Source organism: Erpetoichthys calabaricus, chromosome 7, assembly GCF_900747795.2.
Source record: "Erpetoichthys calabaricus chromosome 7, fErpCal1.3, whole genome shotgun sequence".
NCBI lineage: Eukaryota > Metazoa > Chordata > Cladistia > Polypteriformes > Polypteridae > Erpetoichthys > Erpetoichthys calabaricus.
The window spans coordinates 177,518,355-177,590,443 of NC_041400.2; the positions used below are offsets into that span (position 1 = coordinate 177,518,355).

A 72,089-nucleotide genomic window follows, 5' to 3' on the forward strand; every position below is an offset into this window, starting at 1 on the left:
GTAAATTAGGTAGAAATGGGAATATGCCAGGTTTTATTAAATCAGATTTGTTTTTTTTTTTTTAATGCATGCATTTTTTTTTTGGAGTATGCATAATTTCACGGTCAAATCCAAATGAATGTTTATAAATGAGACCCTTGGTAAACTAGCTCTAACACTCCTTGTAGGACACATCTCCTGCTCAATTTTGTATGTGCCACTGCACATTTCAAAACGTTTCTTTCGTTTACCAGCCTACACAGTAATGAACAGAATTATACAGAAAAAAGGGGGATTCCCAATAGCAGGAAACTAACCCCCAATTTTTTATTTATATTTATATACACAAAAATACACACATACAGAATATATACAGATATATTTACATTTAACAGAATATACATTTCAAAATGTACCCAACTACAGACTGAATTAAATTTTGAAGTGTGTATGCTGAAGTTAATTATACTTTATATACTCTCAAAACACCAATTCGCTTTGACCAGTAATGGGAAATTTGCATTTACAATATAAAAAAAGTTAACCAAATATTAATATACATTTAAAAAATGTGTATTATACATAACAAAAATACTGTAAAAAATAGTTCAACAGATATACTGTACTTGCAGTTGAATGAACAGTTACAAAAATATATAGTGCACATTGTTTCTAACAGAAGATAACTTTGATTGTAATTTAATGGCTTTTGCAAGATGTAAAAATCAAATGGAACACTGAACCATTATTACTATTTTTACAGTTTAGAATTGAAAGAATTAACTGTTTGGCTTGATTTAATAATGCGGAAACAAAAACATCTTAAAAAAATTACAGTGCTATGCAAATTACTGGCTCTGCTGTTGTCGCTCAATGAGCACTTCATAACGAACATCAGCAGTAGTCAAAGGCAAATACAAATAGTTTAAACCGAAAAATCACAAACTTAAATAATTTTTGAAATATTTAAAAACAAAAATATTAAATCTGATACAAGATATGTCAGATACATATAAAGACATTATTATTGTCTGAATTATTTAGATATTAATTAATGTTATGACTTAATGAGTTAAAACTGTGCAAGTCAACGAATGCTTCCCAGTATTTTTATCTTACCTAGAAAGTACATTTCAGCGCATTATATCGGCTTCTAACCCTCTACATAATGGCCTGTTCCATATTACATCGTCAATAAAAACTGGGAGTAGTCCTTTAAGTTGTCAATGTACATTTTTTCAAAAAGTGGTCTTTGTGCTGTTAGTGGGAACAGAAAAGATAAACTCGTTATAAACAAGGAGAAGCAAGGACTATAAAAATGTTGAAAGGACACCGACTGTCTGAATACAAATGCATTACCTGACCAGCAAACATCACAACACAAATCTGAAACAAAGTCAATGATCGTCAAAGGTTAATAAATGTCCTCAGTTGCCGACGGCAGGCCAGCAAACATGATCCTTCGTTTTTAAATGATTTTACAAACTTACCAGAAAGAAAGTCTGGCAGTTCAGCATCAGCTCTAAAATGAAGTTCAAACTGTATCACTGAACAATAACTGCAGTATTTTTATTATTTTCACATTCTCTTCAACACAGATTATCTGTTGCAATAAGCAACTGTCCTTCAGATTGTGTAGAGCATATTTTTCTGCAGATGACCGTGTTGTGCTGATAGGACAATCTTGAAATATTACATGATGCTTGATTATCTTCGAGAATCTAATATTTGTCAGAAAAAAACGTCTTCTTTAATCTCCAAAATTTAAACAGGATTCCTTTTCATTTCAACAGATACGAGATCCTTATAACAAACTGTAGCAATTACATAAAAGGTTCTCTTACTGCTTTTGACAGTACACTGAATTTGAGTACTGAAAAGGAGCACCATAATACATTTCCAAAGAAGTTATTCAGATTTGTCAATTGCACAAAAAAAAAACCCCAAATTTTAGTTCTTGAGAATGGAAAATTAAATAATTCCCCATTTGCTTCAACAGCACACCATTCTGTGGTGCTGTGTTTTGTTATTGTTCTTCTGTTTCCAAAGTTTCTCATAGCATCGATGCTGAAATGAACTGTAAAAAATATGAAACTGAGCAGCTGCATCTTAAGATTGAGGGGCAGATTTTCACTACCAGACGGGTCAAAACTATCCAGATGTTTGGGAAATGGTCTCTAATCCAAAGAAATAATGTCTGTAATACTTGTTCCCATACCACCAGTTATAACTCCAGCTTCACTCCTGTTTGCATTGTTGCCAAGATTGCTGCTTTCATATGGAGTTGATATTATGCCAGCACTCGTAGCAGCTGTCTGTAATACACTAGGGAGGGTATCCAGGAACAGTGGGGAGCAATAAGGCTACAAGAAAATAGACATCCTTATTAATTAAAAATAGCAACAAATGGTTAAGCATATATACTATATTGCCAAGCAATAGTCTATTGTGGAGATGAAATTTGGAATCACTGAAGAGTAAAGGTTCATGGCTGGCAAATGTGAGGCTTGATGGTTTTCAAAATAAGTAAAAATTTAACTTATAATACGTCTATCACAGACAAAAGTTGATGAAAATAAAGTGATGAAAATAAAACAAATACAATAATAATGTAAAAGTCACTCACAGATGGCAAAACTACCGAAATGCCTGTTTGAACAGATGTGTCTTAAGGTGACACTTAAACAGTACAGTAGACTATACTGGTCTCAACGTCACTGTAAGACTATTCTAAAACCTTGGAGCAATGGACTGGAATGTGCAATCCCTACATGTCTTAGGTCTGGCGTACAAGGAACAGAAAGAAGGTCTAACTGAGCAGTTCTCATGGCATGGCCTAAGGTGCAGTGCTGCAGGAGGTTTACGATACCCAGTTAGTTCCATTGGGATCCAATGTAGAGAAAATAAAAGAGATTATGACAATGAAAATAGAAAACTGACATTTTTTTCTTCTATAGTTATATAAAAACCAGTACTGTCTGGCACGAATATCCTTATTATTATTCTGAGCAGGGTCGTTGGGAAGCTAGAGCCTATTTCAGCAAGCATTGGGTTCACGGGAAGAACAACCACTAAACAGGGCATCAGTGCATTGCATGGTGAAAACGCACTTGGGTCATGTAATAAAAAAGGTTTTCTCTGTAACAGGAGAAGGGATGAAATAAAGGAGAAGGAGGAGGGGGGGGTTGGTTGGTCGCTTCAGTGCAAAACCAGCTACAAAGATTGGAATGTTTGGGATGATAGCGAAAGAATGTGCAAAAACTTGCTTCTCATAAAGAGTTTCAGAATGTTATGGGAATACAGTCAAGGCCATGTACTTGTTTTTCACTTCAAGGGGCTTCATTGCAAGCAACGCTTGTTATTGTGTGTCTTCTGATACTAGGCACCATCTCAGTGAGGGCCAAGTAGAAGAAAAACAATACTGCGTCCCGTGGAAGGGTGTGTGCTGAAACTGATCACTTCTGTATACACTGCTTACACGTAAGCCATTTTGGGTAAGGACACTCAATTAGTATATAAGGGAAGGTTCCGCCCTCAGTTTCTTCGGAAGCTCAACCGTGGGGAATGTGCACACCGCCCGGTATTGGACCAGGCTCACGAGTTGATCCTCTGACGAGACTGACACGCGGGCTCCCTCAGTCTACTGGTCTAGGATGATGGCTCTGGGTCTTTTGATATTACTGTAAGTATAGTATAATTCATATATCTGTATTACTGTAAGTCAATAGTATAATTTATATATATATATATTACTGTAAGTCAATAGTACAATTCCTATATCTGCATGTATATTGCTATTATATTGTATGTAACTGATATTATATTTGAACAAGTAAACACAATTGAAGTATTGGACCTTTCCTCTCTGATTCCTGCCTGCTTATTTTCTCTTAAAACCTTGGAACCATTTTCCCAAACTAAAACAGGTCACTTGAACAATGCCAATTCACCTAACCTGCACAGTCTCTGGACTGTTGGAGGAAACCAGACCAGCCAGAGAAAATCCATCCAGAGAACATGCAATCTCCATACAAGAAGCACCCAGGATGTGAAACTCAGTCTTCTTGGTGCAAGGCAGCAGTGCTACCAGTGTACCACAGTTCTGCCCGCAATCCCAATATCCAAAAGAATCTGAGGCTGTTTCTGACCAAATAGGCTAAGGCACCATTTGTTCTGTGGTCAAATTTACTGTTAATACACATGTTATGAACAAAAGAGAGCAATATTAGTTGTACAAGTCTTCCTTTTACAATCTAAATAAAAGTGAAAAGATTTTTAAAGGGTAAATTAGAAACTTAACTCTTGAATAACAGCATTATGTGAATGGCATCCTCAGTTTGTATCTAGAACTCATTTCACTAACATTTTAAACATCTTGGTAGCAAAAATAAACTGCCTAGAAAAGATTATGTTTTTCCTCCAATCTTGTGCTCATGAAGTTCTGGGTTGGAATAGTCATTAATACGGCAATAGTATGTGAAATTTTGTATTGGCATATGTATTGGCCATTACCATCTGAGGCACTGCTTCATTTTGAATAGAAAGTTCTGAAAGCGTAACTGAGAGCTGCCAGCAGATATTTTACAGAATGATTAGTATATTAGGCAGAAGAAAAATGAGATAGGTGAAAGACTTAGTTCATGAATTAATTTTTCCTCTTCACTTTTTACTTGCTCAAATAAATTAATACATACAGACAGACAAAATGCAGTAAACCCCAACTAGAAACTACTCTAATGGGAATTGGTTCAAAAGCCTGATTTTGTTTGAGTGAATACTTTAATGTCATACATGAGATGACTTTCTGGAAATGCATTTTTGGTAAAATACTGTTATAAAACCATGGGTTTGGGACATTGCAAACTACTAACAGAACACCTGACATTTGTATTACAACTCTCAACCAGTCATGTGCTTAATTTACAGCTGACCGAGTTGAGGCCTTTAATACTTATGGCCAATGTTCCCTCTTTTTATTTTTAACCTGACAAATAAGTGTTAATAATAGATGAGATGGTACTTTCCTTCTGTGACAGGTTTCATTAGTCCCACTGCACTACATGAGCTTTATCCCATGAAGTATCAATCAATCATCTGGAAGCATCAAAAAATGAACAATGAACTTTGCATGTGATATTACGAAAACCGCAATGCCTCAACACGTGAACAATGAGCGTCGACCCCCATGGAGTTTCAGGAGGACAGCTGTGTGGCATTTCAAATCTGCTGCGAGTGGGAGAGTAAGCAGCATGACAGGAGCTAAGCGGCATTTCAAAAGTGCTACACAGCACCCTGAAAACAAGGCCGCTGAGAATCAAGTATTTGCTTGTGCTACTCCATAACAGCAATTAAAGTATGCATACTGCCAAATGGAGTAATAAATCGGTGCCTACTGTAGTTGCTTATGTAATTTAGTTATCTAGTTACATATTTAAGAGGCTGCTTACCTGAGACTCTCCTTGAATTAGTGAAAGGAAATCCAGACCTATAAGAGAGGGTTTTTAGAATTTATTTTTAGTGCTGAAGCAGTAAAAAACACCAACATATGAACAACTAAGAAGACAAATCTCTTAGCATTTGAATAGATATTTGCACACAGCACCAATTCTTAACACAACAGCCTAGGATCCCACAGCAAACCTATGCTGGAAAAGGAATGTCAAACTGTGCTTGTACAACTCTTTAGTTCCCTGTGTAAACTGCTAAGCAAGACAAGCAGACAAAATTTTCTTTAAATTATGGATCTGAACAACCTTGGCGAGGATGTGAGAAAATCTGTATATTTGACATGGATGAAAAATGAATAACGCACTTCCTTTCATGAAGTAAACTTGCTTGCAGAAGGATTTTTTGCATCTCCATCCACCAATGTGGTCTGAGCAGTAAACAAGTGTGTAGTTCGAGTTGGACATTAACAAGCATTCAACAGAAAATTGAACTAAAATTAACACCAGGATAGTTATTATTTACAGAGCATCCGGAAAGTATTCACAGCACATCACTTTTTCCACATTTTGTTATGTTACAGCCTTATTCCAAAATGGATTAAATTCATTTTTTTCCTCAGAATTCTACACACAACACCCCATAATGACAACATGAAAAAAGTTTACTTGAGGTTTTTGCAAATTTATTAAAAATAAAAAAAAAATTGAGAAAGCACATGTACATAAGTATTCAAGTGCTAAATTTGTATTACAGCCTGGGAAAGGAAGACTGGGATATGCCTCAGGCTATTGATTACTTTATGGATGGACATCTGGGACAACAATTTGATTTACAGCCTGGGAAAGGAGGACATGAGGCAATATCAAAAAACTTTATTATCTGGGAAAAGATAGATTAAAGAATTTGAGCAAAATTCATCCATCATATTGATAGCTAGCCAATCAGGTACATGGAACATTCATATTTTGTGAAATCACAGCATGAAACTTTATAATAAACTAGCCAACCCGCGGCGTAGCATACGCTGCATAATTATTTATTGATGGGTGAACACTTCCTGAAAGACACCGTTGTCCAAATGGGGTAGGTTTGAGGATACGACTGAGTGAATGAAAAGATGGAACTCTGGAGAGAGCAACATACAATGGTCCGTGACTGAAAACTGGTTTTGGCAGATACAGGCATATCTTTTTGAAAGTTTGTCCCTGCGCCTTATTAATTGTCATTGCAAAGGCCAATCTAACAGGAAATTGTCTACGTGTAAAAGGCAAATTTGAATCTGATGGGGTCAGGGAAATCCGGGGAATACGGACAGTTTGTGAGGTAGCAGCTGCGATTGTTTTACACTCTAGTACATTGCGGTGAATGCTGGTAACATTCAGTCTAGTGCCTTTACAGAGACTTCTTGCTGGCATGAGGTTTCTGAGAAGCATGACGACTAAACCAATTTTAAATTTCTGCTAAGAAATTCTTCAGGGAATGAAAGTTGATGTGCGGGATCGTCTGTGACGATGGAATCAACGCTGGTGAAAGTTACTTCTTTGGTAGGGATAAGTTTCAGTACCTGTTCATTAAGGTGTAGCGAGTCTTCGTTGGTGACGCTTAATATAGCTCGCGTACCAAGTTGTTCCGGAGTCACAGTTGAGAAGTCGATGTCGCCACATAGTTGTTGAACGGGATTAGAAATAAAACCGAAAAGAACAATGAAAAGTCAACGTGGCTCAGAGGTGCATGTGGACTGTAGCAGAGATGAAAGCGACTGAGGCAGTGTTTGGTGAGGTGTTGCGTGCCTCGAGAGCAAGGGTGGACTCGGGAGGAGGGTTAGAGTTGGCGGGCGGGGCTCTGTCGTGCGTACCCAATGGTCTTAGAGTTGGCGGGCGTGGCTCTGTCATGTGTATCCCATGGTCTCTGTCTTGCATGCCATGGTCAGTTGCTTAGTGAATTGTTGGCGGGCGTGGCTCTGACTTGCATGCGTCTTGCTTGCCATGGACTTAGTGAATTTTATATATATATATATATATATATATATATATATATATATATATATATATATAGATAGATAGATAGATAGATAGATAGATAGATAGATAGATAGATATACCTCATTTGAAAGCAAAGAAGAAGAAGAGGAAAAAGCGACGATGGCAGAGTGACGTCAGAGAAGACAACAAAGACACGTATGACCAGTTTTCATCCGATTGTCAGTTAACAGGATTTTCATGAATGTTGATTGCTAAATCAAACGCCGCCCTGGGACATTCATCCTTGTCATCTTTATTTTTTTTCGAAAGCTTTTTCTAAAGACTATATATATTAAGACTTTCCTATCAGTACCTATTTTCTAGTATTCTTTGTTCCAGTGGTATTATTATTATTCTTGTAATAAATACCATGCAGCTTTTAACTTTCTATGCTTTGTCTTAATGTCTATGGAGTGACTGAAATAAGTTAGATTTCTTTGAAAACCTAGTGCTGCCAGAGATTTGCCATTACCTCTGTGCTGCAAGGTTTATTAGGGCTGAGAGTGAGAGCTCCACTCAATAGTAGGGAACAGTACATAAAGAAGGTATTCTTGGCTGATAAATGGCCTATAGTCAAGAGTGCTGAGCCTTTGTATGTTTAAATGTATTCTTGTAGTCCAAAAGTAATATTTAGGTCTGAGATATCATTAAAACATCATATGTTGTTTGTGCCGATAATAAGTAAATCTGTTGAAGTGCTGAGTGACAGGCTGTGCTTTACCTAAAGCACTTGTGTGGTTTATCATGACTTACAAACCAGAGCACACATTAAGATCTCAAGATGCTGGTCTGCTTATGGTTCCAAGGATTAATAAAGTAACAATGGGAGGTCAAGCTTTTAGTTACAGGTCCCCTAAACTGTGGAATGGTCTTCCTTACTTCTATAAGAGATGCCCTTTCGGTCTCAGCTTTTAAATCCTGGCTGAAGACTCACTACTTCAGTTTAGCATATCCTGACTAGAGCTGCTGATTAACTGTACAGACTGTATCTCTGTTGTTAGTCATTAGCACTAAAACATAAGTAACATGATAGTTAGAATTGGATACTAACCCTCACCTATTCTGTTTTTCTTCTCGGTACTCAAATGTGGCACTTGGTGCCACGGCCCACCTGCCAAGTTGTTTTGCCTGCCTAAGTTAAAGTCATCCCTGATGGAGGATCGCAGGAATCGTGAGAAAGAGGGGTCCTTTCATCGGATTGGCTGGCCCAGCACTGTTTCAGCCATGGAATGGCCAAATGGGGGAGGCAGCTTGATGGATGAGGTCTCCAGGAGTCTAAAATTATCCAAATCTTATTATGTGATATCATCTACTGTTAAGTTCTGCTCCGTACGTCTAAAAAAATTTTTATTTTTTAATTGAGGATTTGTTCTGTTCTGTGTATTGTACTGTATTGACCCCCTTCTTTTGACACCCACTGCACGCCCAACCTACCTGGAAGGGGGTCTCTCTTTGAACTGCCTTTCCCAAGGTTTCTTCCATTTTTCCCTACTAGGTTTTTTTGGGAGTTTTTCCTTGTCTTCTTAGAGAGTCAAGGCTGGGGGACTGTCAAGAGGCAGGGCTTGTTAAAGCCCATTGCGGCACTTCCTGTGTGATTTTGGGCTATACAAAAATAAACTGTATTGTATTGTATTGTAAAGTGCTAAAGGTTAATCAGCGTGGTTAGGGCAAGAGTAGACCAATCCGATAACGAACTTGACGAGTACACTTACCCTTGAGGAAAACAGGTAAAAGGTAAGTAGAGGCAAATACCACGATAAAACAGATGGTTTATGAACTGATAATTTCAAGGTTAAACAAACATACATGCCACACCCTCATCTTTTAGTTTAACCATCCTTTGCTCAGTTTGATTCCTTCTAAACCTGCTGTTGTTTTAGTTCATCGGTTTGATTCAATCAGCTCATTATGTCACTGGTCATGCTACCTTTGTTTAAATATGCACTGGGCCGTATAGCTACAAAGTAGTGCAGTTTGATTTGAATGGTGGTCTATTACTTGCTGTTATTTTCTTTAATGAAATAAAAAAAAAATCTAATAAATATTTGGGAAAAATATTTAAAATTCTGCCCTTTTCTATGGACTCACTAACACAGAACACAAAAAACAAGCATGTCAGAAAAATTATACATTAAAAAAAATCCAAAATTAAAAATATATTTAAAACCAAGATTTCCTACCCTGTATATCCGAATGCATTAATGGTAATGTACGATGGAAAGGAACTGCATAGTCGGGAAGTGAAGATGCCAAAAAGGAGGTATCAACTGTTTGCATGTTTGGCAACCGCATAATTGGAGGTTGGTAATTCAAAATCCTGGTGGGGCAGGGAGAAAAATGAGTCAGAGCAAAATCGCAAGTTTCTTTTTAAACAGTTACATTTCAAAGGTTACAGACATATACTACTCCCATTTAAAACTTTAAAGGCAGCTGTACTACTCTATTTCATTGGTACTAACCCCTTGTTATGGCAGTCCTCTGGTCTGGTCATGTAAAAACATTGCTTCTTAAGAGGAGGCTGTTCTACATGATCTGCTTCATCCTCTTCCTCTGAACTCTCAACTGTCAGGTCAATCACATCTGCTTTTTTCACATTACTTGTTTCACTTGGAGACGTTAATGGAGATAATCTGCTGACAACACAAGAACCTGAAAGTTTCGTAGAATAATTAATATAGAACAAGAATGGGCTGATTTGCAACCTGATGCTTGCTTCTCAAAAAGGAAAAAAAAAGTGTACAATATTCAAGTATCCGGTATACATTGAAAATAAACACTATTATTTATGGCAATTAAATATTTACTGAGTTTTGTGCCCTCAAATAAAATGTGTGAACTAGTGGATTAATGATTTTACAGTTAATCTAAAAATACAACTCTTATTTAAAAAAAATAATAATAATAAAACAAAAGACTTGCCTTCAACTTTCATACTGTCTGGGCTTGAAATCTTGAGTGGTTCTTTTTTAGGTTTCATAGGACACCAGGTCCCATCTTCCTGGAATTTAATTTCATCAGCGTCTGAACAGGCATTAAGAATCTCCATAAAAAGTCTAATGTTTTGGAGTACAAAAAAGGATGTGTATTTTAGGAAGTATTTTCAATCATGAACTGTAAAAAGGAACATCAACTAAATTGTACAGATATCTGGGATTAACAAAGTAACTATCACTAAACATCTTTATAACTTCTCAAATTGACTTTATTTGAATATGTATTATTTTATACACTACAGCAAGTAACAGAAACATTAATAAGGAAGAGGGAGTTATTGAATGATGTTTGCTTCAACTGGTTCCATTTAATATTAAATATGCTTCTGAAATATTTAGTTTTGTAATATGCACATACTTAACTATGCAAACCTAAAGCAATTTGTGAACTAGTGTATCAAGCCATAACTACTGAATAAACACCTTTAAGTAAGTTATGCCCTTTACATTAGTCACTGCACATCCAAGGCAGGAAACATGCAGTACAGCACATGGATTAGTCAGGCAATAAAGACATGTAAGTATGAATAGTCCATGTTGTAATGTCTGAAGAGACTTTATATTTCACATCATACGTAACCATGATGATGCCACTGCCTAGTACTGCACCAACACTTTATAGAAAGGATGGAGTTACCTGGCTGATAAGCAGTGTTATATTTATACCACACATAAGACTTAGTGTTCACACCACAAAATTTGCCTTTAGTCTCATCAGACCACAAGGCTTCCTGACACATCTCTGCAGTATTTTCTAAGTGACGTTTTGAATGTAAAGATATGTTTATTTTCAGCCAGAGCTTCCTGCTTGACACTCTTATATAAAGACCCATTTTGTATTGCTGATTTGTGAACATCCTCTATATTCACAGTCAATGACTTTTGCAACTCAGTAAATAATGGCAAAATTAAAAAAAGATTGTTCAAATTAGCACTTCCTGCTTCAAAGGATTTTTTTTTAATTTAACAAAATTATAAAATATTTCTTGCTGCCTTAGCTTTTACTGTATATGAACTTGGCCAATATTAACAGGTCTGCAGAGAAAGAGCTTTGTGATTTTAGCATTTCCAGTTCTTTTTGCAAATGATCAATAAATGTTAAAAAACCAGGGTGTTAAGATAGCCACTGTGGTATCATTTTGACAACGTAAAGTTAAAACCCAACCACTCTATGCATTTTAAATGTACAAGCAACACGCATTTTTCTCAATTTCCAAGGTTTTCCACAGGTGGAGAATAATTCTGATAATTTCAAGGATGCATGAGACTCTGTATTGCATGAAAAACTCAAATATTTGAGTATATTCAAAATACTAAACTTACCCATCAATAATTAGACTTTCATAAGCAGCCTTTTTATCACAAACTGGACAAATCCATGTGGGCTTTTTCTCATTCATTTGAAGGTAAAGTGCTGCATCAAAGCACTGAAGATGAGAGCAAGTAACTGCACGGCAAGGTACTGTCAACCGCATTTTCCCAAGCTGATAAAACACAAATGTGGATTGGCTTGTTACATGTACATTAAATATAATCTAAAACAAAATTTAAAAGAGAAACCTTTCTTACTTACTGGGCACATTAGTGAAACTCTAAGGCTAGTAGTTGCAATCTCACTGTCAGGGTCAGCGGTTAACTTCTCTTTTACTAAAAATAAAACAATTACAGATTACATTGTGGGAGGATTTTATTTAAAGAAGCATGATGATACCTAGGAATTTCACTAAAAACACAATTTTGAATGTATTTTAAATTTTATTTGAATTTATGCTTTTAAAAAATGTTTCCTTATCTACGTATATTGCCAACCAAAACACCAGGAAAATTAGTGTGAATATTACACGAACAAAAATTCTTTACCACTGTCTTAGTATTAAAAGGGTTAAAAGGGGGATACACAAGTAAAGAAGGATTTGTTCTCAAAGTAAAATTAAATTAGCAAATTAAATGAGCAAAAAGGTGCAAAGATGCAACAAATGTGTTCTCGCGTATTGAGGAGATAAATAAACTAAAAACCCAAAATGAAGCAGACAGCCAGAAAGGAAACAGAGCAATAATGAACATGAAACCTCAAGCATATTGCCTGAATAAATGTTCAAGTGTTTCAGAGCAACAGACTAAATCATCCTCTCAAACTTTCATTTTAAAAATAAAAGAACCACAAATTAAATTATCACAAAAGAAAAAAAATGTTCTGGGACCTTAAGCACAGATGCCTAACAGAACAGTGACTTGTTAATGTTAGGGCATTTAAGTGTTTCTGCAAAATAAAAATGGGATAAAACAACGACTGCCAGGCATGGACACAATAACCAAAATATTTTGACCTTTGTTTTTATTTTTCATTGTGAGATTAGTTTTTAAATATTTCATCCTCAATTATATGAAAAAATTTTTTCGAAGAGGTTGTCTAAATAAAAGGTTCTTAGCTGATCAATCCCTGAATTTTTGATTCAGTTTCATTTTGCAGTACGTTTTAAAAATTGTAGAACTGCTTCTATTTGATGTTCTTTAATGCTAATAAGATCTGGGTGAGGTGTAATTGACCCTTTACATTATATCCATTGCACAGGTGTATGTGTTTGGTTCAAGGTGGCAATTCTGACATTCAAAACAATTTTCTCTGTATAACACTTTCTGAATGCGTTAGATTACCCACTGGAATACCTTGTTCTGTAGAGCTCTGAAAGCTTAAATTTTAAATTTGCAAAAAAGAATAGCAGCTTGCAATAATTCTTCTATGTACCAGAGATCCGAACAAAAACCTTGTAATTCTTTCTGCCTTTCTTAGAAAAGCATAATCATTGATTAAACCCAAAAGACACTCCACATCTTCTGTCTAGCAAAAAAGGCAAATCATGCAAGTAAGGGCCAAGTCAAAGTCCTGACCTTAACTCAATAGAAATGCTGTAGAAGGAATTGAACCATACAGTTCATTTGAGGAAAAAACAGCAACATAATGAGCTGAGGCAATTCTGTATGAAGGAATGGGCCAAAAATTCCTCCAAGCCGATGTGTAGGACTGATCAACACTTACTGTAAATGTTAAGTTGCACTTAAACCTGCAAAAGGGGTTCACATCAAATACTAAAAGCAAAGGTTCACATACTTTTGCCTCTCAGAGATATGTAATACTGGGCGATTTTCCTCAATTAATAAATGACAAAGTGTGATATTTCTGTCTCATTTGTTTAGCTGGGTTCTCCATATCTACTTTTAGGCTTCCTGTGAAAATTTGATGATGTTTTAAGCCATATTTATGTCTTTAAAGCAACACTGTACTTTATGCAAAGCAAAAGTATTTTTTTCCCCAACAATGTTCACAGACAGAGTATTTCACTTTTTATTGACTATATCATAATTCCACTGAGTCACAAGTTTCCATACACTTTGTTTACTGCGCCTTTAAACAGCTTGGAAAATTCAAGAAAAAATGTGAAGCCTTTAGGCAATTACACAATTAGCTTCTGATAGCAAATTTGCCTAATTGGAGTTAACATATGGATGGATGTTATGGCCCACCATCAAACTCACTGCCTCGTTGTTTGGCATAATAAGAAAATTAAAAGAAATCAACCAAGACCTCTGAAAAAAAAAATGTGGACCTCAACAAATACGGTACATGCTTGGGAACAAATTCCAAACTCCAAAAAGTTCCACATTCATCTGTGAAAACAATAATACCTAAGTATAAACGCCATAGGACCACACAACCATCATACCACACAGGAAGGCAACTCATTCTGTCTCCTAGGGAAGAATGCACTTTGGCATGAAAGGTGCAAATCAATTCCAGGACAGCAGCAAAGGGCCTTGTGAAGATGCTGGTTGAAACAGGTAGACAAGTATCTATATCCACAGTAAAGTCCTGGATCGAGATAACCTGAAAGACTGTTCAGCAAGGAAAAAGCCACTGCTCCAAAGCCGTCATAAAAAAGACAGGCTACAGTTTGCAGTGGCACAAGAGGACAAACATCTTGCCTTCTGGGGAAATTACCTCTGGTCTGATTAATCCAAGATTAAACTGTTGGGAAATCATTATATTTGGAGGACAAAGGTTGAGGCAAGCCAAAGAACACCATCCCAACTGTCAAGCATGGAGGTGGGAGTACCATGTTGTGAGGGTTCTGTTATGTAAACTTGTGACCCACTGGAATTGTGATATAGTCAATACAAAGTTAAATCTGTCTGTGAACACTTATGTAAAAAATTACTTTTGCTATTCACCAAGTAGATGTCTTAAACGGTAAGCCAAATTTAAAATTTGTTAGTATAAAATCTGTGGAGGGGTTATAAACAGTTCACCCTAAGTGTATGTAAACATCGGACTTCAACTGTAGGCCTTTAGGCCACTGAGTGCATATGCAATTTATTACAAGCAATGCAACTGTGCTCAGATTTAACTAGTAACATTTCAATCAAGTATAAAAGTTATTTGCCTTCACTTGAAATATTCTGATTAGCTGTTAACGAAGCTGTTCCTGTAAGATTTTCCTCATTGTACGGTGCTACGCTAACCATAATCGCAAAAGGGCTAAGAAAATATCTAAAAATCTGGAAGTGTTCAATATTTGTACATTTGCCATATTTAACAGTTACATATTCCAGGCCAAAAATAAGACAGTGATCCTCAGATGCAAACTGAAAAGTCACATATAATGAGCTGTGTTTAACTGATAACTGGAAAACCAATGAGGAAATTAATAAATGTTACTAGAAAAATATATTTTAACATGTAAAAGGGAACTGACACCAATACAGAATACAGATAACAGAATAATACTTACTCAGAGCTCTAGAATGGTCCGGGTTTCTAATGCCTTTCATTTTTAGTCTCTGCAACAGTAGTGATGATGTCAGTTGTCTTACAAGGTAAACAGACATGGAATATGTCTGCCAAAAACACAAAAAGACAGAAGAGAGATCAGCTTTAAATTTAAAACATGTAGGTGAAAAACAGATGAACTGCATAAATAAATCCCTACAATTAAAAGAAATTATGATTAGGACAAGTAAATATTTACATGTTACCTGTTAAGGATCTATATATGGCCAAGTAATACCTCAGAAAATTAGCAGATATTTAAATACGTTATGCAAAACAATAACCCAAAAAAAAAACAAAAAAACAAAAAAAAAAACCTTAACCATAAGATAAACAAGCCAAAACAAACAAGAAGCACAGGTTGACTGATACGACATCTTATCAGTTTATATATAAACCAGGCTTTAGATGGGGGCTACAGAAGTCTGAAACGCTATAAGCAACTGTCTTAAAAGTGATAAAGCTGAGATTGTACATGATGAATTAGGTCTTTGGTTTTAATCAAATTGTTTCTGGTTAGAAAAATATTGCATGAACCAAAGATTCAAAACATCTAGTAGTCCACCAGGCTTTGTGAGCCTGCAGTTTGGTTGAACTAAAAACCCGTAGTTCTGGGCATCTGGACTACTGATTTATTCACCCCTGTAAAATGTTAAGAGAAACTGGACAGTGGTACAAGTGTAAAACATCCTACATGTTGGAATGACTACCACCTATGGCCTAAAGGGATAAACTGTTGAAGTGTCATGCTGAAAGTGATGAACAGAAGCTAATGAAAAATAGAGAAACACTATAAAAACCTAAAAATGAAGATCTCTGTCATGTATTGAAAGAGTGGATTTGACAATGTTGCAGTGAAAACATGCCATTTAATGGCATGCTGGTCATGAAACAAAGATCTATAATAATAAACTCAAAACTGAAGGAAACTGAATATTCAACAAAAAAAAAAACAAAAAACACCACATTCAGTTTGCCAAGGTAATTGCTGATGAAATCCTAACGCAAGAACATCAATGTTATGGTGTTATTGCCCTAGAAAGAGACAGAACCATACTGGAATTAAGGTTGCCAAGGACAAAATAACTCTGCTGGGATATGCTAATACAGCGGGCATGCATAAGTGAAAATATGCTGTGACAGGAAAAAGCTTGTGCCTATGTGCTTTCATTTTCATTCACAAAGTTATTAGCCAATGAAAATTATATTGTATAAAATTACCTTCAGGCTATGTGTTTAAGGTGTATATAAAACATAAATAAAATTCTGTATTTAGACTCGGATCCCTTTCACAAGATATCTCATCAGATATATATGCAAACAGATCTTCAACAAATCTGCTATGGAATATAAAACAAACTTATTTACCTTTCCAATTTCTGGAGCCCATGTAACAGAAATATTATTGGGTACTGCAGATGACAACCTAACTAGTGAAGTAATGTTTAATGGGCGCCCAGGTCTCTTCTGTTCCACTCCATTTTTAGGTGGTGGTGCATAACCCTAAGAAATAAAAACTATTAGTAAATACAAGTACCAGGTAATATAATCATAAAATATATCACAACCACAGTAACTTAACAAAATTTGGGAAAATCAGGTATATTTCTTTGATTTTGTTGAAAAAACCAAGCAAACACTTAATTCAAAGGTTTACACTTGAAAAGATTTAATTATAAATTACCAGTAGGATTTTTTTTTTTTTTTTTTTTTTTTTTTAAAGATGCCAAATTAGAAATCCTGTACTCAAATGTTAACTCTGAAAATGTTGGCACAAGGTTTCACAGCATGTTTTTGTCAGGGAGCACAAGTGCACCTCAATTTAATTTCGCAAACACTTTTTTATATCCTCCCAAGCCAGGTATGCATTCAGTGAGCATGACCAAATCGAGCATAACTTTGCTTTAACTGGAAATTTTGAATAAGGACCAACTGTCCTCAAATACATTAATTAAACATTTTGACTTTTTTTTCCCTCTCTTTCCTTTCATCAACATGTACTGCTTATATGAACGAATCTCTGCTGTCAGGAAGGAAAATGTATCATGCTGCTCACAATTTAACTGAAGGGTCACTTTTAGTTATGCCTGCCATCTACCTTATGATCTTAACATAGGTTGATCTTTTCTTCTTTGTCAAGCAAATGAAAATGGGAGCTCTTTAGTGAAAGTGAAATATACAACACTGAACATTATTTTCCCTACACTGTATTTATGCAGTTGCTATAATGTGTCTATTCACAAATACACCGCAGCAAACTGGAATGCTGATAAGCAGAGCCTTACTTTGCTATGCTATCTCATTTACGTAGTTACAAACATTGAATTCCAGGAATGTGTGCACTAAGGTGCACAACACCATTTGTAAAACATGAGCTTATCATCAAGGTTACAGAGTAAGAAAAAAACTGATCACACACTGAACTTTGGAAGAGATATATTTCCTTACTTAAGGACATTTTAGCCTCTTCCTGTGTCAGTCCTGTATATTCAAGAATCTATCCGTCTTCTTCACCTTACTTTCATTACTCTTCACATCAGCATTACTTTCAAGGATGCTGATGCTCCTTATCCAATTCCACCAAAACAGTATCTTTCAATACTTGCTATCATGGAACTTGCTACCTGATTTGTTGGTTACATAATGATACATTTTACAGGGCTTTTTCAGAAAAACCGAACATTTTCATGTGTTGCCATTTGGCTTCTCCTAAAATAACTCATTGTTTGCTCTGAATCTCTGTAAAGCAAGTTCTGTTAGTGAAGATATCGATGACCTCTGATTTTATTTAACTTGGACATCTCACGTTGATAAACTAAACAAGTAACATGCATTAATATGAAATCTACTACATAACATGTCATCTGAGCATGGAAAACTAAACAAAGATAAATTAAAAACAATCTCTTACCGGTAATGGAAAAAGTTTGCCATTCACTTTAATGCATAAACTACTTGGGAAATTGTCTTCTTGGGGACAGCTGGTCTCCGCAAGGCAAAACCTACACAAGAAAGCAACAGTGCATACAAGTTGAGTAAGTCAGCACTGCTCAATTAACATGGTGACAATTCGAAATTGCTACTGCTCACCAAAACTACACAGCAACAGCTGGTAAAGCATGCCTTCAGGAGTATACAGATTTTTGCTAATCATAAAGACTGTAAAGATATACTTCAGCAAGGCTTAGGCATATCTTACTGAGCATTAAGAAATATAAGTCAAGTGCACAAAGTGTCAGTGCCTGAATAATTAGTAAAGGAAAATAAAAACAAAATGGTTTAACCATGCTATGAAAGTTTGTTAAAGAACTCCTAAATATAATGAAAAAATAAAAAAATGCACATCACATTCTCTTTGCTATACATATGGTCATTTTCCCCGAGATGTGCATCAAAATAACTCATGATTAACCAGACTTTACCCTTCAGGATAGACAAGGGGGCTCCGCCCCCTGCTCGCTTCGCTCGCCTACCCCCGGCGTTTTGAACCCGTGCCCGCTGGGCAGCCACGTGTGAGAACGACGCATGTTTAATACGGAGCGTTTGCCCGTGTCACTCTGGGGCCTCCCACTGTTAATACGGAGCTCTGTCCGTACTACTATGCGGTGCATTGTGGACTACTGCGGACCCCATAGTGTTTCCCGTTTCAGTTTGTATCTCGGTCAGTCGAGCTTTGGTTTTTGAAGCTTTTGAATTCCAGTCTTCATTATCAGTAACTTGCTGTCCATGTGTTTGGCCCCCTCGTTTAACCTGTTTATGACATCTTACTTTGCTTTCTACTCTGTCTTTCATTTCTGATCTCGCTGTATTCTGCTTTTGTTTCAATGACACCTGCTCCGTGGTGAATATAATTTCCCTTTTTCGAGTAATAATTTTCATTTGTTTGCGATACTGTGATGTTTATCGTACTGTTAATAATACACCACTGTAATGTGATTCACCTATGCTGTATAGGTTAGATGTGTGAGGATGACGTATGTTTAATATGGAGCGTTCGCCCGTATCACTCTGGGTCTCCCCACTATTACTACGAAGCTCTTTCCGAACTATTATGAGGTGCATTGTGGAGCATTGCGGACTCTGTAGTGTTTCCCGTTTCACTTCGTATCTCGTTTAGTCGAGCTCTTTCTTTTTGGAGCAGTGCCTGCCTGGTTTGCGGCATTTCAGACGCACGTTGTAGGCGCCCGCGTTTATTAATTATATCCAGGCAGGCACGTGTTTGTATCTCGGTCACTGGAGCTGTGTCGTGTTGAATCCGTGCCTGCTTTGCCTACGCAGTTTGAGACGCGCGTTGTAGGCGTCCACGTTCATTAGATCTGTCCACGCGGGCTCGGTGTCGAAGCTGTGTTACTTGTTGAGCTGTTTGGTTTTGGAGCCGAGACAGTTTTGCTTCCGCGGTTTCAGACGCGAGTCCGTACCATCTCGGGTTTGATGTATGAACCTTTGTGGACTCCGTAGGGGGCGTTGACTCCTCTTGTTTTACTATGTCTCCTCCTGTGCTTTCACCACGCATTAGTGCCACTCACAATATGGCGGCGACGCCTGCGCTTTCCGTATTATGTCGGTTTTTACCATGCTGTGTACCTCCGCTGTGTGGTGTGGACGTTTAACTGTTGTTGTTTCTGCCTTTATATTCTGTATCTCGGTGTGCATGTGTTTCGTGCCTAGGTTTTTTTGAAGCTGTTGCATTCCAGTTTTCATCATCTGTAACCCGCTCTCAATGTGTTCGTCCCCGTTCTTTAATCCCTTTATATAGTTTTACTTTGTTTCCTACTCTGTGTTTTATTTCTGACCTCGCTTTATCCTGCTTGTGGCATGTCAGACGGTTCGTAGTCTTTCTCGTTTTACTCTGGGCAGGGGGGCTTTGTTCTGTAACCTGCTCTCCATGTGTTTGTCCCTGTTCTTTAACCTGTTTATGACGTTTTATTTTTTTTCCTACTCTGACGGTTCTTAGTCTTTCCCGTTTTGCTCTGGGGGGGGGGGCTTTGTGTGGCGCCTGCGCACGTGTGTAGTCTCTCCCGTTTCACTCGGGGGGGGGGGGGGGGGCTTGTGTGGCACTTGCGTACGTGCGTAGTCTCTCCCGTTTCACTCTGGGGGGGGGACCTTGTGTGGCACTTGCGCACTATGTCTTTTGCGTCCACGGGCAGGTCCCTGCGTCCATATCCGGTTTACCATTCTCGTTTAGTAATATGGATATGCCTCGAAAGCATATAAACGGTTTTCAATAAAGTTCTATAAAAACCTCTGCTACAAATAATAAGGATCTGTGGATTTTGTTGTGTCAGGGTTGGAGGCACTTCTAAAGCCTTCTTAAGCTGATTCATAGCATCCATGACCATGGCACATCTTTCCTCTTCAGATGGTGAAGCTGGGTGGCAATGTCTGCAAAACTAGGGATTATCTTGTGGTAGCCTACCAACCTCAGAAGCTGCTGAAGTAACTTTAGGTCAGAGGAGGGTGGAAAGCTGGATCGGCGTCTACCACTTTACCAGACACCACATGTTTATAGAAAGGTGATTTGGGTTTGGAGGAGACTGCATATTTTCATGCTCAGAGTCAGTCTAGTCATATGGAGTTTGAGGAAGACAGCATCCAAGTGTTGCTCAACACACAGGGAAAAAATATTATGTCATCTATATAAACAAAACACAGAAACTCTTTTGAATTCTGATGCATGATGTGCTGAAATGTGGCCCCTGCATTTTTTTTAAATCAAAAGGTGTTACTTTGAACTGGCAACCCCTCAGGTGTAATTACTGTGGGCTTCCTCTTGCTGTTCTATTCCATTAACATTTGCCAGGATCCACACTGAAGGTGACGCAAACTAAACATTTGAGCTCCTTGCAAAGACCAGGAGCACAAGGTAAGTATTCAATCTGGTCTTGGCATTTACTTCTTATAGTCCACACTGACCCGTACTTTCCATATGATTTATGACCCAAAAACACATGCGAGGCCCAAGTAAAACTTAAGGGCCTGATAATCCCATTCTCCACCATCTTCTCAACGTGCTCCTTGTTAATAGCCTTTTTGTGATGCCCTGGGACTTCACTTACCCAAAAGTGATGATGAACAAAATTCATTTAACCCAATCTATTAGTTCATACATGAGGCCATTGTTGAAGGAGTGGCTGACTTTCTTCTAGCTGAGTGGTTGCAAGGTCTTTTACAGGTACACTGTGTGGTTGACTCTCTGCCAGACAGAAATTCACTATTTGACACTTTCACCCCATAAACAGGTGTCTCTGCTATGTTGAAGGAATTGAAACACCCCAACCCTGCCACAGTATAGGTTCCACAACATGGCTGAAGCCTCATCTGTGACACGTTGATCGAGTCCAGTCTAAGCAGCAACAGTATGGCCAAGTGTGAGTCTTCCAAAAAGTACAGTGGGGGAAATTACTATTGAATGCGTCAACTTTCTTTAGTAAATATATTTCCAATGAGGTTATTCACATAAAATTCTCACCAGACATTGGTATTAACTTACGAAACACACAAATATAAAGAATTCACAACATTAAAGGCAATAAATAAAGGTAAATGTAATAAAGTGGAATGACACAGGGAAAAAGGATCTCTTTACTGATACAAGTGTTGTAGCAATAACATGCTCTCCAAGTACACTGTATTATTAATTAGTTATAAACTAGTTAGGAAGAAAATCTAGAAAATTGTAATATAAGCAAGAGTAAAAAAAATAAAAATAAAATAGAAAAAAATTTAAATGTGGGTGATGAAGATGCAGTAAAATTACCCACATGCATAATTCTAATACATGCAGTTTTCTCAGCCAACAACTGATACAAACCATACCTGAGCTGAATCTGGACCATATAATCTCTTCTTCCTCCAGGTAGAAAATCCCTTTAAAAAAAATACACGAATAATATCATAATCTAGACAAGAATTCTCTTTCATATCTCTATCTTAAACTAGAAGGAATTCTTGATGTAATATTTTGTAAATATGTTTGTTTCTGAATTTTGGGTGTGCTCCTAAACTAAAGAAAGATGGTTGGAATGCATATTATTTAACTCTTTTAGGGCGGATGTCAACTTTTGTCGACAGGAGGGGTTGAGGGCAAATGTCGACAAAAGTCGACATCCAGGGATAGAGGGTGACAATCAGCTGTTAATGGCGACAAAACTCACTGTCACGTCACAGGCATTCCCTCTGTGCTTGGAGGAATGCTAGACTCATTGACTCGGCAACTAATGCTTGCATGTGTGTGAGATGTGAAATGTAAACAATGGCAAGATGGCATCGACATGTCACAAGGGAGCGAAGCGAGTGCAGAAAAGAAAACACTCAGCAGACAATGTTTTGCGCATTACCGCAAAGTCGGGCTCTGATTTTTCAGAATTGGATTTTATTGACAGTGATCAGGAGATCGAGCAAAAGAGTGAGAAGCCGGCATCAGCTGATCGGACACCAGCCGATGCCGCGCCAGCTGATTCGCTGCCCTGCTGGTGCATTTGCGCAGCCGATGCATCTATGGCAAGGTTCGCGTGGGAGGAATACACAGACATTGATCCGTGGGAGCCGAACTGGCTACCGGACTTCACGAGACGGCATGGCTTGCTGTTGGACACGACAGATCACCAGCTGCTGAACTACTTCAGGCTGCTCTCTCCTGATGCTGCTTTTCAGCTACTGTCAGACGAGACAAACAGGTAGGCAGAGAAATTTTTTTGAATCGCGGGCTGCGCTTGCATCGCATTCTCGTTTTTCAATGTGGAAACCCACAACAAAAGACGAGATGAAGCGCGCTGTGGCATTACAAATAGAGATGGGACAGAACTGGTGATATAACTTCAGGGAGACTGGTCCAAACGTGCTATGTCCCCTGGTGGCTTTGGACAGGTTATGCAGCATGATGACAGGTATGTGATGCTGCAAAGTTTTATTCACTTCTGTAATAAACAGAAGCAAATCCCATGGGGTGAGCCAGGCTATAACGCCATGCATAAAGTTCAGCCCCTGCTTCACATTATGGAACCAACATAGAAACAATTTTATCAGCCTGGCTGTGATTTGTCTGTGCATGACTCTATGATAAAATAAAAGGGACACTTTTTTTCTGCAAATATATGCCAGACAAGCCCACAAAGTATGGCATAAAGGATTTTGTACTGGCAGAAGCAAACACTGGTTTTCTGCCTGAAAGTAATTACATATACAGGAAAGTATTTCTTTCAAAGAGAGAACTGTCCCTTGACAAGTCAGGTTGTGCTGGAGCTGCTTCAGGGCTATGAACATTTGGGTCATGTTGTGTACATTTGGACAGTTTTTATACATGCACAGAATTGTTCATGGAGCTACAGAGCAGAGGAATTGGAGCCTGTGGCACAGTGAGGGTGAACAGGAGACACATGGCTTCACAGTTGAAGCCAGACAGGCAAATGGGTGACCTGTCCCTCTACAGTACACACTAACAATATATGTGAGAAAGTGCAGCAACAGACAATTGAAAAGTAGGCACCAAAGCAACACATATTGTAAGGGGTGCAATGTGGCAATGACTGAAATTGGCTGCTTTGAGCGAGATCAGACTTTGCAGGACTTTGCTATGTAAAATGTATGTGATATGTATGTGAAATCATATAGTATGCAGGTTCATACAACATGCAAGACAGTAACATTTGTCAAAAGTAAATATTTTTTGTTGATTTGATATGTTAAACAATTGCTTTGTGTTCTTTTTTAAAAAATGTTAGTTTTTGGAAAAATATTCAGCCCTGGGAGCAAAGAAACAAAAAAAAATTAGCCCTAAAATAGTTAAACAATACAACACAGGACATCCATTGTGTAACACTATCTTTAATACTAAATTCCCATTTATTTATTTATTTACTTATTTAGTTATTTTTGGTATTTGGTACATTGTATTAATCCCCGAGGGGAACTTTTGAGTCTGTATTGATACATTTGTTGATCTAATTCATAGTAAAAATTATATCAAAAAGAATTATAGGACAAGCTAAGGTCAACAATATGCACCTCAGTGATTAAAAATGTACCAAAAAAGAAAGGCCCATACCTTGATATGCACACTTCTCGCACCTGCTGTGGAGTCAAAGCAAAGATAAAATATTTCTCTTGGAATCGTTGAATATTGCTTGCACCTAATTAAAAAACAAAAAATCTTTTTTTAAGAGTAGTGACACAAAACTAAACACAGGAAAACAAATACATCAGATATGTATATAAACACTAATCTGAATGTTTATGTTGGCTTACCTAAGCTTGAAGGCTTGATGAGAATGTCCAGTACATCATAAAATGGCAAACTCCGCAGCTGGACGTCTGGATGCACTGGAGGGATGGGGGCTGGCTGCTGCATGTCTATTCTTGGTTTTGTTTCATGTAACAGTATTGAACTGATGGCTGCCGCTGACTGTGGAGTGATAGAGCTGGAAGGATGAGAATGCAAGTGGGCGATGGCCAAATCAGACTCCACTAATGAAGTACTACTGTCCAGTGCAAAGATTGATGATTTAAGAGCCGACAAGTCCGGAAGATTTTCAATAGTTCTGGGATATCGCCGTTTATACAGCTCCTTAATTTTGATTTGAACAGCTGGGCTACAGCCACTCTTTATCAAATGCAATGCTCTTAAAAGAAGTTCATGTTTGCGACCACTCTTGTTACGTCCAGCAAAGCCCAATAATACCTGTAGTTCTGACACACGAAAACTTGATACCATATTCTGAAAAATATGAAAGGTCACTTTAACATCGGACTATTTTAAAACTATAGACTACAAAATAACTTCCTTAATTTCTCTACATCAAGTTAAAAGTACAAAAGGGGGCTACTAGATAAAATAAATTAATAAATAGATACCTAGTTTACTGTTAGGAGTCAATTATAAAGGATTTTTTTTTTGCTCTCACTCTTTAAGGTACAATGATCATTAACATTAACTTTCCTGCAATGTTTTTAAAATTCATAACCAGAAATGCAAAAATTCATCGAAGAATTTGGACTCATTTAAAATTCTGGGTTTAATCTTCATATACTATTACTTGCACAAAGAACCCTGTACCAATTAAAAAGAAAGCAATACAGAACTTTAAACTCTAAATACAGTACTATCGAATTATGCAGCTTTTTGCAATGTGAGTAGAAAATTAATCCATTACCAACAATTTAAAATGCTGTTCTTTTAAAGTGTGACTCTGCACTTTTAATATCCCATTTAAATATTTTGGAACTACTAAAGTGGATTACAGAACAGACTTTAAAAAATAAACCAATAAAATACAGCCAAAATATTTTGTACTATTGAACAATGTTACAAGAGTTTTTCACTAAAGGCCACATACAAAAAAAATACCGTTACTCGAGAATAGTACATTAAACATTTTCTTTGTTGATTTTATGCATCACTCAACTGATAAAGAAGTCATCCAAGGCACAAATCTAGCTCTTTGAAAAACTTTAATTAGTAAATCATTGCAATCTTTGGAGGGGTGGGGGTGTTAATTATTTCCAATTGCAACTGTATATGCACATTATGTACTGTACACGTCATGACCCTGTAGCTAGCACTATGTGCATGCTAGGGTTGCACAGTATACTGGTACTAGGAAAGGTCCTGAAAACCCCAAATTTTAAAACGGTATGATACCAGCATTTTGGGATTTTTAGTACCTGAATTAGACTTCAGCTTTCCTTTCAAATAACCCTAGTCCACCCCATTCCCTTGACACTCTATAGTGTATGTGTGGAAAATGTTTGTTCTGTAGACATCGTAGGGTGCAACACTCCCACTGCTTTGATGTGATAAAGACTTCTCAGTTAACGCCAAGATTATTGCTTCAAAGTGACCAGGACTTCACAGGGGACCACACCCACCCTCTTATTGCTTCGATGCAATTGAGATTTCATGGAGGGCCTTTTTTTTTTTTTCTTCAATAACTGCACATGTCTGCATTTTATCAAGAGGAAAGCCGTGTGTAGTGCAGCATGATGGTGTGGCGTACTGGAGAGGTGCTTAATTCTACAGGAGGCACAGCATTTCTGTTTGTCTCCCTTTGCTTAAACTAGTATTAATCAGCGCTCCAGATTTCTCAATAAAAATTCTTTTTGATAAATATTTCAGAGAGCAGCAATTCTCTCACACGTCAAGTGCTAGACCAAAAAGTACATAGCTTTATAATTGCACAAGAACTACTCACCCAGTTTTCAAAACATGCAGAAATATATTACTAACTACAATAAACTGGATTGTGCTGTAAAATGCAAAAAGTTTGCATTGTTATCTGTGTTTTTTTTCCCTTTACACTTTTTGCCTACACTTTATATTGTAGCATTTCTATTTAAAAAGAGTGAAACTAATGACTGAGGTAAATTTTTTACATTATGTAATTTATATAATTCCAGCATATGCAACACATCTAACATATATGGTTACCAATGTATGGAGTTTGCATGTTCTTCCAATATTTGCATTAGTTTTCAATAAGTAAGATCAGTAGAGTTAGTGAAGATCTGCATTGGTGTGCAAAAAAACTACAGGGAAAAGAAGCTACTCTATTCATTTCTTTCTCAGTGCGGGAATAATCTTTACCTTTTTTCCTTAGGGCTTGTTTATACTTCACGCTCAGAACGTGTATGCATCATGGCTGTCACGCGTTTGACACGTCCTCTGAGCAGGTCCTCAGAAATTAACGTGACACGTGCACGAGTTGCAGTACCAGCAAAAAGTCGGGGGCGCAGTGTGTTAAAAGTTGAAATGTGACGTCAGAGTCTCTGTTTACTATCTACATGTGACAGAAAGCCTCTATGCAGATCCTACGGGGATTGATGTGTGTGTTTCGATGTTTGATGAATGGTTCGATGTGGTGAAGCAAAATGCCAACATACAGATGCATTTGTGGTGCTTTTCTATTCAAGCATCGCATATTCCCGATCGTAATGACACGATACATTTTAAAAGTCCTACCATCTTTTGTGCCGTCTTTTTTTTTTTTTTTTTTGTAACTTCAAAATAGCAACGTAATGACAGCACTGTATTTGAGCCACGAAGAAAAAAAATTAAGGACTTGGTGAAAACGTGCATTTTGTGATTAAAGTGGAAATTTCGGCTTTAATTTCGAAATGTCCACTTTAACCTCGTAGTTTATCATTAAAGCAGACCATCGTAAACATCATCCCAGTTTTTAATCACTACGGCATGCAGCACTGGATCACCACACAGTACACATTAAACGTATGATATTCCAACTCTCTGCACATTTAGAATCTTTAGATTTATACTTGATATCACTTTCATGATGAAATGCATTCAAGTGTGTATGTTACATTTTACAGATAAATCGTTAATTTCATTTAAATAATGAATACTGTTAATAATTACACACATGGGGGTGACATGGTGGTGGAGCGGCAGCACTGCTGTCTCGCATGGAGTCATGCCGCTGGTATTCCCTGCTTGGATTCCACACTGTGCTCTAGTTTCCTTCCAAACATCTGCAGATTTGGGGATTTGGTGCCGCTAAAATGACGCTAGTGTATATGTGTGCTTGTATTCACCTTGCGATGAGCTGAGGCCTTGTCCAGGGATAGTTTCTCACTCGTGTCCAATGCTTGCTGGAATGGACACATCCCTGGATTGATGGATTTAATCATTAAACATCATTTTCAGAGATATTGCGGAAAGGTGTCATTGGAATTTAATGGGTGTTCTAGGCAATTCACAACACAGAGAAGCTGAACCTGTTCTCACCGTGATAATATCTCGCACTGCCACCTGGTGGATTCCTCCAGATGTACGTAAAGTACATGCACAAGTATGAACACTACAACGCTTTCGTAGCAGGAGCGTCTGCTGCAGCATGCGTCGCGTGAAGTATAAATCCGGCCTTAGGTAGATGCACCCTTCACCAACTCCACTGGACTCAATTACTTAAACCAGTGGTTATCTTTGCCGATTTAACAGGGTTCACCCTGATAGCAAAGCTGCTCTATCCGAGGAAAAGTCAGTGAGTGAGAGCCCATTTAATTTCCAGTAGTGTGATGCAGAGATTGCTAGGTTATATTCTTTTTGACTGATTTTGCAAAATCTGTAAGTTGGTTTAACTAGACATATAAGCAGTTATGCAGCACCACTGAACACTTTTGGCAGATTCACACTGGTAACTCCAAAAATATAGTCGAACCTTGATATACGAACGGCCTGACATGTGAATAACTTGGTTTACGACCAAAATTTTTGTTTTAAATTACGATCAATGTCCTGCGTTACGACCCGAATGTGGTCACGTGTATCTGCTTGTGCGATTATAAACAAGCAGCCAAGAGCGTTTGTAAGCGTCAGTCGGAGCCCAGATACATGTGTTCGTGGACGTAATTTCTGTCAGTGCAGTGATTTATATAATTTATTTCGATATTTACTAAGGAAGGAAGAGAAGGTAACGAAGGTAAAGAAAGCGATCACAATCGAAATGAAGAAGGAAATTGTGTGGAAATATGAGAGTGGCGTTCATGTGACCGATCTCGCTAATATGTACAGCATTTCGAAATCCACCATCTCAACAATTTTACAAAGAAAAGATTTGTATAAGGAAGCTCCTTCCAAACAATAACCACCTTCCATTTCATTCTCCTCCTTCCTTCCTTCCTTCCTTCCTGCAAGCCAAAGATGTCAACTTAAATGGCGAGTACAGTATGAAATTGTTGTTTCTGGTAGGCTAGGCACTTTTTATAACTTTTTGGTTAGTACATTAGAAAAATTGTTGGTGTTTTTGGTAAATTATGCACATTATACAACCTTTTTTATTAAAAAAAGTTAAGTAAGTGTTGCTGTGGGAGGTTCAGAGCACATTAAGGGCATTTCCATTATTTCTTATGGGAAAAATAGTCTTGACTTACAACCCAATTGAGTTACAACCAACCCTCGCGAACGAATTGAGTTCGTAAGTCAAGGGTCCACTGTATCTTCAATACATCATAGTTTTACTTCCTCTCTTGGCCTTTTTCAGTTATAGTATTATGATAATCTTTATCCTTTTCCCACTACATACAACCCCAATATTGCATAGGTGAGAATTAGCAGGGAACACAAGATACATTATCCCAATACTTGGTCAAAACATGAATTAGTAAAAATTTCTGTGCCTTAAAATATTATGTATTGTTTTAGATCTAGAGTATATTGAAATTTATTATTCCTTATTGTCAATCTACTATACTTGATAAATAAAATCCTTAAATTCCACTGAAATCTTTAATGGTCGAAACAGATTAACTCTTTTAGGGCGGATGTCGACTTTTGTCGATAGGAGGGGTTGAAGGCGAATGTCGACATCCAGGCATAGGGGGCGACAATCAGCTGTTAATGGCGACAAATCTCACTGTCACGTCACAGGCATTCCCTCTGTGCTTGGAGGAATGCTAGACTCGTTGACTCGGCAACTAAACCTTGCGTGTGCGTGAGTTGCGAAATGTAAACAATGGCAAGATGGCATCGACATGTGAAAAGGGAGCGAAGCAAGTGCAGAAAAGAAAACACTCGGCAGATGATGTTTTGCGCATTATCGCGGAGTCGGACTCTTGATTTTTCAGAATCGGATTTTATTGGCAGTGATCAGGAGATCGAGCAAGAGAGTGAGAAGCAGGTATCAGCTGATCAGACACCAGCCAATGCCGCGCCAGCGGATCTGCTGCCAGTTGAGTGCCTTCGCGCAGCCGATGCATCTACGGCAAGGTTCGCATGGGATAAATACATAGACATTGATCTGTTGAGAGCCGATCTGGCTACCGGAGTTTACAAGACGGCATGGCTTGCTGTTGGACACGACAGATCACCAGCTGCTGTACTTCAGGCTGCTCTCTCCTGATGCTGCTTTTCAGCTACTGTCAGACGAGACAAACAGGTAGGCAGAGATTTTTTTTGAATCGCGGGCTGCATTTGCATCGCATTCTTGTTTTTCAAAGTGGAAACCCACAACGAAAGACGAGATGAAGAGCGCTGTGGCATTACAAATAGAGATAGGACAGAACTGGTGATATAACTTCAGGGAGCATTGGTCCAAACGTGTTTTGTCCCCTGGTGGCTTAGGTACGTGCTGCTGCAAAGTTTTATTCACTTCTGTAATAAACAGAAGCAAATCCCATGGGGTGAGCCAGGCTATAATGCCATACATAAAGTTCATAAAGTTTCAGAAGATGAAAAGAGATGACAATACGGTTTTCATTCAGGCAGAAAACTTGGTGGCGGTGGCAGTGGCATGGCACGATGGCAAATGGGTGACTTGTCTCTCTACAGTACACACTAACAATATATGTGAGAAAGTGCAGCAACAGACAATTGAAAAATAGGCACCAAAGCAACACATATTGTAAGGAGTGCAATGTGGCAATGACTGAAATTGGCTGCTTTGAGTGAGATCAGACTTTGCTGTGTAAAATGTATGTGATATGTATGTGAAATCATAGAGTATGTAGGCTCATACAACATGCAAGACAGTAACATATGTCAAAAGTAAATATTTTTTGTTGATTTGATATGTTAAACAATTGCTTTGTGTTCTTTTTTAAAAAATGTTAGTTTTTGGAAAAATATTCAGCCCTGGGAGAAAAGAAACAAAAAAAAACAGCCCGAAGAGTTAAGCACCTCAGCAATTCCACCAATAACACTTGGAGAACATCTGGGCACTCACTGTATGGTTTTGGGTGTCTGTACACTTTAAGGGAGTGAGTCAATATGAGAATAGTTTATGGTTCAGTTTTGTTTTTGCTTAAACATGCTCTATAATTAAGTTTGAATGATGTGTTATCATTATGGGTTACTGAGTGCATTGTGGGGAAAAATGGCAAATTTATCCATTTAAAATTAAATCTATAATACAAAGTGTGCAGAAAGTGAAGAGGTCTGAATATTCTACATTCATGTTACACATATACATGCACACATATTATTGTTGCCTACTTAAACTATTTTTATTTTATATATATATATTATATATATATAAAAGGCAACTGTTGGAGTGGGGAAAAGCCTGAGGAGATGTACAGATCCAAATACTTACTGGATTTATACAGAACATGGATGCATAGCCTTTAAATCTTGCATCTACTGCTGTTATATATATGTGTTGTTCTTTTTTAAGTGGAGTTAAGTTAAAGACTAAATAATTTGTGGGTGACCAACAAGTGTGAAAACATAATGTGAACACAGAATGGAAACAGGGAGGCAAGTCATTTTTTTTATATTAAAATGAGATTTTTTTTTATAGTGACGTTAATATACAACTGGAAGGCCACCAGCAACTTATTCTTAAAAATTGGCTATGTGTTTACCACATCATTTTAAATAAGTAAAGGCTTCACTTTTTCTATTTTGAAATAATTGCAAAGCCTAAGTAGGCTGAACTTTCTTAACTCTTTCAGAGCGGATGTCGACTTTTGTCAACAGGAGGTGCTGGCGGTGGTAATCAAATGTAAAACGGTGACAAACCTCGATGTTACGTTTTTGTTCCACTCTGGCGGCCACCGCATGAAGCAACAGATGTTTAATGTTGATTCATGTGTGAAACCATTGCTTTGTGTGCTTTTCAAAATACTGCGTTGTTTTGGAAAATAATATTCAGCCCTCAAAGAGTTAATGCTTTGGCAATGCATACATAAGTTTGCACTGAAACTTTTGCAAAGTGAAAGCAAAAAATAAACACTCAAAGCCATACAATGTATTTCTAAGGTTCCCAACGGGGGTGGTACCACACACCGGCTGGCACTGAAGAAATCTAAGGGGGCATTTCTGATCCATGATATATTAAGGGGCCCTGGGGACCAGCTGCCGCCCCCTTGGGTAATACTTGCAAGAACTCGCTGAAAGGTTTGATTAATACTAAAAATCATCGAATGCATGTTTCAACCAATTATTCAAAATGTCCATTAAGAAAGACGTGTCCGCATTAAATAGTAGGTATTGGTACATTACATTTACAAGTTTGCACAAGTCACGCATTCTCAGATCACACAAGTCCTTACAAGATTAATGCACGTGCAGAGGACCGAATCTATGCATGTTCTGACAGGTTTATTGAACATTACTATAAATATGTGAGAAGTTTTCTTATCAATACCAGATTGTTTCAGAATTCCTTCAGAGCAAGTGTAAACCTAAAATTACAGTGTGGTACCTACAAAAACTTACGTGGACCTACTTATTAAAAAAGAAACTAGGGGGCTTCGCTCACCAACTCCCCCGGCCTGCTCTATGCGCTAGCAACTTTGCGTCTCTGTCGCTTGCGTATGTGAATTTCACTTTCACCAAACAACAAATCTTTTATTTCTTGCGGATACGCCTCTTCATTGGGAAGAAACACTACTTTTCTTTGACGGCAACAAGAATTAGACGATCTACAAGTCTCCTGTCATAATTTTTAGCTGAAACAGAATTTAGCATGATCAACAATTAACAAAGAAAAGAAACAGATTGTCAATAGTGGAATGTGGCAATTTAAGATTGCTGATGACAAAAATGGCACCACACATCGAAAAAGTTGTCATATCACACCAACCTCAGCCCTCTCACTAATAATACTATATTCATTTTTTTAATAATATATATTTTTTAATCATACTTTGAGCAATACACCAGTATTGTTAATATCTTCTAATAAAATAATTTTAAAAAATTGTCCTTATTTTTCAGTACAGTGGAACCTTGGGTCATGACCGTAATTCGTTCCAAAACTCTGGTTGTAACCCAATTTGGTCGTGACCCGAAGTAATTTCCCCCATAGGATTGTATGTAAATACAATTAATCCGTTCCAGACCATACGAACTGTATGTAAATATACATATTGTTTTTAAAGATTTTTAAGCACAAATATAGTTAATACCATAGAATGCACAGCGTAATAGTAAACTACAGTGCATCCGGAAAGTATTCACAGTGCATCACTTTTTCCACATTTTGTTATGTTACAGCCTTATTCCAAAATGGATTAAATTCATTTTTTTTCCCTCAGAATTCTACACACAACACCCCATAATGACAACGTGAAAAAAGTTTACTTGAGATTTTTGCAAATTTATTAAAAATAAAAAAATTGAGAAATGTAAATGTTATTCAATATAAAAACATTGAGTAACACTGAGAAAACCTTGAACAACAGAAAAAATTAACACTGCAATAGTTTGCGCCATAGCGCTACGAACCGCTCGCTAAAAACACTTTTTTTTTTTTTAAATGAGTTTTAAGCACAGGGAAAAAAATGAACATTTGAAAAATCCGTAATTTAATAAACCACCAAGAAAAGTAACATTGCAACAATGCACGCTATGAACCGATCGCTGTAAACAGAAGTGAAGTGGAGGTTAAAATCCAACAGAAAAAAGTCTTCATTAAATACAACGAGGTTAAAATAATGCTGGAAGCAGTCTCTTTAAAAACAAGCCCAGTGCATTCTTTAATTGCCTTCTTGGCCTTATGCAGCCAGCCCTCTCTCTCTCTCGCTCTTGTGTGTGTGTCTGTCTGTCTCATGCGCGTCTCTCTCTCTCTCTCTCATGCGCGTCTCTCTCTCTCGCGTCTGTGTGTCGCTCTCTCTCAATGCACAGGGAGAGACTGAACACATGCGGAAATCATTGGCACGCACAAACCGAAAGGGAAACTGGCTTGTTCGTATACCGAGTGCATGGTCGTGAACAGATGCAAAAGTATGGCAAACTTTTTGGTAGTAACCCGATTTGTACGTGTTCAGAGTCGTTCGTGAACCGAAGTTCCTCTGTATAAAGTATAGTTCACACAAGGGGGGAGATATCAAACCACTCTTTGAAAAAGTGGGATCTGACCCAATAAAGGTTGGGAACCTATGCTGTATTTGATATTTATGAATGCCAATAACAGTTTACTTAAATGCTAGCTGGGTACTTGATGGAAATACTGCCTTTAAAAAGCTGTTATCACCAGTAGTATTTGAACATTTTATTAGAGAAAATGATGGAATATTACTGTTGATGTTACTACTGCAAGCTGTACTGCATGCTATTCTCGGTTTTATAATTCTTCAAATTATATTTGATTTTAAAACCATGTTTTCCAGTTTTGATCTACAAAGCCAGTGCTATAGTATCGATGATTCTGCCTTAGCTTTAAATTCATAATGTAAAACAGATTTAGACTCTTGTTACTCCCCTCAAAATATGCTGTAAAAAGGGAAGACCAGCTCCAAGTCTTAACGACACCACAAGGCAATGGCGCTGCGCCTGCAGGATTGCTAAACATCAGTGGATGAGAAAGACAGGCTGACTGTATCTAAACAGATTTTTAGGACTTCTCTGTTCAACTTCCAGGAAGCAGTTAAGAAATGTAAACATGATTACTTCTCAGATTTTGGTCTCCTCTCATTCTAAGAAACCCAGTGTCAAATTGAATACAATTAAAGTGGCTATCCCATTCAGAGACAGGATGACATAGCACCGTTCATTCATGTGAGTTTCTTTCATTTTTATTCAGCAAAATCGATAATATTCGCTCTGGTATTGTTCCAACAGGTTATGTATTTCCAGTTGTTGATCATGCCATTGTTTCGGAATCCTTTGATGATGTTTTATTTGCACAGCTAAAAAGTGCTATTGACACACTTTGACCTTCTTTTTGTCCTCTTGATGTTGTTCCACCAAATCTCTTACTAAAAGCTTTTGATACTTTGGGTCCAGCATTGTTGGCTATTATTAATGGATCTATTAGTGAGGGGATTGTGCCTTTATTTTTTAAACATGCAGTGATGTGATCGTGTCTTAAAAAGACAGAATTAAATCTTGGTGTGTTAGCTAATTTTCACCCAATTTCCCAATTGCCACTTTTGGCTAAATTATTAGAGAGAATTATTTGTAATCAATTGGTTGAACATCTTAACTCCAATAATTTGTTTGAGATCTACCAACCTGGCTCCAACCCTCCTAAAAGTATTTAATGACATCTCTCTTATTACTGACTCGGGTGTGGCAGCAGTCCTTTCTTCAGCGATTGATACTATTGATCATGATATCCTACTGTTGCGGTTTGAGCATCTGGTGGGGCTTAAAGGGGCTGCTCTTAAGTGGTTCAGGTCATTTCTTACTGATGGACACTTTTCAGTAACTTTCAATTCCTCTTTTTGTCTACTACTCCTGTTAAATGTGGTGATCCTCAGGGATCCATTCTGGGTCCTATTTTATCTCCTATACATCTTTATCCTATATGTGCTGGTTTTAGGAAGTTTAATGTTTCTTTTCAATGTTATGCTGATGACAGGCAGGGTTATATTTCTTTGAGTAACTCTTCAATAAATAGGCTGCACAACTGTCTTGTAGAAGAACTAAGATGTTGGATGGCTGACAATTTTTTTGATCTCAATCAAAATAAAACAGAAGTGCTGACAGCTGGTCCTCCTGCCAAAGCTCAAATTGGTTTTGAACTCCTTACCCCTTTTGCGGACGTTTGCAAATCTCATGTTCAGAATCTTGGGGTTATGTGGAATAAATTCTATGGTCAAAAGAGTTGCTTTTTCCAGCTTCGTGTTTTAGCCAAGGTAAAGCCTTTTTATTTCTTGGGGATCTTGAGAAAGTCGCTCATGCTTTTACCTTTTCTCGGCTTGATTACTGCAACTCGTTGTATTCTGGGATCAGCAAATCCCTGCTACACAGATTTCAGTTCGTCCAGAAAGCTGCTGCCCATTTTTTGGTATCTCCAACTGTAGCCTCTTTACACTGGCTGCCTGTTAGTTTCAGAATTGTTTTTAAACTTTTGCTGCTGGTTTTTAAATCAATATATGGGTGTGCTCCCACTTATTTCTCTGAATCGTGTTATACACCAGCCATCCAGAGAGTGTAGATCTGCCGGTCAGTTGTCTCTTGTTGTCCCTCACACTCGGTGCAAAACTAAGGGGGATAGGATAGGGCTTTTCCAGCTGCTGCAGCTTGTCTGTGGGATTCTTTACCTAATTACATTAAGGAGTGAACTGTTTAAACTAACTGAAGACGCATTGCTTTTCTCTAGCTTTCAGTGACCTTCAGCAATACTGATGGCTCCTTCCTCATACAGTAGTCATTTATTTTCAGAATTACTACTGGCTTGTATTGTGGTTTACTGTATTTTACTTTATTAATTTTATTTATGTTAATTGCATATTTCAAAGTTAAGCACTTTGACTACGGCATTACCAATGTTGTTAAATGTGCTCTATAAAGAAATCGACACTGGCATTTTGTTTTTCCCATGGTATCGAATAGGTATCAAGTATACACACAAATTCTGCTATTGTGACATCCCTAATCACAAGCAATTCTGTCTGTATTTCTCAAGTGTATTACAGGTTGAAAGAGGCCATCTCTTTGATCACAACACTTTATGTGCCCAGAGAGCAATGCTTTTGTGAAGGGTTATATTCCTTAGCGAGCTTCAGTTTTCATGCAACAGAGCACAAATCAAAATCATTTCATACCTTGCAGATATATCATGTGCAAAAATTAAAAATATTAATAAGAATACATCTAATACAAAGCACATTTAGGCACAAAAAAATCCTCTGCAGTTTCTCTCTCACTACAAATTCACTCTGCTTTGTTTCTCCCACATTACATTGCTGGCCAAACAGCACTTCTTATCTCTAACACTGTGCATTCCCAAAGTATTTGCCTCCTCCTGCTGACTTTTGTTACATTAATAAATGAAATCCACCATATAAGGACCTGTCATTTCTCTACAATGCTCATTAAAACTAAAAATGTAATAAAGGATAAATCTTAGATAAAATGACTTAGAAACCCATAACCATTGCACAAAAACAAAGTTTTATGGCTAAAAACTTTTACATGTGATAGTTTCGGTAAAAATAATACTGCCAGTATGAATGAGTATTCAAGAATGCTCTCTCTGGCTGATAAGCACTAAGAACTTACTGCATAAACAGCAAAAACACAAAGGGCAGCAGAATGTGTGTATGACATGCTTTGCAACTAAACACTAAGAAATTAAACCAAAACTGCATCAACAGGAAACCAACTCCGGCAGATCACTAGATCATTACAAGGTACAATCACACACACTAAAGTATTCTCTCACTCAAAATGGGCCAATTTAAGCTAACATGTATATCTGTTGATGTGAAAGGAAAGGAAAGCCACAGTGACATGGAGAAAATATGCAAACAACAGATATGCGGTGTTCTGGCAAGAAAGCCGATTAATTAAATGAAAACTGATTACTATTAGAATATCTGATGTATAATTCTCTGCAACCATTTTCAGCTTAGTTCATATCCCACATTGTGGATAATGCTTAAATAGTTTGTTCCTCAAAAATATGATGAAATGTCACACATAGCCTTAATAGAGATTCACAGAGTCACTATAAGAGGGCATCAAGACAGACAAAATACAGAGCTAAATCTCCTAAGCTATGTGAAAAGGGAATATCCAACAATTATATAAGTAACTAGTCATTTAGCTCGTTACAATAACGGGCGCTAGAACAGTAGTGCATAAACATTAGTAGGAACAGTCTATATTAAATGGCAAGGGACTTTGACCTCATTCTTTTCGTTGGTCGTATTTTTCTTTCTTTCAGCCTTTCTTTTGTTGATGTTTACTTGCTGAGCTGACCATTCTTCGTGGGCTGCCGCCGTGTATTGTGTGTCTTTAATTTTCTGTGACAGTAATACTGTCTTGTACGTCCGTAATATACCTTTAATTTTCTCTGGTGGTAATACAGGTGTGTGCGTCGGTAATATGCCTTTAATTTCCTCTGACAGTAATACTGACTTGTATGTGGCTGTAATATGCGTCACTGTATTGTGTACCTTTAATTTCCTCTCGCAGTAATACTGGTTTGTATTTCCGTAAAACGCTTGTAACTTTCTCTGACAGTAATATCGCGTATCGCACTGTGCCCCGCACATGCGCTCTTAACCAGAAGACACACACACACGGACACCTGGACGCACACAGGGATTTTTTATTGGGAATAATGACCAATACAACCTCTGCCCTAGACCAAATGAAATAAAAAAATTCGGCAGTAGCCTTCCATGTACTGAACATTTCATGAGTCACACAACAACATATTTACATTGAAGGATACCCAGCCTGTTTTGTGTTGTCAGTTAACCTAACGTAAATGTCTTGAGGAAGAAATTTAGAGAAGGTCCCAGGCAAACAGGACAAAGTCAAAGATCTACATTACTCAGCTGGCAAAGAAAATAAATTTTGAATTATGGAAATGTTGCTAAATCAAGTTTAAAGTGATGTGGATCTAAATTTGCTTTACCTGTTAATTGAATGTGTCTAAGTAGGCCTTCATCCATTCATTTTCTAAGGTGCTTATCCTGATCATGGTGTCAGGAAGCCAGTGTCTATTTAATTAGGGCTAGGATTAAAGATGGAAATCAAGGATAGATGGGAGGCCATTCCATCACAGTCTGTACCTGCCTAATTTTTAAAATATTTTAAAATTGACAGCAAAGCAGTAGCAAGGATGTTACAAGGCAGGCATCTTACCATTTTCAAGTTAACGTTGAACAAAAAGGAAAAAACTTTGTTAAAAGAAGCATTATTTCACTTTCATTTTGGCAATACCTGGTACGATCTTTGCAGTGAGTACCTAATTATATAGACTCTGCACAAATACATACTGTACATGACTACCCTATAAGCAGAGGTATGTCATAAGTCTGAGAGCTTTACCAGCTTTTATTTAGATTGTTGCTAACTCATATTCCCCATATTCACAGAATACAAGTATTTAGCGTTTTAAATTCCAGCAAAATTTGGATTTCAATTTGTTTGACCATGAAATCATTGTTTCTTGTGGTTTCAGAAGTGGACTCTAGGCCCATGTTACAAGAAATGTTTAATTTCACCATGTATTGTTTCAACTATTGTATTATTTATAATTACCGTTTTATCCCATCCCTCATACTGTAATGTTTTAATTGCTTTGTAAATGGTTTTGATGACACTCGTAATGTTCGCTTTATACTGAATGTTTAATCAACTGTTGGCATAGCATAAAAAACTGTGATGTAAAACTTAATGAATTTATGCATTTGTGAATTTTTCATACTTTAGATGATGTTTTTGTTAATACATTGACTAACAGTTTCTTTTTATCAGCTAACCATTTTCTGAACCAGTACAGGACTGCAAAGTGCTTTTGAATATATGAAAGGGCAATGTCAAGGTTTTGGGTTTGTCTTAGGCTAAACTATGAAGGGGCATTTTTAGCTGGGCCCAATTCTGGAGAACTGATTTCTCATACAGAATTTGATGATGCAATGAATTACTGCATTTTGGTTAACAATAAAGATGCAAATTCTAAAGAAATTATGAAAGATTCATTAGTTGGGTTTAACACTAGAAATAACAAAGCTTACAAAAAAAAAAACCTCATAAATCCAGTCCACCTTAAATCCGCTCGCACCTCTCCATTCATCGTCTTTTGGCTTGTAAATGTGTCGATAATCCCAAGCAGGAAGCAGCCTGCTATACCATCCCCCCCACTGCCGGAGAAACTGCAAAAACCTCTCCCAACTGAAGCATTGTTTATCAGGGAGTCAGGTACCTAGGCTAAAAAAATATATCGTTATATGGAACATATGCATTTCATGTCTGTTCCGTGTCTACAAAGATCTATGTAAGTGTAGGATGACAGGAAATGCAAGAAATGTTGAACACATAGCTAAAAGACAAACTTTTTCCATGTTTTAGTACTAACGACAAAATGTACACATGAAGTGTATAATGTGTGAAGACTGAAGTCCAAATATCAAATAAGCACTTTCACAAAAGGTAAAAATATAACAAAACAAATGCGCTTTTATTCAAGACTATAACCGAAGAAAAAGAAATCGGGTTAGTGTGGCTTGTTATTGTGACTTCTTCGATAGTATAGTGGCTAGAGGTACGGACTGCTAGTCAGAAGGTTTTGGGTTCAAATCTTAACATGACCCAAAATAAACACTTTGCATAGTCAGCTGCTCTTATTGTTACTATTATAGAATAAAAAAAAATACATTTGATTTGAGTCTGTAACAGCTGCTGTAAATTTAATTTATTAATTCATTACATTTATATAGCGCTTTTCTCAGTACTCAAAGCACTATCCACACAGGGAGGAACCGGGAAGCGAACCCACACTCTTCCACAGTCTCCTTACTGCAAAGCAGCAGCACTACCACTGCGCCACCTGTGAGGACAATGTAAATGTATGGTACTTATAAACGATCAGACACTGCTGTTTTCAAATAAACACGAGCTATAACAGAGGCGAACACAGATCGGAGAAACAGAACCCCTCCCCGCAAGAAACGTCCACTCACAGGACAGGTGTGGGGCAGACTGACTGGCAGGATGACACTGGACTCCGTCCTTTATCCAAATGGTGAAAGTGCTTATTTGATATTTGGACTTCAGTCTTCACACATTATACACTTCATGTCTACATTTTGTCGTTTGTACTAAAACATGGAAAAAGTTTGTCTTTTAGGTATGTGTTCCAACATTTCTTGCATTTCCTGTCATCCTACACTTACATAGATCTGAAATGACATGAAATGCATATGTTCCAAATAACGATATATTTTTTTAGCCTAGGTACCTGACTCCCTGATAAACAATGCTTCAGTTGGGAGAGGTTTTTGCAGTTTCTCTGACGTTGGGGGGTGGGTTGGTATAGCAGGCTGCTTGCAATTATCGACACATTTACAAGACAACAGACGATGAATGGAGAGGTGCGAACGGATTTAAGGTGGGCCTGATTTACGAGTTTTCTTGTAAGCTTTGGTAATTCTAGTGTTAAGGAATTGGGTTGCAACATGAACCTTGAAGTTCACGTTTTGAATTCACAATTGGAAGATGTTTTTTTTCCTTAAAATCTTGGGTGTGGTGAGTACAGAGCAGGGTGAAAAATTCCATCAGAATACTACAGACATGAAAAGGAGGTACCAGGGATGCTAGGATGTTGGCATGATAAACTACTCTTACATGATTCACAGGGTCACACCATAAGAACCCTAAGAAGTGACAAAAATTAGGTTATAAGTAAGTTATTAAATATGTATTGCGTTCTTTACACATAACTTTAAAAATATTGGACTGGCTAAGCATTTTCATGTTAAATTGATTTAGAACAATTTTTTATTGTATTCAAGAATGCATCCATCCATTTTCATACCCTCTTATCCTGAGCCGGGTCACAGGGAAGCGGAGACTATCCCAGCATGCACCGGGCGCAAGGCAGGATTCAATCCCTGGACAAGGCGCCAGTCTGTCACGGAGAACACACTCACTCTGGTACCAGTTTAGCAATGCTAGTTCCCCTAACCTGCATAATGCTTGGATCGTGGGAGGAAACACACACAGGCACGAGGAGATTCATCCTAAGCGTAGGGAGCACCCAGGATGCGAACTCCAGTCTCCCTGTAGCGAGGCCGCAGTGCTAGCATGCATGCATGCTTATGAGTTTAACCTAGCAGACATGTTTATGTTTATTATACACAAAAGCACTGCAAGCAAAAAAAAACAAAAAAACTTGCTTGCTCTTTTTTACTCTCCCGCTTAGTTTATTTGGTCAAAAACAAACATCCGATTTATTGGCTACCATTTTAACCAAGATTGTATTGCCTTACTCTAGCAGATTTTAAGAAAAGAGAAAGTCAGGTTCATTTAAGTACACCCCAATTAATGCAGTTACAGTTTTATACACCTCTATCCCCCACATAAAATAATCATTAGTATAATGGCAAGACATGCAAAACCTTCATTAAAATTAATCAAAACAAGATAACAAAAAAACACATTACATTAAATAAATTAAAGCAGCAAGTGAGGCGCAGGATGGGCCCATTTGGAAAATCCCACAAAAAACAGAGAAGGAAATAAAATTCCCGACTGACCCTTTATAAACATGGTCCATGCTTGCTTGTTCTTACGTGATCGTCGTATTTTTTTTCCTTAACGAACTCGACCAAATTGGATCTAAAATATTAAACACATTTCCATCTCATTAAAAATAACGACATACACACAGACAAACAAAACACACACACTAACGCTGTTTGCATTCCCGGTTCAGCTGCCTCGTCCTTTATCGGGAAATGCTAAGGTAAAATGAATGAATTAAGAGAGATGTATGATTAAACAAGAACACGATGTCATGGGGCAAGTAAGACACCAAATAAAACGCTTCTGTAAGTCAAAAGCCGTTAACAATTGGTCATGGGACGCAGAAAGGCAAGAAGCGATAGCGGTCCAACTGCCCAAGACGAATCGCCTCACGAGCTATATAGCGTGGACTTCCAAAATAAAAGCACGCCAATTCGCGCATCCACTTAAAATTAAAGAGGATGAAACTTACAAGCACAGAGCAGTAGGAGAACCGTGCAAATTTATGTCTAGATCAGTTTTCTTTTTCGGACCAAAGAAAAACAAAATCCTCTTCCATCACTGCTTAAATTTCCCACTTTAACTAATACCAGTGCACACTAAACGGTGACTACAAAACAACGTCATCAGCAAACTTAATCCTTTTTGAAAGACTTCAAACAAATCCCACAGAGAAACAAAAAAAAACGTTTTCTATTTTAAAACCTTTGCATGATATAATTTTGGGCAAAGCCATAAAAAAAAAAATCAAACTGTTGCCTACCCTTAATTCCAGAATATCCGCCATCTTCCCACCACGACCATCCTGCACTGTTCTGGGGTGGTACGTCACGTGACGTGACGCCTAGTGTTTGGAGTTACTGGAAATAATGTCCGTGCGGAAACATTGATAGACTAATGCGGAACTGAAATCCACAGGTCACTAATAACCATGGGGAGCTTTTCTTCCAAGTTGAGAGGACGCCGGGTTTGTTTTTTACGAGTTGCTGTTCTGTTTTTAGTTTGTATAGGCTGGCAATTTTGTTCTTATTCCATGTACTGTATTAAATTATCAGTTTTATGCTTTTGATGTGTATTTTAGGTTCTTAGCTATGGTCGAATACTGTATGGGTAGATTTTTTTGTAAATCACAATTTATTCATGAATCCGTCCAAAGATCTTGCGATTGACGTGACAATTAGAGACTTTTAAGTAACAAAATCAGTTATATACTGGTAAAATATCACCGTCGAGGTTTTTTTTTTGTGATCAACTGTATATTGAATATTTCCGATAAGGTAAATTAAACACAGTTATACAGAATATTTACAATAGAAGCCATACCTTGACGATTTAGCTACGGTCTGATACTATATGCGTAGATCTATGTCAGTCACAATTTATGCTTAAATCAATCCTAACCGGAGATCTTCTTAGGATTGACGTGAAGATTACTTACTATAAAAATGAAAAATCCGATTAATGGTTAAAAAGAAGCAACGCTGAGGTTTTTTTTTTTTTTTAATTTCGTGTAAAGTCTTAGCTACGGTCCATCTGGTGACAGAAGCAACGTTGAGGTGTTCTTTGTTCCGTGTAGGCCTTTTTTGCTTACCAATTATTTCATGAATATTTCCAATATAGTAAATTATAAAAAGTGTACGGAACATTTACAATTGAAATCATACCCAGATGACTTAGCTACGTCGAATAGTACAGTATGGATAGATTTTGGCAGTAGGCATGAATCTGAAATATTCTTGGGATCGACGTGAAAAATTTCGACTGTAAAGTAAAACTGGGATTGTACACTGCTAAACAATAACGTTTGATCGTATTCTGATTTCACGACTGTTTATGCCAGGTAAAAAGTCAGTCTATTCCCATTTTTTAATAATATAAATATAGTTTCATTTTAATATAAATTGAATCCATGGGTGTTTCCGCATAGTTTGTAAAGGTCCGCTGTTTTTATTTCAGTTTATTTTATTCTTAAGCTTTATTATAGGCTGAATGTATGCCAGTTGTTGATGTTTACAGATGTTTTTCCTGCTCTACATTTTCTTATATGATTACCCACCCCAACATATTGTTATATTGTCACATGTATTGAGTTGTGGCCCAAAGAAAAAAAATTTTTCAGCACTGTATATAATGTATCAAGGTATGTATATTAACAGCATGACAATTAAGCCCACTGACTTGGAATTTCTTTACAATTAAATACTTTGGCCAATCTATCCACTATATATTTTCTTTAAACTTCATTATTTGGTAAATATGTGGCTAGTAATATATGCAAAAATGCACAACTAAATCCTTATTATATATCAGATTTGTTTATGATTTGGAAGATGAGTATGAAAATAAATAAGCTACCAGAAAAGGGAAGTTTGCTAAACCACGTTGCTTTGTTGCAGACAGCAAACTTGAAACAGAAAGCCAAGCTTTTAATGGACTTTTGGTTTGAGTAAAACTTTATTGTGTGTTTGGTACACTGTGTTGATCCCCGAGGGTAAAGTGTCTTTTTGCAAGACCTTTGGAGGTCAGAGCTGGGTTATGTAAACCATTTGGGACAAAATTTGACTTCTATTAAAATAGTTTTTGATGATGATGATTATTATTATAAGTCCATTTTTTGAGTCACTTATCCTATTTGGGGTCACATCAGAGCACTCCAAGTTATGCAGGCACCAACCATACATTGGAACCAGTGATTTTTATTGGCTAATTTAATGTGTGCATGATGTAATTATGTCCAACAGAACATATATATACCACACAACTAACAAACAAGAGTCAAAACAATCCTTTTTAAGGCAATTTGGGTTTAACTAAAGAAACCATAGGGGTGTCATGGCTGGCACTCATTTATTGACTACAGCATTTAGTGTCGGATGGTGGTGTATCACAACAATAACGAATCTACTGGGTTATAAAATGCAGTTTTTTTTTGGTTTTACCCACTTATTAATCTATGTTTTTGGCAAAGTATGTAATATTTTATTATTATCCTGCCAGTTTTGCAATGCAGTCCTCCTCTAGTGCCTGTTAGTCTGACAAAGTAAACCTGTGGGCAAACGGGCAAGTGATAATAAGCAACAATGAACAGAATTGGATCTGTCAAAATAAAAGCCTTTAAAATTTGAAATGTGCCATTGATTTTTAAAATTGAGGTGGTCATTCATTTACATGTATTTGCTTAGCAGACCCTTTTATACAACGTGACTTGCAAAAAGTGAATGTAATCGAGTAAACATCAGTTTGGGGGGCTGTGTAGGAACAAGTGTTACAGTACAAGGCTACGAAATTGATCATCACAAGTGAAGAGCTCAGAATAAAACACAAGTGAGTTACAAGTCCTAGGTTACTAAAACCTAACAGCCAATATCTGAATGAAATCCAGCAAGCAAGAGAGTCTTCAAATGCTTCTCAAGCACATTGAGGGAGTCAGCAGCTCAAATGGAGGTGGGCAGCTCATTCCACCAGCTAGGAGCTCCACATAAGGAGAGCCTGGATTGAGATTTGTTGCTATACAGTGGTGGCATCACCAGAAGCCATTCATCAGCAGACTTGAGTGGCCATGAATAGGATCTCATGAGTGCCTCCATATATGTAGGTGCATCTCCATGAATTAGAATTTCATCAAAAAGTTATTTTATTTCAGTAATTCAATTCAAAAAGTGAAACTCATATGTAGATTCACTACACACCGAGTAATATATTTCAAGCGTTTATTTCTTTTCATTTTGCTGATTATGGCTTATCTTAATACATAATTCGCCAGTCTCCTCACTCACTCACTCACGTCCGTCCGAAACCGAATGCGCAGTCGCCTTCTGTGCAGCTGCCCGAAAAACCTTACGAGACCGACATCGAGGCAGGCGGCGGATTTACGGCCTGCTAAAATTCAAAGAGAAAGGCGACTACGGCCGTGAAAATTCAAAGAGAATGGCGACTTCGACCGACATCCAACCCCAACATTGCGGGAGGCGGCTGATTTACGGCCGCAAAAATTCAAAGAGAAAGGCGACTTCGATTAAAGCTCTAGAGGCCTGAAAGGCGATTTCGACTACAGCTCGAGGCCTAATTACGCATTCATTCAATACACTTATATCAGGTTTGTGGTGCTTATACTTATTACTATTGCACTCGTGCCCGTTTCATCTTACGTTGTCAAAACTCGCTCTTTGTCTAGTAGCTAATGAAAACCAAAATTCAGTGTCTCAGAAAATTAAAATATTACGTAAGACCAATAAAAAAAAGATTTTTAATACAGAAATGTTGGCCTACTGAAAAGCATGTCCATGTCCGCACTCAATACTTGGTCAGGGCTCCCTTTGCATGAATTACTGCATCAATGTGGCATGGCATGGAGGTGATCAGCCTGTGGCACTGCTGAAGTGTTATGGAAGCCCAGGATGCTTTGATAGCGGCCTTCAGCTCGTCTGCATTGTTGGCTCTGGTATCTCTCATCATCCTCTTGACAGTACGATTTAGGTCAGGTGAGTTTGCTGGCCAATCAAGCTCAATGATACCGTGGTCATTAAATCAGGTATTGGTACTTTTGGCAGCTCGTTAGGGAAGCATGAAGTGCTCTAAAATTTCCTGGTAGACGGCTGGCTGCACTGACTCTGGACTTGATACAACACAGTGGACCGACACCAGCAGATGATACGACTCCCCAAATCATTACTGACTGTGGAAACTTCACACTGGACCTCAAGCAACTTGGAATTTGTGCCTCTCCACTCTTCCTCCAGACTCTGGGACCTTGATTTCCAAATGAAATGCAAAATTGACTTTCATCTAAAAAGAGGACTTTGGACCACTGAGCAACAGTCCAGTCCGTTTTCTCCTTAGTCCAGGAAAGACGCATCTGATGTTGTCTCTGGTTCAGGAGTGGCTTGACACAAGGAAAGTGATAGTTGTAGCCTGGATAAACACGTCTGTGTGTGGTGTTTCTTGAAGCACTGACTCCGGCCGCAGTCCACTCCTTGTGAATCTCCCCAAAATTGTTGAATGGGCTGTGGTTATCCCTGTTGCTTTTGCACCTTTTTCTGCTGTCATATATTTTCCTTCCGCTCAACTTTCCATTAATATGCTTGGATACGTCACTTTGTGGACAGCCAGCTTCTTTAGCAATGACCTTTTGTGACTTCCCCTCCTTGTGGAGGGTCTCAATGACTGTCTTCTGGACAACTGTCAAGTCAGCAGTGTTTTTCCGTGATTGTGTGGGCTACTGAACCAGACTGACAGACCATTTAAAGCTGGGGTCCCCAACTCTGGTCCTGGAGGGTCCCAGTGGCTGCAGGTTTTCATTGTAACCCTTTTCTTAATTAGTGACCTATTTTGCTCACTTCTTTTGAATTAATTTTAATTGAATTGTTTTTAAGATTTGTTCCTCTGTATTGCTTCATTTCCTTCCTTAAATGGCACCCAAACAGAAATGAAACAAAAGACCAACTAAGTCAGGGCCTCAAACTCCAACCAATTGCTTAATTAGGTGCAGAGTCTCGTTGTTAATTAAACCCGTTCTTTAATTCAATGAATTGTTGCTGCTCTCATTGTGCAATAGCAGACATTTCTGAAATTATTGATTTTCTCTTGTCTAAGAGCAAATCAGCATTCCTGAGACCTTCATCTTCCTTTATTTTCAGATGTTGTATGATGGTCATAGTTTGCTGGTCATGTTTTGGCTCATTTTGTATCTCATTATTGTTTGGCTGCTAATTAAGGAAAAAAAAAAACAATTAAGGGGTCTGAGTCTTCAAGAGCAAATCAAATAAAATGAATTCAAAAGAAGTTAATTAGGAGCAAAACCAGGTCACTAATTAAGAAAAGGGCTAGAATGAAAACCTGTAGCCACTGGGGCCCTCCAGGACCGGAGTTGGGGACCCCTGATTTAAAGGCTCAGGATACCTTTGCAGATGTTTTTGGGTTAATTAGCTTCTTTGTGACTGTGATCATGGCTGTTATGACTGCCAAAAGCATACCAATTATTTTGCATTTTATAGTTGTAATTAATTCAGACCACTTTGCAGAGGAGTGAGCGCATATTTATCAAGCATCTCGGAGTAGTTAAACGGTACTAAGTTGTTTTGCCTGCCTAAGGTAAAGTCATCCCTGATGGAGGATCGCAGGAAACGGGGGGTAGAGGGGTCCTTTCATCGGATTGGCTGGCCCAGCGCTGTTTCAGCCTTGGAATGGCCAAATGGGGGAGGCTGCTTGATGGCTGAAGTCCCCAGGACTCTAAACAAATCCAAATCATAATATGTGATATCATCTACTGTTAAATTCTGGTCCGTACTTGTAAAATTTTTATTTTTATACTGTATTGAGGATTTGTTCTGTGTATTGTATTGCATTGAGCCCCTTCTTTTTGACACCCACTGCACGCCCAACCTACCTGGAAAGGGGTCTCTCTTTGAACTGCCTTTCCCAAAGTTTCTTCCATTTTGTCCCTAAAAGGGTTTTTTTTTTTTTGGGAGTTTTTCCTTGTCTTCTTAAAGTGTCAAGGCTGGGGGGTGCTGTCAAGAGACAGGGCCTGTTAAAGCCCATTGCAGCACTTCTTGTGTGATTTTGGGCTATACAAAAATAAATTGTATTGTACTATCTCAAAAATCTCAGAGTGATGCAAATTTGCTCCTTCTCTTAGGAGCAGGAGTAAAAGTATTTGATCAGTTTCCCACATTTTGGAAACTACTCCTAACTTCACCAGCATATAAGAGAGCCGATGAGCTGCCCTAACGAGATGTACCGACCTGCAGAGCCACATCATCATACGTCACCGCAGGGCCACCTTAATAGAATCATAGGCCCCCTGGCAAAGTAGTGTAAGTTGTTAAGATGGCCATGTGTCTACATCAGCCCGGAAGTGACATCACTGCATGGCTGGACCAGCAGTTTGCTAGATAGATAGATAGATAGATAGATAGATAGATAGATAGATAGATAGATAGATAGATAGATAGACACTTTTTAAATCCCAATTAATCCTAATGAACATTTATAGGTCGTCACAATTCAAATTAACATGCTAACCAAACTAACTCCTATCATTAACCATGTATGCTACCTGCTAACCATACTAATCTCTAACCTTAACTTCAGTCGTATAACTGTGGCGCAGACCGGACGTGACGTTCGGTGCTCTGGCTCCGCAGTTGGCTATTATTGGGCCCTAACTCGCTAGGCGCTACCAGAAGATGGCGCGCAGGCTGAGATCGGCACGCACATATTACCCGGAAAGGCGGAGCATTTTGGAAACGCTGCGTAATAATGGACTCGTAAAATGATATCGATTTGACAAAAGATGGAACAATACCGTCACAGATTTTGTAAAGTATGTGATCGGTCCATCCACGCGCTTTAGGGATCAGCTGGAATGAAAGTGTAACGTTACGTGTAAAGGGCAGCTTTTGATAGGTGTAAGTCAAATCCAAGCACTTCTCGAATTTTGATGCAAACTTTAAATGCTTTTACATCACAAGAGGTGTCCAATAATAAATGCAATGTTAAAGTAAAGGGTATTTATGCAAATCGGAACGCACATGACGATCACTGCCCCGAGTGCGGATGATTACACAAGATATCACAGTATCAACACACTGGTGGTCCTGGGTTCAAACTGCACTGCAATAACCAGCACATTACCCTGATGACAGACAAACTGCATGGGCGAGTGACACCAAAATGTCACACAGGCACACTACTATGCACAACACGAACCCCAGGAACATTCCCGTTACATCTGACAATCTCGGAAAAGTTCAAGAAGGCAAGCGGAGACTCCCGGGGCATTGGATGAAATTAGAGCTTTGCGGGAGTTAAACAGGAGATCACGAAGAGAAGCATGGCACGGCACACTTGGAAGACGACCGGAACACTAAAAGAATGAACGTGAGTTCAGAAACTGCGAGAAAAGCTGTGGCTAGTTTCAATAAAACTGTACGAGGCGCTTTCTGTTGGCGTAGCAGCGAGATGGCGATTCTTCTGAAAGTATGGCTGTTGATCTACAGCGAGCACATAACACCCATCCGGGCCTCGCTCTCACTGCGTCCCTGTGTCCTTCATTCAATTACTAACCTATAAAGCTTTAAATGGCCTTGTACCGGACTGCCATTGTAACCTCCTCCATCACTAAGTCCACTAAGACCCGTCGATTCTGGCAGTCTCGCTGTGCCCCAAACATGCACTCTCTATGTTACAGAGAGCCATCAGCTATATAGCGCCCCGACATTGGAACAGCCTCCTGAAATGAATGATATCAGCTAGCTCAATCGATTCTTAAAAAAAATCTTTATTTAGTGTTTTATACAGATATTATTTGTATCCAATGTTTTATATAGCCAGTTGTTCTTTCTGAATTCCTGTTATACGCTTTGAGCATTGGGAAGACGCTATATAAATAAAAAGCATGATAATGATGATTATTATCCATCCATTTTTCTAAACCCACTTTATCCTGAGCGGGGTCGCGGGATCTCTGGAGCCTATCCTTGCAAGTATAATGCGCAAGGCAGGAACAATCCCTAGATTAATTATTGTTGTCTTTTGTACTCTCTTTCGATGTATGTATATATCCATCTCGGTTTTTGTTACAGTATTATTCGTGGTGTTGCTAAAATGGCAACAACTACGTGCAACTCGGCGCGTTAGCTTACCTTATTATATTTTCCATCTTGTTCTTGTACTCTGATGATGGTTATTATTTTTTGGTGAAGCCTCAGCGTTAATATCAAAAAACTACAAACGTCATCATGCGCGTTCATTTGTAGCAAGGGGAGTCATAAAATCTTGACACCATTCATTTTCAGACGTGAATTCCTACTCCTCGCTGGGTCTTGGACTAGGACACTTCGTAAATACTTATTATGTCCTAGTCTGAGGCAGGACAGATTCTTATCCCTAGTGTGACCTTTTGTGCAATTCGCAGGAGACGCTGGATTGATACGGTCCCAGGCACGTTGAAGTACATTCTAGGTTCTGCGGTGTAGTTCCCTCAGAAGACACTAGATGCCACTGTCAGCTAGCAGTCTTGGAAGTGATTCCCTGACACGATTGACGTAATTGGCTTGAAAGTAACACAGGAATGGGGTTAAAAGAGAGATTGTTAGTGAGCCTAAAGACAGAAGCTGCGCGGGACAAAGACTAATTGGAAGGATGAAAAAAAGGCCAGGCAGAATGATATATAGAATATATAATATAGAATGATATCTTGAATGATAAGGAGAATGGCTGTGCAGGCTTGAAAACTGAGGAAGTTGCATTAGATAGCGTGAGTGAATGAATGAAGCAAGAGATGATAAGGTGGGGGTTCGGGGTTCCGGAAGATGCTCCATTTATTGTCCTGAAAGGAAGGATAAAAATCAAGGTGTAAAACACAATGATAAAAATGCGTATCTGCGCTAAGGTTTCGCCAAAGCATTAGCTTCAACGAGGTTAGATGATTCCAGACTGCACAATGAGCTCTGGTGAAATTTTGTGTTTTATGGCCGAATGGACATTATCCTGGAAGTGACGTCATAGGTCTTGCAGTGAGTGTTCCTCCATTTTAAAGGGGGGTATGGAAGAGTGGTTAGTTTCTGTGTCTTACCCTTAACATTTCCCTATCTTACCCTAGGGAGTAACCCATTAGATACTCCAGAGGTTCACGTGTTTTACAATAAGATAGATAGATAGATAGATAGATAGATAGATAGATAGATAGATAGATAGATAGATAGATAGACTTCAATTGTAGTATAGATAGATAGATAACAACAACAATAACATTTATTTATATAGCACATTTTCATACAAAAAATAGCTCAAAGTGCTTTACATAAGGAAGAAAAGAAAAATAAAAGACAAAATACAAAATTAAAATAAGACAACATTAGTTAACATAGAAAGGAGTAAGGTCCGATGGCCAGGGTGGACAGAAAAAACAAAAAAAAAAACTCCAGACGGCTGGAGAAAAAAATAAAATCTGTAGGGGTTCCAGGCCACGAGACCGCCCAGTCCCCTCTGGGCATTCTACCTAACATAAATGAGATAGTCCTCTTGGTAGTTAGGGTTCTCACAGAGTCACTTGATGCTGATGGTCATACAGACTTCTGGCTTTTAATCCATCCATCATTGTTGGAACATCATGGTGCTTTGGATAGATGGTAGTGGCGCAAGCCACCACCAAAAGGACACCAGAAAAGGAAACAGAAGAGAGAGTAGGGGTTAGTACAGGTTTTGAATGAATAGTTATTATAATGAACTGGATATACAGAGTATCAGGATTAAATTACAGTGAAGTTATGAGAAGGCCATGTTAAAGTAATGTGTTTTCAGCAGTTTTTTAAAGTGCTCCACTGTATTAGCCTGGCGAATTCCTACTGGCAGGCTATTCCAGATTTTAGGTGCATAACAACAGAAGGCCGCCTCACCACTTCTTTTATGTTTTGCTCTTGGAATTCTCAGGAGACACTCAGCTGAGGATCTGAGGTTGCGATTTGGAATATAAGACGTCAGACATTCCGATATATAAGATGGGGCGAGATTATTTAAGGCTTTATAAACCATAAGCAGAATTTTAAAGTCAATTCTGAAAGACACAGGTAACCAGTGTAGTGACATCAAAACTGGAGAAATGTGTTCGGATTTTCTTTTCCTGGTAAGGATTCTAGCAGCTGCATTCTGCACTAATTGCAAACAATTGATGTCTTTTTTGGGTAGTCCTGAGAGGAGTGCGTTACAGTAATCTAGCCGACTGAAAACAAACGCGTGAACTAATTTCTCTGCATCTTTCGATGATAGATAGATAGATAGATAGATAGATAGATAGATAGATAGATAGATAGATAGATAGATAGATAGATATGCATGGGCATCTGGATGTCCCCTGAGAATCTCGACCAAGTTAAGCAAGAGGGGGCACTGTCGCTAACATTTTCTTTCTTCAGACCCAGAGAAGATGCCCACTGAGGGCATGCACAACCAAATATGATGTCAATAATAAATACTGCCTCTTCTGATTGTTCCACTATAAAAAGGAAAAAGCCAGAGAGATGGTGGCTTTGTCCCAATTAGGACCAGAGCACAGTGCCACTGATAGAGCAAGAGACAATAGAGAAAGCACAGCAGGCTGACGAAGTTTCAGCATCTTTTGAGTTCATCGTTGTTCCTATTATTTTACAGTTACTTGTTCTTTGTTGGACTTTCATTTTATTTAAACAGGGTTACCAGGGTGGTACCCCAACTTTTTTCTGCTCCCGACTGTCTCCTTGCTACTGGTCACATAAGACAGACAGATAGATAGTCAGATAGATTAGATTTTAATTTTAGTATAGTTGGCAGGATAGATAGATAGATAGATAGATAGATAGATAGATAGATAGATAGATAGATAGATAGATAGATAGATAGATAGATAGATAGATAGATAGATAGATAGATAGATATGTAAGGCACTATATGATAGATAGATAGATAGATAGATAGATAGATAGATAGATAGATAGATAGATAGATAGATAGATAGATAGATAGATAGATAGATAGATAGATAGATATGTAAGGCACTATTTGATAGATAATAGACAGATACAATAACCCATATGAAACACACAAGAATTAGAAAAAAAGAAGAAATACATTCTGACTTGGTAAAAAATAAGTGAGGCAATATAAAAGTGCATTGCTGCAAGTATGAAGGAGTGCCAGTAGCATTTCTTGACACACTTCTGTTGAATAATCTCCTATGCTTCTGGGGCCCGTAGCCAGTGCCCATTGTACCCATGTGTAAGACGGCCTTGTACAGTAATAACGAGTATCTGGGTTTGAATCTGAACTTATCATTACTTACAAACCAGGGTGTGTATTGAGATCTCCAGATGCCAACTTGTTAAAGATTATAAGAACTAGTAAATTAGCAGTGGTGGGTCGAGCTTTTAGTTACAGGACCTCGAAACTCAGCTTTTAAATCAGGTTGAAGACTCACAACCTTAGCCCAGCATACCCTGAATAGAGCTGCTTATTAGCTGTGCATACTGAATGTCTGTTGTTAGTCATTAGTACTAAAATATAAGTAATGCAATATTTATACTGTATATTTTACTAACCTTCCCGTTTTCTTAGTATTTTGATGTGGCAGTTGGTGCCATTGCTCTACTGACAAGCTGTTTTCCTGCCTATGGAAAAGACACCTGAGATACTGGGAGTCTTTGTGTCATTAGATGGAAAAATTTTGTATTTAGACTGAACAACCCAGCACAGACTCACCTGTAGAATGACCAGGAAAGAGTAGGCGGCCAGTTAGCCGAGGTCTCCAGGCTTGCAACTGGGTCTGGCATTGGCTATTATTTTTTCCGGGGATGCTGCTAAGTAGAGTTTTTGTTTTCCTGTCCCCCATTGTCAACTGGTCATTAATTAATAGACAGATATTGTTGGTTTCCATTTATCTTAATCAGTTTAAAACTACTTTGTTTTCTGTGACTGTATGTGTACTAATTACAATTATCTGTACTTGCATGTTACCTGAAAACTTTTCACAACATTCTGTGCCTACATTCAGTGAATAGTGTTAAGCTTGGAATAAGGATCAATTTTGGATGACCTTTTAACAGTACTTCCAGGTTACCCAGGGTCATTCAAAACGTGAGTGATGCCATCAAGGAGCCAGAGGCATCAGTTTTTCTGGTATGCCCCTTTAACCACAGAGTTGTCCTGGTAATGCAGAATGGCTGTCCTGCCCGGTACGTTTGTGGGTCTGTTGACAACCCCGAGGCAAACCCAGGATTTATTGGATGGGTCACATCTCTTGACTAGCTGTGAGACTACCAGACAATTCACTAATAAGGTCTAACCTGTTCAGCTCAGCATGTGGTCCCAACAATATATAAAAATATTTCTGCAAATCATGTCAGCTATTAGTTAAAAACTGTCATGATGTCACTAATTGACTTCCTGTCAGCCATACTTGTTATGCTACAGTCAGAGTTTCTTCCCTGGCTTATGTTTATTTCCTGCTTTATTGTTATTTTGGAATTATTACATTTTGTGTGATGGTGGCCTTCACTAGGAAAAGTGGTTTTGAAAGATGAGAGGAGGTGACGTTTCAGGTGTTTTCTGTTTTTGTTAGTGTAATTTTTGGTAATATTATTATGTTGATTTACTGTATCATTTATTATGCAGGTATTTAAGGTGTTTGAATATGTTTTTTGTATTCTATGTCTGGAACCCCCCCAAGAGAGGTAGCTTTTTAGACATCACTTCTGAAGGGCCCACCCTCCACCATTTATATACAGGGGGGAGAGATGGATCCCCTCAGAGTGTTATTGGGGTTTATGGAGTAGACATCTTCCTACTGTGAGTATTGTTGGATTTTCTGTGTTTTCTGGGAATTCCTGCTTGTAGTTTTTGGATTTTGCTATTTGATTGTGGACTTAGACTTGTTTTCCTTGGATTGCCTTGTTTTGCCATGTTTTCTTCTTTTGTTAATTACAAAATATATTTAATTTAAAGAAAACCTAGTTATGTTTTTGTCCTTCACGCCAGAAGGGTTTACAGTCTTCCTCTCCCTTGAAGGGTATATCTGTGCATTTTGCACATTTAAGGATATTTTTTTATATTTTAAATGCCACTGTCCTATTTAGGGCCTGTTAGGCCAAAGCCTACATGTGATGTTTGGGATCAGCCTGCCTGGGGTGAGACCCCTCTCTAGGCAGGCTAGTAAAGGTCCTGGTCTGGTTTGTGGGGTTTTTTGGAAGCCTCTCATCTTCATCACCATGTTTGTGTCCCTTATTAACAACAGCACAAATGTCACAGTCCTTTGTTTGAGTCTGTTTACACTTTCAAATATCATAAAGTTATTCATTTGAATGTTTGCATATTGCTGGAACTGCTAGGGAAGTAAATATTTTATCTTGCAATGTTTAACATTTTCTGACCTTGAAAATTGTGCTTTGTTGCATTGGATTATCACTAACAGAGTTATAATGCTGACGACGACGATGAATTGATTGGTGCAGACTTATCTCAGGCAGCTCATTATTTTGTATCACCAAATTGGTTGTAATTAGACCTGGCACTTATTTACTTCATAAAGTATCGTGATTACAGTTTTGCCGTGATATTTAGCTGATGTGCGGTTAATTATGCCAAGGATGAAACAGGCAGTTGTAAGTGTCAGTCGGTCTGTAATGTTCTGCATACAGTAGCGACAGAAGAGATATGAACATTAATGATTGGTATTGCTCATTTATTCCTCTTTAAACTGCCAACTTTTCTCCTTAATTGCATCATGGTCTATAAGGAAATGACTTATGGATTTCTCTTTTCCAGCATAAATGTGTAGGTCATGTCAAATACTGGAGTGACCTTTGACCACCACATCAGTTAAGAGTCCAACAGGGCCGTCCTTCACTGATTAGCTCACTTGGCCACACATGATGACCGTACACGGAAATTATTTCTTTGTAATTGGTTACGGCTTGTTTCAATTCACTCGAATATTGCATGGACTTTAATGCTGAGGAATAAGCTGGATGCTGAGAGGCAGGGAAAATAATTTGTAAAAGCATTAGCCAGAGGAACTGTATTACTTGCTTCCAGATGATCAATATGCCTGATCGTTACAGATTTGACATCCTCAACATTTCTTTTCCTGAACCGATATTGATTCACTTGCTGAAATCTGCTTTTTCTGATCTTACATGTCCAATCAATGAGATTGGCTATGGGTGAGGAGGGATTCAGGTTGTAAATTGAAAACAAAAGCTGTAATGAGGGTCAGAGATCAGGATTCTTACCAAAAAATCTTCAGGAAAACAAAACTAAAATGGACATCTTTGAAAGGTTTAATTTGGGATATCATTTGCAAGAATAACTGGGAATGGATATGGTATATATTTAATATTCTTTGTAAAAAATGTAAAAGTGCTCATACTGTAGATGTGAATCACTTAGTCTGGTATCTTTGAGCTAACCAAAATATTTGATGGATCTGTGGATGGATCACTATTATATAGTGCCTTTTGATCTATCTATCTATCTATCTATCTATCTATCTATCTATCTATCTATCTATCTATCTATCTATCTATCTATCTATCTATCTATCTATCTATTATATAGTGCCTTTCATATCTATCTATCTATCTATCTATCTATCTATCTATCTATCTATCTATCTATCTATCTATTATATAGTGCCTTTTGATCTATCTATCTATCTATTATATAGTGCCTTTCATATCTATCTATCTATCTATTATATAGTGCCTTTCATATCTATCTATCTATCTATCTATCTATCTATCTATCTATCTATCTATCTATCTATCTATCTATCTATCTATCTATCTATCTATTATATAGTGCCTTTCATATCTATCTATCTATCTATTATATAGTGCCTTTCATATCTATCTATCTATCTATCTGTCTGTCTGTCTGTCTGTCTGTCTGTCTGTCTGCCTGCCTGCCTGCCTGCCTGCCTGTCTGTCTGTCTGTCTGTCTGTCTGTCTATCTATCTATCTATCTATCTATCTATCTATCTATCTATCTATCTATTATATAGTGCCTTTCATATCTATCTATCTATCTATCTATCTATCTATCTATCTATCTATCTATCTATCTATCTATCTATCTATCTATCTATCTATCTATCTATTATATAGTGCCTTTCATATCTATCTATCTATCTATCTATCTATCTATCTATCTATCTATCTATCTATCTATCTATCTATCTATCTATCTATCTATCTATCTATCTATCTATCTATTATATAGTGCCTTTCATATCTATCTATCTATCTATCTATCTTTAATTATCTTTAATCTTTAACAGGCTAGCATCTGGAGATCTCAATACACACCCTGGTTTGGACACTGAAAGGGCTGCATGGGAACTGGATTTTGGAGGAGGTAGGAAGTCCTTGGGGAATAACAGAGGGCACTGCCAGGGGAGGACCTCCAGCAAGCTGCAGTATGCCACCATAAGTACTTCTGGGTCCAGCTTAAAAGGAGCCCGCTGCCATACTTCATTTGAGTCAGATTCGGGCAGAAGAGGGCAAAGCTCATTGAAGGAGAGCAAGAAGAGAAGAGAAGGGGCATTTAAAGTCTGTGTGTTGGCTGTGCATTATTATCATTTTGAGCTGCGGGGATTAAAAAATCTTTTATTTTGAACCAGAGTTATTTTGGGTCTTGTGTGTCTAGGGTTTGGGGGCTCAGTGGTGTAGAAGTCAAGTTCTGTACCACCAGCTTTTTCTTTTTCAATTACTGCTTATGTGTTTCTCTTGGTGAATATACCACATCTTTAAAGGAATATGTTTGTTATTTTCCAAGTCAAAGTTATTTCTTCACAATCATGTTAAATAGGCATTTGCCGTGCAATATAATGCTCTGAAGTTAAGATTTTTCTATAACTTAAAAAAGGAATATCTTGTCCAAACTTGTGCTTTATAATGGAGTCGATGGCGCACTAAGCACCACCAGAAAGTTAAAGCCTAAAAATGTACTGAATACGTCCACTTTGAAGTGACAAGTCTCGACAGAAGAACACGTGCCTGTTTCTGACGCATATTTCTGACAACAAAAGAGATCTGGAAATGATTATTTTATCACAATTTTCTTTTCTGGAGGTAAATTTGAGTTTTCTGTGTGCTTGTGTGACAGTAGCGACTTTGTCGGAGGAGTTCTCACTTACATAAGAAAGTAAATCAACACAATACAAAGTACTTGGCAGGAATAGTTTACTGCGATTTGGTCTTTTGCAGAGGAGCCCACACCCCGTGAGGTAAAATGTTATTTCAGAAGAAGACAAGCGCTGAGCGAACGTGCACAGTTGGTCTTCTTTTAAAATGGCTGAATCTCATAATATTGCCGTTTGCCTGCCAATATTTGGAATAAGAAGAAGAAGAACAAGGAGATATTAACTTTTTTTTGTGTTTGAAAGTGACGCATATAAGCTATTTTACAATGTGTGTGTAATTTCAAGACGGGGACTAATGCTTAATAACTTTCAAAGGGTAAAGAAATGCACGTATTCAGGAAGTTTTTAAGCTTTGATTTTCTGATGGTACTGTGTGTCCGATATCCTCCATCATTAAGCACCAGTGCTGCCTAGATATTTGTAAAACGATTATAAACAATGTTTAACTTTAGGACATAATTTTGCATGATAAATGCATATATACTGTACAATTGTGGACGCCTGGGGACGTACTGCTCCCCAAACCTCAGATACAACAGACACTGAGCCCAAGACCAGCACACAACACACCATTTTTTAAGCGTGGGAAACGTTTTTCCCTCGTTTCCCACCTTTTACAGAACGGTACTCTAAGCACAGTCCACAACTCTTCCTACAGTATCTCGTCTTCTGCCTCCACTCCTCTTCCAGCAAGTTTTGTCCTTCTTCCTCTCAACTCTGGCTCTTTGATTGGTGGTGAAGTGGTTCCTTTTATACTGCACCTGGAAGTGACCCAGGTGTTTCTTGATCTTCTTCAGGCACCACTTTCAGGTGTGGCAGAATTATTGCCACAAAGGGCTCAGCTGTATCTGTAGCACCCCCTGGCGGTGCCCACAGAACCCAACAGGACTGCTCCAAACTACAACTCCCGGCATACCTTGCGGGGGTCCGTGATGCTGTAGCAATCTAGAAGGGGCTGCCTACTAGGGTCTCAGGGGAGATAATGTCCCAAATATGTTCTCTCCCTCGGTCCTTCCACCCAGTCGGTGTCCCAGCCAGGTAATGGCCCTGGCCATCCGTCACACCATGTTTATGAAGAGATAACTTTGACTTTGAAAAACACCAAACTTATCCTTTAACTCAAATGACAAAGAACAGTAAAGAGGAGCGATTACTTTGAGGACATTTCATTTTGTATGCTAATTAGCAATAAAGTGGCTTAAGTCACCAAGATATTTTAAAGTAAATCAGATGTAAAATCACAAGATTGGAAAAATGTGATCGTTTTCGAGTTCCGGTTTTTCAGATGACACCCTAAAGCTAGAAACCTGGATATAGGCGCCTGTTTAATGGCCACATGGGTGCAGTTAAAACTACGAATTGGTTGGAATGAACCGGACTCTGCTTTTTGAAAAAAGGATGAATCGGGAATAGATTTTAGGGTGGGCCTGTGTAAAAATGGCTGTTCTGGTTTTAAGTGGGATATAGAAGGACACGTTTCCAAAAAATATATCTATTCATACTGTGGTACATACACAAAACTGAATTATTAGGATCCTGCAAAAGTTGAGCAAAAATTGTCAACATTGTTCCTTTGCAGAACACTGCATCTTTTGCCATGCTGTATTTGATCCATTTGAATTGTTCATACTATTTTAAAGACAAACATCCAGTCATTCCTGTTATCGTAGTTGGAAATGATTCCAAATTAGATTGAGGGGTTGGCTGACAAATCTTTTGGTGGTTCTGTCACAGCAGACTTGTCTTTTGGGGGCGCTAAAGCCGGAGTCTCCTCACATGAAGACGAGACTGAAATGTTTGCTTGTGTCATTTTCTCAGCTGCACACTGTTGCATATTTTGTGTTTCATTTGTGCTTGGGCATTCCTCTTCATCTAAACAAGGCTTTTTGAAAAGCTTTTTGAAAAAACTTTGATATTTCACAAATATATATATTGTGAGATTTGCCCGGACACCACCAGTCGGAAACCACATCTTTATAAAAGTCACACGTTTATTCTCCATAAATAAACACAGGTTCACAGTCCCAAACACTAGACACAATGCACACAGCAATAATCACCACAATTCAGTCCTTTCTCTCAGTCCTTTACCGCCTTTCTCCTCCTGGGAGCTTTGTCCTGTTCCCACTCCCGACTCTGACTCCCAGACTGTAGGAAGTCGGCGCCTTTTATTCCCACCCGGATGTGTTCCAGGTGGCTGGTGACGACCTTCCGGCAGCACTTCCTGGTGTGGTGGAAGTGTTGCCCTTTGCACCGGAAGCACTCCGGGTGTCCCTGGCAGGTTCTTCCGCCATCTTGCCTGGTGTGGCGGAAGTAACAGTTCTCCGTGTCCCACGAGGCTTGAGGCGCCCCCTGGCGGTGGCCACGGGTCCAAACAGGCCAGAACCCCTTTGTTCCTCTCCCGTGGTCCCCTCCTAGTCCAGGGCGGTTGACCCCTCGTGACCCGGACGCTATTCCTGTCCTTTTCCGGTCCCTTCAGGCATCCCGGCCAGGTAAGAACCCCAGCAATCTGCCACAATATATATATGTATATATGAAATTATATATTCAAATCATATTATGTGATATCATCTGCTATTAAATTCTGTACTTGTAATTTTTCTATTGCACTGTTATTTAGTATTGAAGATGACTTGTGTTCTGTTCTGTGTATTGTATTGTCCCCCTTCTTTTTGACACCCCACTGCACTCCCCACCTACCTGGAAAGGGGTCTCTCTTTGAACTGCCTTTCCCAAGGCTTCTTCCAATTTTTTTTGGGAGTTTTTCCTTGTCTTCTTAGAGAGTCAAGGCTGGGGGGCTGTCAAGAGGCAGGGCCTGTTAAAGCCCATTGCGGCACTTCCAATGTGATTTTGGGCTATACAAAAAAAAAATGGTATTGTATTGTGTTGGGGTGGTACGGTGGCACAGTGGTAGTGCTGCTGTCTCGCAGTAAGGAGACCTGGGTTTGCTTCCCGGGTCCTCCCTGAGTGGAGTCTGCATGTTCTCCCCGTGTCTGTGTGGTTTCCTCTGAGTGCTCCGGTTTCCTCCCACAGTCCAAAGACATGCAGGTTAGGTGCATTAGTGATCCTAAATTGTCCCTGGTGTGTGCTTGGTGTGTGTGTGCCCTGCGGTGGGCTGGCGCCCTGCCCAGGACTTTGTTCCTGCCTTGTGCCCTGTGTTGGCTGGGATTGGCTCCAGCAGACCCCTGTGACCCTGTAGTTAGGATATAGCGGGTTGGACAATGACTGACTGACTGATGACTGACTGTATTGTATATTTCTGTTTGTTTTGCTTTGTTTCCTGCCTTACGCCCTGTGTTGGCTCCAGCAGACCCCCGTGACCCTGTAGTTGGGATATAGCGGGTTGGATAATGGATGGATGGATGTTTGTTTTGCCATGTCAAAAATAATCCCTCAAAATAAAAAACTATCTCTTGGTGTTTGTCGAAAATGCTCAATTAAGAAACTTAAGGTTATGTTAACTGTCTAATGTCTATTACCAATCTGGTTACAGATACACCGTAATACCGCCCCATTCATTTATTTATTGAAAGTTCAGTAAACCAATGAGATTTGACATACCACTTTGAACCCAAAGGGAATATAAAATAACAAATACCCAATCAATTACAAAATTTAATGGAAAATTATACAATGAACTGATTGGCCTAATCAGGGTGGGACTGGGCCCTGCCAATTCCACCCTTCGCTACGCCTACTGGGATGAATAAATAAAACCAACAGCTTGTAGAGGTTCTCCATAGACTGAGGGCATTGGCCACACTGTGAAGATTGTTTTTTTTACCACTAGATGGCAGTGTACACCATTGGTTTGTAATCCTTTCCTTAAACTGCTCAACATTTTTCAGTCAATCGATGACATTTTGTTAAAAGTTTCAAAGTAGATAAGCATGAAAAATATATACACTTTAAAATGTGGATAAAATTAGGCAAATTATTGACATGGTAAAGACGGCAAAACATGCCCTTTTGAGATTTGAAATTTCAAGTTATGAATAACTAATAAACTTGTATTAGGGCAGGAAGGACAACCGTCCATCGCAGGATGAAGACCCACACACATCGAGGTCCACTTTAGCGTCATCAGTCCACCAAACCGGCATGTCTTTAAAAACAGTTAGCCCAATCACAGAAACACCTCACGCCATATTTGAAATTTGTTTAAAAGATAAGAACATGTGTTTATTTGGTCACAAGTACAATAAGAAGACAAAACAATGTCCTGTCATTTCAATATTGTTAACAGAACTTGTGTACTTTTCCAAAAAAGTTTTAAACTTGTTATTGTGAGATTTAGGCTATATTGTAACTTTTTATTATGATCAATTTATGATATGTGAAATATGGAGCAGGAATTGTAATTCATTTGTGAGTAAAAATGTAATTGGTGTGAGCTTTGCATAAGAAAAAGTTGCTTTATGCATTGTATTTTATCATATGTAAATACAATTTGCTTTTATATATTATGGCCTGCAGGGTGTGCACCAGCTCCCCAAACACGACACAGACACACACAGGCTGTTATTCTTCTGTGGGAAACTCTTCCCTTTTGTTTCCCACTAGCCAGCATAGCACAACAAACACAACAGAACAATAGAGCACTTTCTCTTCTCTATCTCTGTCTTTCTTTCCGTCTCTGTCTCAGTCTCTTCATCCTTCTCCCTGTTTCTGCCCTCCACTCTTCCTCCTCCTCCTCTAGCAAGCTTTGTCACCTTCCTCCTGACTGACTCTGGCTCTCGGAGCAATGGCAGCGGGCTTCTTTTATCCTGCACCCAGGAGTACTTCTGGTGGGCCGTAAGTGTGGTACTGAAGCACTTCTGGATGAGATGGTTCTGCAATCCCTGCAGCACCCCCTGGTGGCACTCCAGAACCCAACAAGGCTCATCCATCAAACTCCAACTCCCGGTGTGGCCTATGGGAATCCATGGGTCTGCCATCTAGTGATCTGGGGGAGTTAGCGCCCAATGCATGCTCTCTCACCCCGGTTCTTCCTTTAAGAAAGCGTCCTCGCCACGCAAAGGCCCCGGCCATCCACCACAATATGTATAAAGACAAAAGGTTTGTACGTCAGTGGCAAAATGATTGGTAGCAGGGCTGGATTAAGCCCAACTGATACCCTAAGCACAGCCCAACAATGGTGCCCCCCTTAGAGCTTCTAGTGCTTAACTGACAAGACATTAAGACTTAATAAGTGCTGAAAGTGAAATAAGAGATTAAAACTTACCTTGCTTATCTGACAAATCCATAACAGTAATAATAGAATAAAGAGCTTAAAAGTGACAGGTTTGTTACACATATCGCCTGGTGAGTTAAATGCTCGCCAGAACAAGCCAGCCGTTTTTACTCTCGGTGGAAGCAAAACTCATGCCATGAATATGATATCTGACGACACCTTTATTTTTATTTTTTTATTTGTTTTTTTAAACTTTATTGAATTTATTAAAAACATATAACATTCCATACAATCAAGTCAAAATTTAACAAAACTAAATTCAAATCAACCCTCACCCATGAGAAAGAGAGGAAGGCCAACAGGCAGAGAAAAACAATTGAGAGTAGTAAAGAGAGAAAAGAGTCCTTCTCCCCAATATAAATACTTATTCTTAAATATTATTGATTAGATCTTGCCAGGTTTTCAAAAAACGTTTGAACAGATCCTCTAAGTGAGAATTTGATTTTTTCCAATTTCAAATAGTATATAACATCAGTTACCCAGTGACTTAAAAGGGGAGAGTTAGGATTCTTCCATTTCAGCAAAATAAGTCTACGTGCCAAAAGTGTAGTGAAGGCCATCACAGTGTGTTTGTCTCACCGAGTTCTACCCTCAAGTTCTTCAGGAGGCTAGTGAGTACGGGTATAATCCCTTGACACGTATGTTTAGGAAGTCACTGCACACTGGAGAGATTCTGAAGGACTGGAAAATGGCAAATGTCATCCCGTTATATAAAAAGGGTGACAGGGCACATCCAAGCAACTTTAGGCCAGTAAGCTTAACATCACAGAAAAATTAATGAAAGGAATTGTTAAGGATAAGATTGAGCAGCACATGGCAAGTACAGAAGTTTAACTGAACAGTCAGCATGGGTTCAGAAGAGGGAGGTTGTGTTTTACTAACATCCTGGAGGAAGCAACAAAAGGATACGATCAAAGTGGAGCAGATGATATTAGTTATCTTGACTTTCAGAAAGCATTTGATAAGGTGCCACATGAGAGGTTGTGCATCAAACTAAAAGAAGTGAGAGTTCAGGGTGATGTTTTTAGATAGATAGATAGATAGATAGATAGATAGATAGATAGATAGATAGATAGATAGATAGATAGATAGATAGATAGATAGATAGATAGATAGATAGTGTCACACACGTGCGCATGGGAGGCAGCTAAAGGGCTCGAGGGAAGGCAGTTCTGAGGCATGCTGGGATGTGGCAGAGTACACTGATTCTTTTTTTCCCTTGCCTATAGACCATTCCCGGGAGATCTCACCTGGCTCTCATGACGTCACTTCCGGAACCGAGCCAATGGAAGAAGACCTTATCGGATCCGGCCTCTGTGATGTCACCTCCGGGCTTGAACCTATGGCAGATGATCCTGAGCCAGACCCATATGACCTCACTTCCTGTCTCCCCCTTTAAAAGTCTAATGTGTCAGTCTTGTTGTGGACTCTGTTCTAAGCACATCAGTGCTCTATATTTTGCATATACAACTTTGCAGCCAGGATACCTCATTATACGGGTGGCTGCCCCAAACCTTTATCTGTGTGATGTCTCGTTATTGCGATAATAGATAGATAGATAGATAGATAGATAGATAGATAGATAGATAGATAGATAGATAGATAGATAGATAGATAGATAGATAGATAGATAGATAGATAGATAGATAGATAGATAGATAGATAGATAGATAGATAGATAGAGTGGGGCAAAAAAGTATTTAGTCAGCCACCAATTGTGCAAGTTCTCCCACTTAAAAAGATGAGAGAGGCCTGTAATTTTCATCATAGGTATACCTCAACTATGAGAGACAAAATGAGAAAAAAAAATCCAGAAAATCACACTGTCTGATTTTAAAGAATTTATTTGCAAATTATGGTGGAAAATAAGTATTTGGTCACCTACAAACAAGCGAGATTTCTGTCTCTCACAGACCTGTAACTTCTTCTGTAAGAGGCTCGTTTGTCCTCCACTCGTTACCTGTATTAATGGCACCTGTTTGAACTCGTTATCAATATAAAAGACACCTGTCCACAACCTCAAACAGCCACACTCCAAACTCCACTTTGGCCAAGACCAAAGAGCTGTCAAAGGACACCAGAAACAAAATTGTAGACCTGCACCAGGCTGGGAAGACTGAATCTGCAATAGGTAAGCAGCTTGGTGTGAAGAAATCAACTGTGGGAGCAATTATTAGAAAATGGAAGACATACAAGACCACTGATAATCTCCCTCGATCTGGGGCTCCACGCAAGATCTCACCCCATGGGGTCAAAATGATCACAAGAACAGTGAGCAAAAATCCCAGAACCACATGGGGGTACCTAGTGAATGACCTGTAGAGAGCTGGGACCAAAGTAACAAAGACTACCATCAGTAGCACACTACACCGCCAGGGACTCAAATCCTTCAGTGCCAGACGTGTCCCCCTGCTTAAGCCAGTACATGTGCAGGCCTATCTGAAGTTTGCTAGAGAGCATTTGGATGATCCAGAAGAGGATTGGGAGAATGTCATATGGTCAAATGAAAAAAACTCTACTCGTCGTGTTTGGAGGAGAAAGAATGCTGAGTTGCATCCAAAGAAAACCATACATACTGTAAAGCATGGGGGTGGAAACATCATGCTTTGGGGCTGTTTTTCTGCAAAGGGACCAGGACGACTGATCCGTGTAAAGGAAAGAATGAATGGGGCCATGTATCGTCAGATTTTGAGTGAAAACCTTCTTCCATCAGCAAGGGCATTGAAGATGAAACATGGCTGGGTCTTTCAGCATGACAATGATCCCAAACACACCGCCCGGGTAATGAAGGAGTGGCTTCGTAAAAAGTATTTCAAGGTCCTGGAGTGGCCAAGCCAGTTTCCAGATCTCAACCCCATAGAAAATCTTTGGAGGAAGTTGAAAGTGCGTGTTGTCCAGCCACAGCCCCAAAACGTCACTGCTCTAGAGGAGATCTGCTTGGAGGAATGGGCCAAAATTCAAGCAACAGTGTGTGAAAACCTTGTGAAGACTTACAGATAATGTTTGACCTCTGTCATTGCCAACAAAGGGTATATAACAAAGTATTGAGATGAACTTTTGTTATTGACCAAATACTTTTTTTCCACCATAATTTACAAATAAATTCTTCAAAAATCAGACAATGTGATTTTCTGGATTTTTTTTCTCATTTTGTCTCTCATAGTTGAGGTATACCTATCATGAAAATTACAGGCCTCTCTCATCTTTTTAAGTGGGAGAACTTGCACAATTGGTGGCTGACTAAATACTTTTTTGCCCCACTGTAGATAATTAGATAGATAGATAGATAGATAGATAGATAGATAGATAGATAGATAGATAGATAGATAGATAGATAGATAGATAGATAGATAGATAGATAGATAGATAGATACTTTATTAATCCCAAGGGGAAATTCCCATACTCCAGCAGCAGCATACTGATAAAAAACAATATTAAATTAAAGAGTGATAACAATGCAGGTATACAGACAGACAATAACTTTGAATGATGTTAACGTTTATCCCCCCGGGTGGAATTGAAGAGTCGCATAGTGTGGGAGAGGAACAATCTCCTCAGTCTGGATGGGTGCAGAATTGGCTCAGACACAAGAAGCAGAGGGTGATGGTGTGAGGAACCTCATCAGAACTGGGTGATGTTAAGAGTGGTGTCCAGCAGGGGTCAGTGAGGGGGCCGCTGCTGTTTTTAATATATATAATTGATTTAGATAGGAGTATAAGTAACAAGCTGGTTAAGTTTGCAGATGATACCAAGATAGGTGGATTGGCAGATAATTTGGAATCAGTTATATCATTACAGTAGGACTTGGACAGCATACAGGTTTGGGCAGACTTGTGGCAGATGAAATTCAATGTCAGTAAATGTAAAATATGACACATAGGAAGTAAAAATGTGAGGTTTAAATACACAGTGGGAGGTCTGAAAATCGAGAGTACACCTTATGAGGAGGATTTAGGAGTCATAGTGGACTCTAAGCTATCAACTGCCAGAGTGTGTTCAGAAGCCATTAAGAAGGCTAACAGAATGTCAGGTTATATAGCGCCCTGATGAGTGGAGTACAAGTCCAAGGAGGTTCTGCTCAAGATTTATAACACACCGGTGAGGCCTCAGCTGGAGTACTGGGTGCAGTTTTGGTCTCCAGGCTACAATAAGGACATAGCAGCAGTAAGAGTCTAGAGAAGAGCGACTGGGCTGATTCAAAGCTACAGGGGATGAGTTATGAGGAAAGATTAAAAGAGCTGAGCCTTTACAGTTTAAGCAAAAGAAGATTAAGAGGGGACCTGACTGAAGTGTTTACAATTATGAAGGGAATTAGTCCAGTGGATCAAGACGGTGACTTTAAAATGAGTTAATCAAAAACACGGGGACACAGTTGGAAACTTGTTAAAGATAAATTTTGCACAAACATTAGGACGTTTTTCTTTACACAAATAATTCTTTATAATTCTGTACATTTATATAGCGCTTTTCTTACTACTCAAGGCACTCTCCACGCAGAGAAGACCCGGGAAGCCAACCCGGGACTCCTAACTACGAGGCAGCAGTACTACCACTGCGCCACTGTGATAGATACACAAAGAACGATAGACACTTGGAATAAGATACCAAGTAGTGTGGTGGACAGTAAAACTTTAGGGACTTTCAAAACTCGACTTGATGTCTTTTTGGAAGAATTAAGTGGATAGGACTGGCGAGGTTTGTTGGGCTGAATGGCCTGTTCTCATCTTGAGTGTTCTAATGTTTTTTTTTCTAATGTCCTTTTCCACTTTAAGCCCAACACCAAACACAGCTGTTAGTGGATTAGGAGGGACTGTGACACCAAGGCTGTCTGAAAGCATTTAAAGATTTTGGTCCAGAATGATGTTAATTTGGTGCAGGCCCAGTGAGGCTGGAGCTCGATTGCAATGTTCACAGATTGGATCTTGCCCTGGAAACATTTTGGACAATTTTAACTGAGACAGATGTGCTCAATAAAAGAGTTTAAGTTGAATACTTGAATGTTTCGCGCATATGGAGCGCGAGTGAATTCTGTGCATGGCTGCCTTCCTCTCCGTTTCTGAAATGTTGAGTAAGAGATCCTGTTCCTACTGTACTCTAGGAACTTTAAATGAAAGGAAGGGACTTTCAACTGACACTGTTAAACCAACTTTTTAAACTTTTCCCCTGTCTATGCAAAAGTAACCCTTTTATTTCAGTAGTGCAGAGTTAAAGTTGAACGTGGCAGGTAAGGAACATTACAAAATACTCTGTTAATGTTGAATGGGGTAGTGAAAGACTGGAGGGAGAATAACTCTGTGGTGCCCCCTTTGCTTTGGTGCCCTCAAGTTGGGAGCATGCACTGATAACACATTGGCACACCCACTACACAATGAACCACCCAGATTGGGACCCGAGTGCAGCAGGTGACACCTCAGTACCAAGTTTTTTGACGGTAGCGAGGGTGCCAATCCTGCCCTAATCCCCCATGTTTCCCCTGTAATTAGGAGGCTGGATGCAGGTTAACGTCATACCCGGGACGGAGCAATCGTACGTTAAGGGCGATTCAAGGGCCCAGCGGAGTAGAACCACTTCTGGCATTTACAGGATTCGAACCAACAACCTTGCCTCTGACCGTACTTATTTTACTTAATGGTTAATCCAGGGCTGATTGGTAGTCGTTTATTTATTACGTTAAGGTTTTTTTACTGAAATAGTTTTAGCACATTTACAGTAAATTACTGGCTACCGAATCGCAAAACTGCTACGGTTAACATGAAAAAATGAAGGACATTACTGTAAGTCATCATTAGCACACTACTACATGACATTCATTTTCTGGCCCAGTTTACTGTGATGCCGCTGCTTAATATTGTATTTGTGTTGTAATATACAGAAGTATAACACAGTAAAATACTATGAAAGTAATGCAATTGGTAGGCTGCAAATTTGCAATTTGTTTTTGTATGGATTCCTAAAGTAAGCGTCCCCTCGATAAACCTTTATTTTCAGTCTAGGGACCATCAGGGGCAATGGAAACAATAACAATGATCATTCTGATAAGCTGTCCTTCAGTTCTTTGTGAAATAGGAAACATTTCTTTTGCACGCTTCAATGAAACTGCCCACCTTGCTGACAGACCCAAAAGAGCTAAACTGGTCAGTCTGACACAACAGGATTCTCCTTCAAAAGGAATTGCGTACAACTGCACTATGGCGGTCTACAATAAAATAGTGACACATGTGTCAGAGGTAAGGAGATATTTTATTGTTTTTTCTTGTTTTATGACCGTTTTCACCCCAAAGGCATCAAGCGTCGAGATACATCCATGATTAAACAAAACAATGAAGCTCAACTTTAAAACTGCTTCCTTTGTCTGTTATCTCATCTACAGACTCAGAACCTGTTCTGCTGCTTGGTGGTTGCCCTGATTACACAGGCGATTGCATAAAAAAAATCCTCTGGAAAACGAATAGAATTGTGGTGAAAGGAAATACAGCCACAAATATACAGTTTCACAAGGTGAAAAGAAGATCTGAGACGCTACCGTAAATGAATAAGTAAAACAGTAAAACATCAAAAGCCAAAGATAAAGGCCTAAGTGCCAAAGAGAGGCTATTAGGCCGAAAAAGGATCTCAGTTCACGTTCACCTAGTGTTTCTAAATCAATCATGACTTGGGGGTCCCCAGGCCGATCCATTTTATGAGTGACTTGATCGATACATTTATAACTTTCTTCATCTTTGGCAACTCATGTCATTGTGACATTGTGGCCAGCAACACAGGAGCGCCGCAGGGGACTGTACTTTCTCCGGTCCTGTTCAGCCTATATACATCGGACTTCCAATACAACTCGGAGTCCTGCCACGTGAAAAAGTTCGCTGACAACACTGCTATCGTGGGCTGCATCAGGAGTGGGCAGGAGGAGGAGTATAGGAACCTCATCAAGGACTTTGTTAAATGGTGCGACTCAAACCACCTACACCTGAACACCAGCAAAACCAAAGAGCTGGTGGTGGATTTTAGGAGGACCAGGCCCCTCATGGACCCCATGATCATCAGAGGTGACTGTGCGTAGAGGGTGCAGACCTATAAATACCTGGGAGTGCAGCTGGATGATAAATTAGACTGGACTGCCAATACTGATGCTCTGTGTAAGAAAGGACAGAGCCAACTATACTTCTTCAGAAGGCTGGCGTCCTTCAACATCTGCAATAAGATGCTGCAGATATTCTATCAGACGGTTGTGGCGAGCGCCCTCTTCTATGCGGTGGTGTGCTGGGGAGGCAGTATAAAGAAGAAGGACGCCTCACGACCGGACAAACTGGTGAGGAAGGCAGGCCCTATTGTAGGCACGGAGCTGGACAGTTTGACATCTTTGGCAGAGCGACGGGCGCTGAGCAGGCTCCTATCAATCATGGAGAATCCACTGCATCCACTAAACAGTATCATCTCCAGACAGAGGAGCAGCTTCAGCGACAGACTGCTGTCACCGTCCTGCTCCACTGACAGACTGAGGAGATCGTTCCTCCTCCACACTATGCGACTCTTCAATTCCACTGGGGGGGTAAACGTTAATATTATACAAAGTTATTGTCTGTTTTTACCTGCATTATTATCAATCTTTAATTTAATATTGTTTTTTATCAGTATGCTGCTGCTGGAGTATGTGAATTTCCCCTTGGGATTAATAAAGTATCTATATCTATCTATCTATCTATCTATCTATCTATCTATCTATCTATCTATCTATCTATCTATCTATCTATCTATCTATCTATCTATCTATCTATCTATCTATCTATCTATCTATCTATCTATCTCGGTGAAGTGGCTACAGGCCCGTGTGGTGGAGTGGCTAAAGGCCCTGGACCTAAAAACAACACGGTTACGGGTTCAATGCCTACCTTTGATTCACTTAACCTATCTATGCCCCCACAGGAAAAAATGTCTGTGAATGTTTATAACACATTCTGTTATTGTAAATCAGGTGTCGGCCAATCTATACTAATAAAAGGCAAAGCCCTCACTCACTCACTCACTCACTCACTCACTCATCACTA

The 72,089-nt window shown here is 38.7% G+C and overlaps 1 protein-coding gene across 4 annotated transcripts; it reads right to left on the reverse strand.

Annotated features, from left to right (window-relative positions):
- Positions 1–254: 254 nt before the first annotated feature.
- pias2 (protein inhibitor of activated STAT, 2) lies at positions 255–42,989 on the reverse strand. 4 transcript variants are annotated; one of them, XM_028805758.2, is made up of 15 exons: positions 42,911–42,989; positions 42,159–42,240; positions 24,510–24,682; positions 24,310–24,394; positions 22,083–22,133; positions 18,178–18,268; positions 16,635–16,769; positions 15,229–15,334; positions 12,015–12,088; positions 11,765–11,925; positions 10,368–10,501; positions 9,908–10,097; positions 9,629–9,765; positions 5,427–5,464; positions 255–2,342 (listed from the first exon to the last, which is right to left on the reverse strand). In XM_028805758.2, the coding sequence occupies exons 2-15, from the start codon at positions 42,176–42,178 to the stop codon at positions 2,157–2,159; spliced, it is 1,581 nt and encodes a 526-aa protein (XP_028661591.1). In that variant the 5' UTR covers positions 42,179–42,240; positions 42,911–42,989; the 3' UTR covers positions 255–2,156. The 4 variants fall into 4 exon arrangements, with proteins under 4 accessions (XP_028661591.1, XP_028661590.1, XP_028661589.1 ...); XM_028805757.2 differs by having other exon boundaries at positions 24,510–24,978; positions 42,911–42,970; XM_028805756.2 differs by lacking the exon at positions 42,159–42,240 and having other exon boundaries at positions 24,510–24,978; positions 42,911–42,980.
- Between the last annotated feature and the right edge of the window lie 29,100 nt (positions 42,990–72,089).

Coding starts and splice junctions, on each gene's coding strand:
- pias2 (XM_028805756.2), bottom strand. CDS start 42,934: ATGGCGGATATTCTGGAATTAAGG. Junction 10,502..11,764: donor GAAAGTCTAATTATTGATGG/GTAAGTTTAGTA, acceptor CCAAAACATTAG/ACTTTTTATGGAGATTCTTA. Junction 5,465..9,628: donor AATGCATTCGGATATACAGG/GTAGGAAATCTT, acceptor CCTCTCTTATAG/GTCTGGATTTCCTTTCACTA.